Here is a 72089-nt window from a genome sequence, read left to right as displayed (position 1 = left end):
AATTGAGGTGAAAAGAATGTCCAACCACAAACATAGAAGTAGAAGAAAAGGGAAGAGAGTTGAAGGATTCGGGAAAATGCCAGAAGAAGGAAAAGAACACATTAACATCTAGAGATAATATGAGTTGCATTTTATAATTGAATGATTTTTATTAGTTTTTATTGAATTTTTCTGCTCTGAAATATGAATTTTCTAGTCTCTTATTATGTCCCCCAGATATCAGAGATAGTCTAACAATTCAGTTAAATATCTCTGACCATCTGAAAAAGAAAATACTTTCTTTTTATTTACACTTAAGAAAGGATAAAAATTTTGATGGGCTGGAGTAACAAAAAGTGGGCACTGAGATCCTGCAGAACAATTGGCAGCTATTCCAGGAGAACACATAGGGTTCCATTCAGGGTGGCCACACTGGCCCTACCTATTTTGAGCCTGATTGAAATAGGGTTGCCACATACTCATCCCAACCAAGGCCACCAGCCCCAGCATCCCCTACAAATATTTGTTGGGAGCAATAAGCAGGTAGTGTGGGACACAATGGTGATATCCTTTGCCTTGGCCTTGCCTCTGCCCCCTGCCCCTTGCTGCTAGTTATTTCACCACCGCTGATGAAGGTTGGCCTGACTCTCCCAACCCTCTAAGCCATGAGAAATAAATTGGCATGTCTAGCCCTACCACTGTCTCACCTCCATCCCCCATTGGGTACTCTTCAGCCCCTCATACTGAGCAGCCCATGACTACACTACCAGAGGTCCCACCAGGCTATTAAAGGAGACTGTTGCTGCAATAAAAGCAATAATAATAAAGAATTACAAAGAAAGATCAAGCAGGAAGAAGTGAGCTTTCCATACCAGACTACAGAGCAAGCAATTTTTCCTAAAGAAAATGAGGAATTATTGAAGATTATCAATCATGGTAGAATCGTGGCTTTGTAGAAAGATAACTGGTTTTAAAGAACTGATTAGAGTAATTAAGCCTGGAAGGAGAAAAGCCAAACAACTGTTAAAATAATCTCAGTCATTAAAGACTATGATTTTGTACCAGGGAGCAGGTAGAAGTCCAGCAAAAGGACAGGAATATGGACATTTAGGACACAAATAACATGGTGCAGCACCAAGTATGCACCCACCGCAAGCAACACTCTCACATTTGAAAGAGCAGAGGAGACGCCTGAATCTCAGGTAAAGTTGAAAAGGAGGAGCAGACTTAAAGTTCCACAGAATAAATTGCTATGGCTCATCCATTCAATCTCTCCATCAGGCAGCTATTTATTCATTAGTTTCCATCATGTTTCAAATTGACCAAATTGCCTAATAATTGATCATCTTCTTTCTGCAAGGAAATGAACTAAAAAAAATTAGCCAGGGGTGGTGGCAGGTGCCTGCAATCCCAGCTACTCGGGAGGCTGAGACAGAAGAACTGCTTGAACCCAGGAGGCAGAGGTTGCAGTGAGCAGAGATTGTGCCATTGCACTCCAGCCTGGGGAACAAGAGTGAAACTCCATCTCAAAAATAAATAAATAAATAAATAAGCACAGACCAAAATTAGTATAAAAAGGAAATAATAGAGATCAGAGCAGAAATGAGTAAAATAGAGGCTAGAAAAACAACACAAATAGTTAATAAAACTAAGAGTAGGTTTTTTGAAAAGATAAAAAAAGTTTACAAACCTTTAGGTACACTAAGAAAAAGAGAGAGAAGACTTATATCAAATAAATCAAGATTTAAAAAGAAGTTACAATTGACACCATAAAAATAAAAAGGATCATGAGACCAATATAAACAACTAAACACCAATAAATTGGATAACCTAGAAGAAATCAATAATTTCCTGGATACATACAACTTGCCAAGATTGAATTGCAAAGAAATAGAAAATCTGAATACAGCAATAACTAGTAAAGAGATTGAATCAGTAATAAAAAGTTTCCTAGTAATCAAAATTGATGTTTACTAGGATGACCTGATGGCTTTATGACTTAATTCTACCAAACATTTAAAGAAAATCTAATACTAATTTTTCTGAAACTGTTCCAAAAATCTGGGAGGAGAAAATCCTTCCAACACATTTTATGAAGTCAGCATCACCTTGATATTATTAATAAAACCAGACAAGACATTACAAAACAGAAAACTACAGGCCAACATCCCTAATGAATATAGATGCAAAACTCCCTAAGAAAATGTTAGCAAACCAAGTTCAACAACACATTAAAAAGATCATTCACCATGATCAAGTGGGATTAATCCCAAGGATGCAAGGATGACCCAACAGACACAAATTAATAAATGTGATACATTACATGAACAAAATGAAAGACAAAATCCTTATGACTATTTCAAAAGACACAGAAAAAAATTTTGATGATACTTTAACACTCTTTCATGACCAAAAATCTCAATAAATTAGGTATAGAAGTAATGTACCAAATATAACAAAATCACAGCTAACACCATACTGAAAGTCAAAAGGTTAAAATTTTTTCCTTCTAGATATGGAACAAGAAAATGATGCCCACTTTCTCCACTTCTATTCAACATAGTAACGGATTTCATAGCCAGAATAATTAGGCAAGAGAAAAAATAATAGGCACCAAAAGTGGAAAGAAAGAAACTAAATTGCCTTTTATTTGCAGATGACAAAATTTACATATAAAAAGGTATAAAGAGTCCACCAAAAAACTGTTTGATTTAAACAAATTCAGTAACATTACAGAATGCAAAAGTAATGTACAAAAATCAATAGTGTTTTTATACATTAACGGTTAACTACATGAAAAACAAGTCAAGAAAACAATAGCATTAACAATAGCTACAAAAACAAAATATTTAGGAATAAATTTAACCAACAAGGTGAAAGAGCTCTACACTGAAAACTATAAAACATTAAGGAAGGAAAATGAAAAAGACACAATTAAAAGAAAATATATCTTGTATTCATGGATTGGAAGAATTAATATTGTTAAAATGATCGGACTACTCAAAATGATCTATAGATTCAATGCAACCTCCATCAAAATACTAATGATATTCTTCACAGAAATTAAAAAACAGTCCTAAAATGTATGTGGAAAAATGAAAGACCCTGAATAGCTAAAGCAATTTTCAGCAAAATGAACACGGCAGGAGGCATCACACTATCTGACTTCAAAATATACTACAAACCTATAGTAACCAAAACAGAATGGTACAAGCATAAAATAAAACACATAGACCAATGGAACAGAATAAAAAGCTCACAAATGAATTCACACATTAACAGCCAATTGGTTTTTGAAAAAGGTGCCAACAACATACAATGGGAGAAAAATGGTCTCTTCAATAAATGACTTTTGGAAAACTGTATATCTACATATAGAAGAATGAAATTAGACATTTATCTCTTGCCACATTAAAAAAAAAAAATCAAAGAAGTCTGACCAAGAGGGCTGAATAGCATTCTCAAGTGATTGCCTTCCTTACAGGAACACCAAATTGAATAACTATCTACATAAGAAAGAACCTTCAAAAAAATAAATAAAACTCAGTGTAGACACCAGCTTGGCCACAGTGAAATAGAGCACCAAGCAGGCTCCTAGGATTCCTCATTCCATGCCTTGGCTCCGGGATGGCATTTCTTAACCTGCCCTGGACCAGAGGGGAGCCCACTGCTGTGAAGGGAGAGACCCAGGCCTGGAAGCATTCACCACAAGCTGACTGAAGAGCCCTTGTTCCTTGAGTGAACATCAGCAGTAGCCAGGCAGTAATTCCTGTGGGCCTGGGGCAGTGCTGGCCACAGGAACACCTCTGCTTGTGGAAACAGGAGGGAAGAGTGGGAAAGACTTTGTCTTATGATTTGGGTGTCAACTGAGCTGCAGTAGAACAGAGCCCCAGATAAATTCCTAAGGTTCCAGACTCCAAGCCCTGGCTCCTGGTGCCAGGCCTGGATACAGGCATTCTGGGACCTGTCCTGGGAAGAGGGAGAGTGAACAATGCTGAAGGGCAGGACACAAGTATGGCTGGATTTGGCACCCTCTAAATGAAGAGCCCTTGGGCCTTGAGTAAACACTGGCGATAGCCACGTAGGGGTTACCATGACCCTTGAGTGAGAACCAGTGCTGTTCTGGCTTTTGGTCTGACCCAGGGCTGTTCCAGTGGTTATAGCCATAGGGGTGCTTGTGTCACACCTCTCACATCTCCAGGTAGCTCAGCATGGACAGAGAGACTTTGTTTGGAGAAAAAGTAAGGGAAAAGAAAAAGAGCCTCTTTCTGGAAATCCAGGGAATTCTCTTTGATATTACCCAAGACCACCAAGGTGGCACTTCTATGGGTTTGCAAGATTTACAGTATTACTGGGCTTGGGGTACCCCCAAATGCTAATATGGCTGCAGTGACAAAAGACTTAGATCACAACATTCAATTTCCTTTGAATACTTGGAAAACCTTCCCAAGAAGAATGGGTACAAACAACCCCAGACTGCAAACATCATGATAAATATTTCACTTTTCAATGTCCAGACATCAACAAACATTCATAAGCATAAAGACCATCCAGGAAAACATGGTCTCATGAAACAAACTAAATAAGTCACCAAGCACCAATCTTGGAGTGACAGAGATATGTGACCTTTCAGACAGAGAATTTAAAGTAGCTGTCTTGAAGAAGCTCAGTAAAATTCAAGATAACACAAGATAACAAGAAGGAATTCAAAATCCTATCAAATAAATTTAACAAAGAAATTGAAACAATTAAAAAGAACCAAGAGGAAATTCTGGAGCTGAAAAATTCAGTTAACTTACTAAAAAATACATCAGAGGTTCTCAACAGCAGAATTGATCAAGCAGAAGAAAGAGTTAGTGAGCTGGAAGATAAGCAATTGGAAAAAGCACAGTCAGAGGAGAAAAAAGAAAAAAATAGAAAAAGAATGAAGTATACCTACAAGATATAGGAAATAGCCAAAAAATGGAAAATCTAAGAGTTATTGGCCTTGAAGAGGAGAGAGAGGGACATCAGGGTAGAAAGTGATAAGAAACTAGAAATTCCATTACTGAGTGTATACCCTAAGAAATATAAATTGTCTTAATATAAAGACACATGCACATGTATACTCATTGCAACACTATTCACAATAACAAAGATTGGAATCAACCTAAATGCCAATCAGTGGTATGCTGGATAAAGAAAATATGGTACATATACACCATGGAATACTATGCAGCCATGAAAAGCAATGAGATCATGTCCCTTGCAGGAACATGGATGGAGCTGGAGGCCATTACCCTTCGCAAACTAATGCAGGAACAGAAAACCAAATGCTGCATGTTTTCACTTATAAGTGAGAGCTAAATGATGAGAACACATGGACATGTAGAGGGGAAACACACATTGGTAGCTATCAGAGGGTGGAAAGTGGAGAGTAGAAGGATGGCAAGGATCAGGAAAAATAACCAGAAGGTACTACGCTTAATACATGGTTGACAATATCTGTACAACAAACCCCAATGGCACAAGTTTATCCATATAACAAACCTGCACATGCACTCCTGAAATTAAAATAAAAGTTAAATTTAAAAAATGACATATAATGGAGCTTCAATATGTCTGGCAGCATATTTCTCAGTGGAAACCTTACACACCAGAAGAGAATGGTATGACATATTTAAAGTACTGAAGGAGAAATCTCAAAATTTTTTATCCTAGAATAATATGTCCAGTGAAAATACCCTACAAACATGAAGCAGAAATAGCTTCACAGACAATTAAAATCTGAGGGATTTCATCAAAACCAGACCTGTCCTACAAGAAATGCTAAAGGGAATTCTCCAGTCTGAGAAAAAGCGATGTTAAAAAGCAAGAAAATATTATCTGAATGTACAAAATTCACTGATAATGCTAAGTACATAGGCAAACACAGAATATTGTAATTTACACTGTAATTGTGGTGTGTAAACTACCCATATGTTAAGTAGAAAGACTAAAAGACAAACCTGTCAAAAATAATAACTATAATAACTTTTCAAGACATAGTATAATGAGATATAAATAGAAACACAAAAAAAGTAAAAACTCAGAGGGGATGAAGTTAAAATGTAGAGTTTTTACTAGTTTTCTTGTTGCTTGTTTGTTTATGCAAACAGTGTTAAGCTGTTATCAGCTTAAAATAATGGGTTATGGTAACCTCGAACCGGGAAACATACAACAGATATGCAAAAAATAAAAAGGAAGAAACTAAATTATAACACCAGAGAAAATCACCTTCACTAGAGGAAGATAGGAAGGAAAGGAAGAAGGAAGAGAAGACCACAGAGCAACCAGTGAACAAATAACCCAATGGCAGGAGTAAGTCCTTATTATCAATAATAACATTGTATGTAAATGGACTAAATTCTCCAATCAAAAGACATAGAGTGAATGGATAACAAAACAGGACCCAATGATCTGTTGCTTACAAGAGACATACTTCAACTCTAAAGATTAAAATTGAAAATAAAGAGATGGAAAAAGATATTCCATTACAATGGAAACAAAAACAAGAGCAGGAGTCACTATACTTCTATCAGAAAAAAAAAAAACAGATTTCAATAAAAAAATAAAAAGAGACAAAGGTCTATTGATATTATAGACCTTGTACAAGGTCACATAAATGATAAAGGGGTCAGTTCAGCAAGAGGTTATAACAATCATAAATTTATAAGTTTCCAACTTTGGAGCACCCAAATATATAAAGCAAACTTTATTAGAGGTAAAGAGAGAGATAGACCCCAATGCAATAATAGCTGAAGACCTCAACACCCCACCTTCAGCATTGGACAGATCATCCAGACAGAAAATTAACAAAGAAACTTTGGACTTAATCTGCGTTGTAGACAGAATGGACCTAATAGATATTGACAGAATGTTTCATTCAACTGTTGCAGAATATATATCCTTCTCCTCAGATGTATTATCCTCATGAATAGATCACATGTCAGGCCACAAAACATGTCTTAAAAAATTCAAAAAAATGAAATCATATCAAGTTTTTTTTACTATAATGAAATAAAACTAGAAATCAATAACAAAAGGAACTTTGACAACTATACAAACACATGGAAATTAAACAATATGTTCCTGAATGACCAGAGGGTCAATGAAGAAAGTAAGAAGAAAATTTAAAATTTTCTTGAAGTAAGTGAAAATGAAAGGAAACAAAACATACCAAAACTATGTGACATGGTAAAAGCAACACTAAGATGAAAGTTAATAGCAATAAGCACCTACTCCAAAAAACAGAAAATCTTCAAATATACAACATAACTATGCATCTTAAAACCTAGAAAAGCAAGACAAAACTAAACCCAAAATTAGCAGAGAAAATAAAGATCAGAGCAGAAATAAATGAAATTGAAATGAAAAAAAAATTGAAAAGATCAACGAAATAAAATGTTGTTTTTTTGAAAAGTTAAGCAAAATGAACAAACCTTTAGCCAGACTAAGAATAAAGAGAGAAAACTCAAATAAATAAAATCAGAGATGAAAAAGGGGACATTACAACTGATACTGTAGAAATTCAAGGGATCATTAGAGACAACTATGAACAATTATATGCCAATAAATTGGAAAACACAGAAGAAATGGATAAATTCCTGGACTCATACAAACTACCAAGACTGAACCATAAAGAAATCCAAAACCTGAATGGAACAATAACAAGTAATGAGATGAAAGCCGTAATATAAAGTCTCTAGAGGTTCCTCAGAAAATTAAAAATAGAACTACCATGTGATCAAAGAATCCCACTACTAGATATGTATATCCAAGGGAAATAAAATCTATTATGTCAAAGAAATACCTCCACTTCCCTGTTTGTTGCAGACTATTCTCTATAGCCAAGCTATGGAATCAATCTAAGTGTTTATCAACAGAAGAATCGATAAAGAAAATGTTATATATATATATATATATATGTATATATATATACAAAATGGAAATGCAATTTAGCCTCAAAAAAAGAGAGAAATCTTTTGATTTCTAACAACATGGATGAACTTGGAGGACATGATGCTAAGTAAAATAAGCCAGACACAAAAAGATGAATGTCTCATGATTATACTTATATGTAGAATATTAAAAAATTGATCTTATAGAAGTCAAGAGTAGAATCGTGGTTACTAGATGATAGGGTGCCTAGGAGGAGGGTGGGAAGGGAAAAGGATATACAAGTACAGTTCAATAGGAAGAATAAGTGCAAGACATCTATTGTATAGCATATTGACTATGCTATATGATGATATATTATATCCCAATAAATACAGAAAGAATGGATCTTAAGTGTTCCCATCCCAAAAATAATACCTATGTGATGTAATTCATTTGTCAATTAGGTAGATTAAAACATTTCACAATATATACATGCTTCAAAACATCATACTGTACAGAATAAATATACACAATTTTATCCAACAATTTTAAAAAATAACACTAATAATTAACTACTTAATCAAATGTATATATTGAGAATTCACTACATTTTAATCTTTGGCTTCCCCAGGAACACTTGATGAACTTAACATAATCTCTGACTGCAGAAAGCCTTCTCTTCTGTGTAGTTCCAGGGGAGGGGGAGAGAGGTGTACAGTCCAGAATAGTATAGGTGAATATAGCTGTGGGCTCACTGTCTACTCCTCCCATCTCTTTAACACCTCTTTTCTTTGCTCACTAATCTGTTCGAGTTTTCTTTGACACACAGCATGCTCATTTCTTCTTCAGGATTTTCAGACACCATATCTCTTTCACCTTAAAACTCTTACTTCTCCAACCCTATCCACTCTCTGGATACCAATATAGATATATCATACTCAGGAAATCCTCACTTAGACCTCTGTAGCCTAGGTAGAATCTTCATGGTGCACCCTTTGTGAGGAACTTCTTTCTTTTCTACTATTTATGACAATTGAAGTTAATAAATATTTTATTTCCCTCCTTACTCCGAGTTCCAATGTTAGTCTACTTTCTCAGTCTGTGGACCACTGTATTCTAGAGGCTATTTCAGTGTCTGCCTCATAGGAAGCTCCCAATAAATATACTTACTCAATTAAAAAAAATGAAAACTAAGTCCTAAGTTATGACTCAGTCCAACTAAGGAAAGGACCAAATGAAGATCATCTGGCACAGGCAAGAAGTTGATACCTATTATGAGACCAGCTTTAATGTATGCATGCATCTGGGACTAACAACTAATTGAAATTCCAATGAAATTTATTCCAAAAATTAGTGTTCTATATTTATTTGATAGGTAAAGAAAGGGGATAGACTAGCATAGGCCACAAGCAATGAAAGCACAACACCAGCCACAATTTAAACATGCTCTATTCCTCTTTTTCTTTATTATATTTTGTCTTAATGCATAACTCTTTCAGAAAGAGTAGGAAATGCAAAGAACTAGTCAAACTGAAAATAATTAAATTTAAATTATCTGAAACTCCAGCATCCATATTATGCCCCTCTCAGATTTATTTTTAGGTAAATATATGCATTTTTTCGAAAATGGTTTTAAAAAATATATTGTCCTATTATATCTCTGTGAATAGTTGCATAATTTGCTTTATTTTCTGTATTCATCTTTTGGTTGCTTGTGAGGCTGAATATCACTGTTACTATTAATATTCTCTTGGATGAATTTACTGTTACTGATTAACTTGCATTGGGAAAGGTGTTAGGCTGAATGGGTCACATAGATGAGAAGTCAGATACAGTTAAGTCCAATCAGCTCACAGGTGATCACTGTGTATAGTATCTGAGGTCAGACCACACCAGGAGCTACCGGTTTGTAGATGAGGCTAACCCATGCCTCCAGCACTTTTTCTTATAAACAACCTTTCCTTCATTAATGTATTATGCTGCAATTCACAGGGACCTAGATGTCATCAGGAAGGACTTTAAAGATAATCCACTCTGACCCTTGGTTTTCTGTAAACATGCTACCTCCTAGAGCCCTGACATTAGGAAATACTGCATTGCTGGCAAAAGGGATAGTGAGGGAGGGCCCTCTGAGAAGGTCTAGCCTAAGGTATATGTATGTCTGTACAGTACTAGGAGTTGCTGTCCTGCATCTTGTTTTCGTTTGCTTGTTTTAGAGAGGAAGTCTCATTAAGTTCTCTGGCTAGAGTGCAGTGGCTATCCACAGGCATGATCATACTGCACTGCAGCCTGAAATTCCTGGACTCAAAGGATTTTCCCACCTCACTGCTGAGAGTAGAGGCATGCCCCATCATGCCTGGCTGCATCTTGTTTTTAATCTGTCACAGTCATTTTCTCATGTGTACAGCAGTTACTATGTTCTCAGGAACTGAATATTTAGTTTTCACTAAATGATAATTTTATCTATAAAATTCAGGATATAGGAAATAACAATATCCTGCAGAGAGGAAAATGTCACAATATCCCCTGCAAGAAAAGAGATAAGTTTCAACTTTCCTGCTTTCAACTGAAAAAAAAAAAAAAGAACCAGAGGTCAAAACTGACTTTTTAAATGGATAGTTTATCCAAGCGAGAGTCAGATGTGGTTATCCCTAATATAACTAATACGTTATATGCATTACGAACATTTTCTTACAGTGCTTGCTGTGTATTTTCAGTGTTTACTTTTCCGTGAAAGGCAAAGTAAACACAGTGAAAATACCAGTTTTACAATGAGGAAATTAATTTGCTTTAAGCTTTAGGAAAACCAGATTTTTGTTTTTTTATATTTAGATTCCAAGCAGAAGGCATGAGAAACCAACTGATGCCCTTGTACTCACATTTAAACAGAGAAACTTATTAAAATATATTAGTAGAATGACATTTATTATAGGTTTCTGAAAGATATAAAACTTGTACTAACTAATAAAATATTTGAGGAAATTAAGAGGTCGGGAAACTAATTTAACATTGTGGTCAAAAAGATAGACTTCCTCTACATCTGGCTCATTAGTTACATGAGATGGGAGAAATAGCTTAAATATTCATCATGAGATCAGTTTAAAAGCCAGGAAGAAAAACTTGATTAAATTTGATTGCATGTAAATTCTAAATGTCTTTATTTTAAAAAAAAAAAAGGCAAAGTAAACACAGTGAAAATATACAGCAAACACTGTAAGAAAATGTCTGTAATGCATATAACTAATACAGGGTATGTATTCACAATATGGGGATGACCACATAGTCTCTTATTTGAACAGCCCATTTGCAAAATGGGCAAAAGATCTGAATAATCACTTTATTCAAATGTCAAATACACATGATCAGATGCTCAACATTACCAGCAATTAATGACTTCCAGAGCATCAACCTATATGGTACAAGATATTAGCCAAGAACAAGAGAGGATGTTTAACAGCTAAAAATAATTTATTGTGACTTTTACAGGAGCTTGAATACCCTCATTGGTAGAGTCAACATTAATAAAATCTGAATTATTACCATTGATATGGCCATGTCATTTTTATTGGCAGGTGCTAGAGAAATGCTACTTATACATGTAGCATTTACAATTAATACATGTAGCATTATAATTAATACATGTAGCATTAAACAATTATCAGGAGCATTCTGTCTATTAAAATGTAATCTTCCTTCAACCCTATTATCCACTTACATTTATATATTAAAACACATTATATATGACAAAATTAATACTCAGCTATTTCTTTGAAGTTTTGCTTTTATTATATAAATGTAAAATTTGCATTTCAGTCCCTAATATCTTATTACTTAAAAATGTTTTATAGTATTTGTTATAGGGTAAAATTTATATGCAAAGAAAATTCATGCAAATCTATTTGGTGGCTTCATGACCTCAGGAGTGCACACCCTGTAGTTTGAGAAGTGTAGTGTTGTACTATGCATAATAGCTAACTACTAAATATTATATTACTGTTTACAAAATGCTTTCACATGGAGTCTCAAAGATGAAAAGAAAAAACAAAACATTCAGGGACAACTACTTATCTCTGGAATGAGAAGATAATTACTTTAAGTACTCAGCATGGAATGCCTGATATACACTTGCTATTTATTGTAATCTTCCAATGATTACATTTTCAATTAGGTAGATGACTTACCTGAGGCCACACAGCTAGTAAAAGGACTGAACTCAAGTTTTCTGAATGCAGGTGCTCTGCTCTTTCTTTTGCCAACTGCCTTCTTACAATACAGAGTGCAATGGCATATTTCTTTTTATTTAAAAAAAAGAAATAAAGAAAAACAAGGTTGGTGTTATTGGCTGTGATTTGGAAGGCACCAACGCAAACATCAAGTCCTATTATAATTGAAGTATTAGCAATTATTTTATTTTCCTAAGTCATTTATCTCTCTTCAGCTAGAATATCTGCACAGCTTGATCCCTCACTTTTTTTAGATTTCTGCTTAATTGACCACTCCTAAGCTTGACCTTCAGTGAACAAATGCTGCAAAATGGCACATGACACCATAAGTCTCTATTACCTTACATGACTTGCATTTCTTCATAGCAGTTATCTACTTGACATTATGGTATATAAGCTATTGCCATTCATTTATTTTTTAATTGGCAGCCTGCTGAAATAGAACAGACTGTGGGCAAGGACTTTGTTATTTATTTCTGTACTCCTACCACCTAGAATAGTATTGCACATACTATAGGTATTATATAAACATTTTAAAAAGAAATTTGTGGTAAATCAACTGTCTAGACATGCCTGCCTAAGAATGCAACCCTAAGAATCTCCACTTACTAGGCTTTATTGATACATTTGGTGTTAGTAATCTAGGGCCAGAGTCAGTTGAGCATGGATACCAAGTGTCTTCACTGTACATTCTCCAAGAGGGATTTCCAAGCCAGAAATAGCGTAGATGAAAAACAGAACAAACCACTAAACCATGTCTACTTGTGGAATAATTTCAAAACGGAAAAAGTTGAGAAGGCTTTTCAAAATCTAAGATATTATGCCAAATATATAGCACTACACAGAATCAAGGTAGGAAGCTTAGAAACTTGTATCTCCAGAAGGAGTAATCCAACTTCCTATGGTTGCACTGTGCAAGCTACTCTAGATTCTAAGAAGGAAGTAAAACATGGTGTACTGCAGGGAAACTCAAAGTAATTGAGTTTGTTTGAATTTTCAGACTAAGCTGATAGAAAAACATGGTTTATTTTAAAGGTTCTGCTATCAGTTATTTTTTCATCATAATTTAACTGGTGAATCTGATATTTATTTAAGCTCTGAGTGTATTTTTATTCAGGTTATGCGATATGGTTTGGCAGTGTCCTCACCTAAATCTCATCTTGAATTGTAGTTCCCATAGTCCCCACATGTCATGGGAGGAACAGGATGGGAGGTAATTGAATCATGAGGGCTGTTGCCCCATGCCATTCTTGTGATAGTATGTTCTCATGAGATCTGATTGTTTTATAAGGGGCTTCCCTTTTCATCCACTCTCATTTCTCTCTCCTGCTGCCATGAGAAGAAGGATGTGTTTGCTTCCCTTTCCACCATGATTATAAGTTGCCTGAGACTTCCCCAGCCCTGTGGAACTGTGAGTCAATTAAACCTCTTTCCTTCATAAATTACCCAGTCTTGGGTATGTCCTTATATCTGCATGAGAATGAACTATACAGAGAGTGGGGTTCTTCTATAAGGATATCTGAAAATGTGGAAGCAACTTTGGAACTAGGTAACAGGCAGAGGTTGGAAGAGTTTGGAGGGCTCAGAAGAAGTGGAAAATGTGGGAAAGTTTGGAAATTCCTAGAGATTTCTTGAATGTCTTTGACCAAAATGCTGATATAAACAATAAAGTTCAGGCTGAGGTGGTATCAGATGGAGATGAGGAACATTTGGGAACTGGAATAAAGGTAATTCTTGCTATGCTTTACAAAAAGACTGGTGACATTTGGCCCCTGCCCTAGAGATCTGTGGAGCTTTGAAATGCAGAGAGATGATTTAGGGAATCTGGTAGAAGAAATTTCTAAGCAGCAAAGTGTTGAAGAGAAAGCAGATCATAAAAGTTTTAAAAATCTGCAGCCTGACAATATGATACAAAAGAAAAACCCATTTTCTGGGAAGAAATTCAAGCCTCCTGCAGAAATTTGCATAATTAATGAGGAGCCAAATGTTAATTACCAAGACAATGGGAAAAATGTCTCCAGCGCATGTCAGAGGTCTTCATGGAAGCCCATCCCATCACAGGCCCAGAAGCCTAGTAGTGAAAAACGGTTTTCTGGGCCCCCACATCCCACTGCTCTATGCAGCCTTGGGACATGGTACCCTGCATCCCAGCTGCTTCAGCTCTAGCCATGGCTGAAAGGGGCCAAGGTACAGCTCAGACCATTGCTTCAAAGGGGTCAAGCTCCAAACCTTGGCAGCTTCCATGTGGTGTTGGGCGTCTGGGTGCACAGAAGTCAATAATTGAGGTTTGGGAGTTTCTGCCTAGATTTCAGAGGATGTACGGCAATGCCTGGATGTCCAGGCAGAAGTTTACTGCAGGGGCAGAGCCCTCATGAAGAACTTCTGCCAGGGCAGCGCAGAAGGGAAATGTGGGGTCAGAGCACCCACACATGGTCCCCACTGAGGTACTGACTAGTGGAGCTGTGAAAAGAGGGTTACTGTTCTCCAGACCCTGGAATGGTAAATCCACTGACAGCTTGCACTGTGGGCCTGGAAAAGCCACACTCAATGCCAGCCCATGAAAACAGCCAGGAGTGGGGCTGTACCCTTCAAAGACACAGGAGCAGAGCTGCTCAAAGCCATGGGAGCCCACTTCTTGCATCAGCTGACCTGGATGTGAGACATGGAGTCAAAGGTGATCATTTTGGAGCTTTAAGGTTTGATGAGTTCCCTATTAGATTTTGGACTTGCATGGGGCCTGTAGCCCCTTTGTTTTGGCTGGTTTCTCCCATTTGGAATGGGTTATTTACCCAATACCTGTATCTGCATTGTATCTAGAAAGTGACTAAACTGATTTTGATTTTATAGGCTCATAGGTGAAAGGGACTTGCTTTGTCTCAGATGAGACTTTGGACTTGGACTTTTGACTTAGTGCTGGAGTGAGTTAAGACTTTGGGTGACTGTTGGGAGGGATGATTGTGTTTTGAAATGTGTCCCCACCCAAATCTCATCTTGAATTGTAGTAACCATAATTTCCATGTGTCATGGGAGGGATCCAGTGGGATGTAATTGAATCATTGGGGCAGGTTGCCCCATGCTATTCTCGTGATAGTGACTGAGTTCTCACAAGATCTGATAGTTTTATAAAAGTCTTCCTTCTTCCCTCAGCTCTCATTTCTCTCTCCTACTGCTATGTGCAAAAGAACATACTTGCTTTCCCTTCTGCCATGATTGTAAGTTTTCTGAGGCCTCCCTAGCCCTGCAGAACTGTGAGCCAATTAAATCTCTTTCCTTTATAAATTACCCAGTCTCGAGTATTTCTTCAAAGCAGCATGAGAACAGACTAATACACTTTGTCATAATATTCTGCAATTACAAAGTCATAAACATTTAAATTACTGTCACAAAGCTAAGAAGAAATAACTTGTCATATTCCAAACTCCTGGAGGAGCTCAAGCTCTGCTTTCTAAGTAATCCCTTCTCTGCCTTACTACTCGGTGATCACTAGACTAGGATCCCTGAGTGAGATGACTCAGTTACATTTTGGCTCTATCAGCAGCCACATGGCATTGGCTAGGGAAAAATAAAGATCAAAATAGTAGGCATTTGCACCACTAATTTTCTGCCATCTTGTATTTTCATAATTTGTGATTTATTTCCCTTTCTGACACCATAAGCTAATATAGTAAACATTGAAGAATACAGGAACATTATTAACTGGGCACATAGGAGTCTTTTTCCTTGTACCAAACATTCTCAGGCACTAAATCCAAAACTTAAAATGCAATAAAATCCATATACCACTTACTCATCACTCATAAATTATTTTTCTCTTCTTCACATGTTAACACCCAAAATCAAGCAAAAGCTATTAATAAATCTAAGTTCCAATGAAATTTGCTCGTGCTGCTGAACAAATCTAAGTTAAATTATAGATAGATATTAGTAACTTGAGGTAAGAATTCCCAAAACTAGATGTTGGGGTGAAGAGTTAACTAGTGATAACAGTAGAGAATCTCATTTCCAATTTCAGGGATAAATAATATCAGGGGAAATCCTGAGAGACAAAAGTGGAAGTACAGAAGTAAAGATGAGAAAATAAATTATTAACTAGGAAGATTCTTCAATGAATGCTTCCTAGAGTATGGTCTATTATAGATAAATTGAGCAAATCGAGGATGGAGATAACAGAAATTAAAGGTACAGAGTACAGTGCTATCGTTTAAATGCTTTTGTCCCCTACAAAACCAATGCTTAAACTTAGTACGCAAAGCAACAGTGTTGGCAGGTGAGGCCTAATGGGAAGTGTTTAAATGATGAGGGCTCTGCTCTTATAAATGGATTAATGCCACTATAGAAAGAGCTTGTGGGGGTGAATTAGCTATTTTTTGGCTCTCCTGTCATGTGAGGACACAGCAAGAAAGCCTCATCAGATACTGATGCCTTAACCTTGGACTTCCAACCTCAAGAATTGTGAGAAACAAATTTCTGTGCTGTATAATTACCCAGTCTATGGTATTCCATTACAGCAGCGATATGCAGACTAAGACAGTGGGAAAATATGCCTTCTTCATTGCAGAAAGGGTCAGAGAACAATAGTTTTCATTAACCAGAAATGTCATTATCTCATATATTCTCCATGTGCCATGCAATGAACATGAGATGAATGGTGCCAGTTCTGGCTATGTACCGTATATTAGAACTTGTCCACATCATCTCTGAAGTTTCCATATGAATTCACTCTCCTCTCTGGCTCCAATACTAAGTCTCTCCTTTATTCCACTACTTTCCAAAGTAGAGAAATCAACCCTAGAACTACAGAAGCCCTTTCTGCCAACAGAATTTTCTGGAGTTTATGGTATTTGTTCAGGGCAAAAGGAAAATCAGGCAAAACCACAATATAGACTATAAAATTGCAGAGGAGAACTAGGTCTGAGAAGCATTCAAGTGGGAGAGGAAGGAATGCCACAGTTGTGAAAATGTGTTCTGGGTAGGTGACTGCAAAGTGAGGGGTAGAAATGTCTAACCCAACTGGAGAAAGCCTACTGGTGCCAGAATAACTGCTGCTTCCCAGAACACCCACCCTCCCCTAGGAATGTGGAACAGGCTGCAGAGCATCCAAACAATACCCTTACGCAGGAAGGAAATAGACTAAGAGTGCAACCAGATGGCTTAATAGGCCATCAGTGACTGTTTTTACCCTCTTTTCCCATTCCCTTTTCTTATGGCTTAAAAGACAAGTCATGCATGTATTGCAAAGGCAGAGATCTGCCTCTTCTTGCTATTACCCAAGATGGCCTCACATGTATCCCCTGAATAAATCTTTGACTACCTACCAATTTGGAGTGGTCTGCTCCTTTCTTTGGTCTGAGCTTGCCCTGTTCTTATGAAGGGTAGATCTTGATCCAGCAGGGAGTTTTCCCAACAGTCACCTTGCTATTTAACTATATTCACTCACTGTGCAAGTATCCCAACTCCATTATTCCAACTTGTTTACAGAATTCAATTCTCTTTAAAACTTATTATATACATAAATCACAATGTATATGCATTAAGTAGAACACACTCTATGAAATACAGAATAACATGGAAAAAATTGATATAGTGGGGAAAATAAAGCATAATAACAAGATTGAGGAAGAAGATAAGCTTTGACTCCTAGTTTCAACAGTTCAGTGAAACAAAGATGAGAGCTGATATCTGACTTTCATAGTTTCATTCAGATGGGAGTTGGATAGACAAGTGTTAGCTTTGCAAAGGATAAAATAATTTAGTTTAGGCTTTGGGAAAATCAGATTCCTGTGTTTTAACATAAAATGTTCAACCCAAGCAGGAAGCATGAGAAACCAGTCAATGCCCTTGTGCTAATATTGTAAGTGGCAAGGCTCTGGAATAAGATAGACCTTGTTTGAATCTGGCTCCAACCCTAACTAGTCACATAATTTTGGGAAAATAGCTTAAATGGTTGCTACAGACTGAATTGTGTCACCCAAATTCATATGATGAAGCCCTAACCCCCAGTGTGATGATATTTGAAAATACGAAGCCTTTGGGAGATAATTCTTTTATGACATCAGGGTCTTCATGATGTGATTGGTCCCTTTTAAAGAAAAGGCATCAGATCTCTCCCTGTCTCTCTGTCTCTGTCTCTCTCTCTCTCTCTCTCTCACACACACACACACACACACACTCACACTCTCTCTCACTCACTCTCTCCCTCCCTCAACCCCCACCAAGTAATGACCCAGTATGTATATGGCTATCTGCAAGCCAGAAAGAGGGCCCACACCAGAAACTAAGTTGGCTGGCACCTTGATCTTGGAACCCCAGCCTCCAGAAATGGGGGAAATGCCTGTCGTTTAAACTACCCAGTCTATGTTATTTTGTTATAGTATTCTGAGACTCAAGTCGACTAAGACAATAGTCTTCTCTAAAATGGGGAAACTCTGCCTCATAGGTTTGATTTGAAAATCTAGTGACATAAAGCACATACATTATATTTTACAGTCTTCTAGTGCATCATGAGAAATCAATATGTGGTAGGAATCATTGTTCTTAGCAAGATAAAAACATTTAAAATATTCATACTATTGAGTATCAATAGTATCAATAGCATTGAGAACTATTTCACACTATTGAGTATTTAGGACATCAAGGTCTTCATGATGTGATTGGTCTCCTTTAAAGAAAAGGCATCAGATCTCTCTCTGTCTCTCAAAAGTGTGAAATAACTTTTCACACTTCTCAAGATACTCAAAAGTGTGAAATAACACAAATAGTTCCACACAACTGAAACTTTGGTATATGCAGAAGGGTATGGAAAATGAGGTCAGAATGGTAAAATAGTAAGCTACCTTTTTTCATAAAGGGAGGAATGGAAGTTTCACTGTGAAAAAAATAGGTACATAATTGGGAGATTTTATGCAATAAGAGGATGAATTGAAGGCAGCACACTCATTCCTCAGCTAGAAATTAGAAAAAACAGATGATGATGATGATGTTTATTATTATTATTATTTCGAGACAGAGTCTTGCTCTGTTGCCCAGGCTGCAATGCAGTGGTGCAATCTCAACTCACTGCAACCTCCACCTCCTGGGTTCAAGTGATTTTCCTGCCTCAGCCTCCTGAGTAGCTGGGACTACAGGCGCCTGTCACCACACCTGGCTAATTTTTGTATTTTTACTAGAGATGGGGTTTCACCATGTTGGCCAGACTGATATCGAACTCCTGACCTCGTGATCCACCCGCCTCAGCCTCCCAAACTAGGAAAAACAGATTATTAAGTATTAAGGAATTTTTCTGCTGGTTGTCAAATATTTTGCATTATAAAGGCAGCAGAGGAGGTGATATTTATACCACAGGAATCAGCAATTGCTACAAATCAGAGCTCTTCTATAGTTGCTACAGTTAGATTAATATCTACAGTTTTGCAACTATGTTCTATTTGTTGCATTTGTTCTTTGTTTCTTTGCTCCTCTTTTTCTGCCTTTTATGGTTTTAACTGAGCAATGATTTTTTTCTTTTCTTCTCAACATATGAATTATACTTTTTAAAAAATGTTTTATTGTTTGGCTTAGAGTTTCAAAAATATAGCTTTAACTCACCTAAATCTATCTTTAAATATTACTGTATTGCTTTATGTATACAACACATACCATATAACAGAAAATCCCCATTCCTCCATTTTTTCCCTGGCTCATTTCTTGTATTTATATACTATAATGACTGAATACATCATTACTATTATTACTTTAAAGAAAGTTATCTTTTAAATCAATTCAAAATCAAAATTTTTAAAATTTAATTGACTTGCATTTATGCCTTCTCTGATGGTCTTCTTTTCTTCATGTAGATCTGATCTCCTTCACTTTTGAATAATAATTTTGCCAGATATAGAATTCTAGATTGCCATGTTTTTTCTTTCAATACATTTAAGCATTTCATTTTATATTCTTCTTTCTCTTATTGCCTCCAATGTTTCTGACAAAAACTCCACAGTGATTCTTGGAATTGTTTCTCTATATATAATACAATATTTTACTTTCCTGACTTTGATCAAGATTTTTCTTTGACTTTTCTGCAGTTGAAATATAAAATGTCCAGATATGATTTGTTTTTCAGCATTTGTCACAGTGGATAATATCTGAGCTTCCTGCATCTGAGGTTTTGGCTCCGGCTGGTTTTAAATATTTCTTGGCAATTATTTCTCCAAATACTGATACAGGAGATAGAAAGAAATTATCTTAGGCAGATAGTGAAGGCAAAAGAGTCCTTGGCAGAACTTCCCTTCTAACAAAAAGAAGCCCAAAAATCACTTATTTTCTAATAAAGAGCAGCCTGAAAGATCGAACTGCAAACATAGAGAAGGAAGCTGGGAGCTTGCATGGGGGGATGCTGGCAGCTGCACCGATAGAAAAGGCTACCTGGTACCAGGCATGTTCACCATGGGGTTCCACCTTTCCTTTTTTGTTAGCGTGTGTACAGTAAGAAAGAAATAAGCAACATGGAGTAGCTACCCACCTGCATAATAAAAGATGGGGGTAGGGGCAGCCAGAGATTCGGGCCCTATGCAGATGGCACAGCTGGTCCTAACCAGTTTTTCACACCCTGTGTAGATCAGACACCGTCTCCCCACTAGCTCATCTATAAAAATCTCTGCATTTCACAGCAGATCAGCAACCATTTTTCCGGGACTCCTCTCTGTAGCAGAGAGCTATTCTCCTTCTTTTGTCTATTAAAATTCAGCTCTAAACCTCACCCTTTGTGTGTGTCTGCATCCTTGATCTCTGTGGCCATGTGACCAAGAACCTCAGGTGTCACACCAGACAAAGAGACCATGTCAGTACTTTTTATGCTTCCTTCTTTCTTTCTTTCTGGCTTTTCAATTATGTATTTGCTACATCTTAAGATATCCCACCACAGTTATTAGATATTCTGTGGGCTGGAGGGCTTAATATTTTTTTCCTTTGCATTTAGTTTTGGAAATTTCTATTGATCTATCTTCAAGGTAACATTCTTTTCTAGATTATGTCTGGTCTATTGATTATTTTCAATTTCTGTTACCATTGTTTCACTTCATACATTTTTGTTTGATTTATCTCTTAGTGTTTTCTTCTATCTGCTTATGTTACCCATCTGTTCTTGTATGCAGTCTACTTTTTCCATTAGAGCACTTAACACATTAATCATAGTAATTTTAGATTCCCTGTCAGCAAATTTCCACATGAGGATCATATCTGAGTCTGCTTCTAATGGTTCTTTTGACTCTTGAGACTCTGTTTTTCCTTGTCTTTAGCATAACTTGCTTTTTCTTTCTTTCTTTTTTTTTTTTGTCAAAAGGAAGACATATATGATCAGGTAATAGGAACTGAAATAAACAGACCTTTAGTATGAGATTTTTTGTTAGTCTGGCTAGTTGTTAAAACGTTATTTACTTTTTGTCCTAAATGTCAGTGCCAAAGGCTTCAGAATCTTTTACTGTCCTTTTTGTCTCTCCTCTTGCCTTTGAACTTCCCTGAGCATCCTCCTCAGAGAGTCTACCAAGAATAATCAAGAAAAATAAGGGAGGATAATATAAATGGCCAGTATCAGGAATGGAAAGGGATGACACTACAGATGTTAAAATGGTAATAAAAAATTATGAAAAATATTATGCAAATAAGTTTACTTACTCACATAATTCCTGTAAAACAAAAATGTATTAGAAAAAAAATCCTGTGAAACACAACTTACCAAAACTGTCTTGTAAGGAAATAAAACAACTAAATATTTTTATATCTATTAGAGAAAGAGAAGTTGTAACAAAAATCTTTCCGTAGTGAAAGTTTTGGGAATAGACACTTTATGAATTCTATCAGACATTTGAGGATAAAAGTTTACCACGTTTATACAATCTGTTTTAGAAATGCCAGTTTGCTGTCACACCAAAATTAAAGATATTACACAGAAACTAAACAAAAACCAATTCTCACATGAAAATAAATGCAAAAACACTTTTAAAATATTGAAAAATTATACTTACCAATATACTTATCAATATGATAAATTATAATGCATCATTAAAAGTGTTTTATCTCAGGGATATAAGATTGGTTCAACATTTAAAACTCAATCATCTTTCCCTCTTCCTTGAGAAAGAGAAAGCTATTTACTTGAGAGACAAAAGGAGAAGGCACCTGATTGAGGTGGCTGACGGCCATGAATGCATAAAGCAATCTTGCTAACTGAGGCTCTCAACAAATGGGTTTTGTTCTGACTCTTAGGGATAATTAGAGAAAGGTTTTAACACTCTCCATTTCCATTTTCCTCTCTGAGATCACAAAAATTATTACAAGGTTTTATCCATGGGTTTACAATGGACTTTAAAAGTCCCAAATGTGGTTTCTTGGTGTGATTGTGTAAGAGAAAAGCTTCAGCTGAATTAAGTTTAAAAGAGTTTAACTGAGCAATGAACGATTTGTTATTCAGGCAGCCTCCCAAGCCAGAGTAGGCTCAGAGACTCCAGCACAGCCACATAGTGGAAGATTTATGAAGAGAAAAAGAAAAGTGAGATACAGAAAATGGACATGAGATAAAGAGCTGGATTGGTTATAGCTCGGAGTTTGCCTTATTTGAACGCGGTTTGAACAAGTTGGCCACATTTGATTGGCCAAAACTTGGTGATTGACACGAGTATACTACAGTCTGTTTACGCTTCCATTTAGGCCATCATTCACGCTGTATGAGAAACCTTTAGGCTGAACTTAGAATATGTAAGAAGGCAGCTTTAGGCTAAACGTGATTTAACATTGCTCTCCTACTTACTTTTGCTTTTCTCCTTAGAGGCTTTCTGCCGTCTCCTAGACTGATGACTGGGTACAGATTGACAAACGTTTTCTATAATAAGCCATACAGCAAAATCTTTACATTCTGCAGCCGGATGGACTCTGTTGCTAGTCAACTCTTCATTGCACCATGAAGTAGATATTGACAATGCATAAGTGAATAATCACAGTTGTGTTTCAATAAAATTTTACTTACAGAAGTGGATGGTGTGTTAGTATTGTCCCACAGGCAGTAATTTACTAACATCTTGGTTAGAACATTAATCTGGTGGGAACTTTTCCTGAGGACTTTGAATGAGCATGGGAATTAGTACTTCAGATGATAAAAAGTCATGAAGGTTCATCCAGACTTTTTCCCCCTTATCAGGAGCTCTTGTATGTTCTATTAGTGAGCTTTCTGTGTGATGGCACAAATTGCAAATTATTGCCCACTGCTTCAGAATCAGTACAAATGCACATTTTTAAAGCATTTCTTTGCTTCATCTATTACAATTTTATCTGCACAGTATGGATTATGGAGCAATGTTCTGAATTGTCTTCATTGGTGACAGTAATTTGTATGTTGTATGCTGGAGTCCTAACCAAAGGCATTACTCTACATGCAATGATTACCAAAAAGGGGAAACAAAAATGTCCTGAAACATGGTAATTTCTACCAAGTTTCCTCTACTCTCTGACCTTTGAATTGGGGTAACCTGACCTTCCTAATATCACTCTCTACCTACTATCTACCTACTATCTACCTACTATCTTAAGACCAACTTAGTGTCTCTACATTAACAGCAACGTAAACCTATAAAAGAAAACCATGAACACTCGAAGGTATTTTTATGGCCATCCTTCCAGATCCTCCTTGCTTTTTCTTAACTTACTTTTGCTTTGATAAAGTTATCATATGGCTCCAAATCCAGACATCAACTATCCTTTCCATGACCCTAGTTTGTACTAAGGCGATCAGCTTTCTTCTGTTCCATAGATGGCCTCAGATCATTTGTATTATTTGTGAAGGAAACCAAAAATACTTCTCAAAATACTTAGGACTGTTAAGTTAAAGACAGAAAATGGAGGGGAACATACTGCCTCAGGCACTATTTGCCTGATGGCAGGACATAAATCCGTATTTACTGGAGAAAGCACCTGCTTTTCAGCCCGGAGAAGGCGCCACCAGGAACCTGAGGAATCTGGGAACAGATTTTACTACCTTCCCACATTTTCCCACCTTTTAAATGACTGGAACTGCTTTCTCCTTTGCTTTTCACTGTATAGAATGTATGGCTCTTTATTGAAATACTATTTAAGCAAGGTTTCTAAGCCACAGCCTGGAGAAAGAAATACTTTTGAACTGAGGCCTATCCCTTGTGATGAGTAGAGCACACATTAATAAACTGCTTGTTTTTCTTTTGTTAATTTGACGTTTGTTTTCAGGAGAGTGTCAACTAATAACCTAAAAAGGGAAATTTTAAAAAAACTTGTTTTCTCCCCTACAGCTGTATTTCGGGCCCCATTTTCCACTCATGGCCACATCCTGCTTGCAGATCTGCTGCTGGGTTAACACAACATCATCTGCCAGTTGGTGTCGTTTATTTGACATCTTGGGGTTATAGTACTCTGAAGGACACCCACTGCCCTTAACAGAAAAAACACTGCTGAGCAAAGGGTTTAACAGGACTCTCGCTCTACCAGAAGTTCAGTGCATTTTCCAGGATGTTCAAGGCTTCGATGCTGTCATGTTGTGAGCCCACTATCCACTTGTGTTTTTCCATGAATAATGAAGGAAACCTGAGTAATCATGAATGTAATCATTGAGGTAAAGTAACCTAGTCATAGTCAAGAGGACAGCTAGTGTTAAACTCCTTTATATATATTTGAGAAAGGATTTATATATTCATAATAACTTTCTGATCTGGAAAGCCCTAGGTTTGTCAACTATTAATAACTGGGTGAATGCTTCAGGTAGTATTTAAACCAATTGCTATTTCATAGCAGACATTCTCCCATGCAGGAGATGCAGTAAAGTACTGGCAGCAATAGATGCTCCTACCAAGATCTCCCCCTGCAACCGCACAGGAAAGGAGGGAGAAGAAACCACCTTGCTTCTCTCATATTTGACAATCATTCATCGGAATAGAGGTCCCTAATGTCCCACATGTAAGCCTGCTGGCTAAGTTCTAAGATTGGAACTCCATTCAGATATCAACATTTGTAAGAAAAAAAATTTTAAATATAACTTTGATATAAATTTTACTTTGATTAAGATACCTACAGGAAAGAAACTGTTCATTTTCTCTAACAGGATGGAAAGCAAACAATACGGGTGGGAGGAGTCTGCACGTTGTTTCACAACTCCTCTCTCCCCAGGGCAAAGCAGAGTATGAGGAAGCCAGCACTGGTCAAGTGACTCTAAGAAGGGCCATTTTCCCTTGTTGTCTTTGAAAATACTTCATTTTCTTAGCATTTCAGGAGATTATAACATCCTGTATTTCAGTTTCTGAGAGCTTTACTGACTGATTTCCCTATTCAAAACAATCCTCATTTCCTACATTTCTGAAGGTCTCAAGATCTGGACTACTGTTGAAGAAATTCCCAGTAAGGTGAGTACTGTGGGTATTTTTTTATAGAAAAGATCTAGATGCTTCCTTGAAAGCCACAAAATCACAAGGGAAAAATCAATATTGGTTCTTCAGGGCAGTGGGGTGAGGGCAGTAGGGCTGGTATCAACTATATTCAGAAAAGTGAAAACTGCAGTTAATACTTCCAATTCTTTACTTACTTCAAAGATAGTAGATATCCTTTATTCTACAACTGGGGCACAAATGAAGGAATATGCATTTTGACCATTGCAGATTTTAAAACAAATTCTCTGAGTATATATTCTCTGAAGTTAGAAACCTTGGTGGCCATTGGGGTCTGGGCAAAAGACAAGATAATGATTTCATTCTTTTTTATGGCTGCATAGTATTCCATGCTGTATATGCATAACATGGATACGGCTAGAGACCATTATCCTAAGTGAACTAACACAGGAATACCAAATACTGCATGTTCTCACTTATAAGTGGAAGTTAAACACTGAATCCATATGGGCACAAGATGGGAACAGTAGACGCTGGGGACTGCTTGAGAGGGAAAGGTGGGAGCACTATGTGGGTTGGAAGGCTATCTATCTGGTACTATGCTCGCTACCTTGGTGATGGGATCACCAGACAACAAGCCTCAGCGACACACAGTTTACTCATTTAACAAGCCTGCACATGTACCCCCTGAACCTAAAATGAAAGTAGAAGATAAAATAAGACAAAATAATGATGTGCACAAAGTATCAGGAAATAATATTAAGTAAAAAACACATCTAGACATACAGCTGTATTTTATGGTATCTCAATTTTACAAAACATGTTCTCACACACAAACATATGTGAGAACGTTTTGTAAATAATATTATTCTACAAATGCAAACACATAGTAGAAAATGTATCCGTTTTGCAAACACAATTATTCAAATAATTCAAATAATTCAAATGTGTCAATATTTTCATAAGTATGTTTAACTTTTACATTAGCATCATTCTATACAAGATGTGAAAGGCAGTTTTTATTCATTTTAAGATTACTTCCTGCCCTCCTGAAAGTTAATGATGTTTTATTTTTCTAGTGGCAATGTACAGGGGAGAGGCATGGAAGTCAATTTGAAATAGATTTATATTGTCAAAGTTCAGAATTTTTAGAAGACTTTCTGTATAGCCTGGTGCAATATCTCAGTGTACTTGACTAGAATATGAGATTTTAAATGTTGATTTCAGGATTTATATATGTTAGATAAATATTGCTATCAATTATGTTGCTCAAATTTGTAAAAATGTTTTTTTACCTTGTTCATTTAGTATTGGAAGATATAGAACCTCCTATTATAAGACTGTAATTTCTTGTACTCCTCTCAAATTCATATATATAATATATAGATATGCTCACATGCATAGTTGTATAATGTATATTATGTGTGTATGTGATCATGCATACATGTTTCCAAACATAAACATACACATATAAATATATATATTTGTGGCACCGTGTACATATGTGTGTATATGAAGATAAATATATTATATAACATTATATTATCATGAAGGACTATACAATAATGAAAAATAATATACATTTATTATTATTAGATAAATCTATAATTTAAATTATTGTATCTTCCCAGGAATTCAACCTTTTACCATGTGGTATCTGATAATACTCTTTGTCTTAAGATCTTTTAAAAATGATTCTAACATAGATAAGCTGGCTTTCTTCTAGTTTCTCCTTGCATGATAATTTAAATTTTTTTTCATCTTTCAGTGATCTTTTACTGACAACATACATATAGAAATTTTAAATCAAATTTGATAAAAGTTGTCATTTAACTAGTTAACCTCTTTATGTATAGGCTAATAATTAACATATTTTGGCCTGCTTCTGCTATCTTCACTTCAATTTATAACACTTCTATATTCTCCTACTTGTCTGTTTTTAAAACTTATATTTCCATCTCACCCTTTAAGACAATTACATTAGTAAACTCATATTCTTTTTCTTCCCTCCCTCCACCATGTTGGTATACTTTCTGTTTCTCTTTTCTTTGATCAGGGCTTTCTTTTTAAGTCATAGGCACACATAATCAAGTTCGTTTTTCATTCTTACTTGTCTTTTGGCCTGCAGCTTTTTAAAATTTTTTTTTAATTTTCTATTGAAAAGTACCTCCAAAAATGTTTCTGTGTGCATCTTTGTCTGGAAAAACTACTGAGGCCTTGAGGTTCAGAGAATAGTTTTTGAGGATCTTATGTTTAAATATCATTTTGTTTAGATTGAAATTCTAGTTTTAAAATTATTTTTTCCTTCAAGACAAGATGAGAGCATTTCTTTTGTACCTGGGGGGCTCGGTATGTTTTGAAAATCAGAAGTTGGAGGTTTATAAAGATTACTTAATGCACATTTTTCTAGAAACCCCAGTGTTATCAGTGTCATTACTACAAAAGCAAAAGCGCTAATATTTCAGCATCAAAACATATGAATATTTGTGTTTAAGTGGAATAAATAAAAATCATACATAGCCTCCTGTAAGCTCACATCTGGTTTCATTTTGCAAATAAATTGTGTTGTCATACTCACAAAACAAATCAAAACTTCCCATTTCTAAACTTTTTGTTTAGCAATTTATATGGGACTTTGGGCCAGCATTATATAAAAATGATTCCATTCTCCTCTTTCAAGTAGATTTGTTGTTGAGAATCAGTTTCAATCTAATTTTTGGATCTTTGCAGGTGATCTAAAGCCTTCATTCTTGGAGGCTTATGGAGTATTTATTTGTTTTTTATGTTCTTCAGTTTCACTATATGTCTTTGTATATATTTTTTCCTTCATTCTATGCTTATCAATCTGAGGACACTCATGTTCTCTCAAGAAGAAAGCAATTAACCGCCCCAGGAATTTAAATATCTAAATTACACAAGAGGTACACAAATACATGTTTTCTATAATTAAAATATTTGTTTTTGTATTTATTTTTATCGAGGTGGAGTTTTGCTCTTGTCACTCAGGCTGGCGTGCAGTGGCATGATATCGCTCACTGCAGACTGCACCTCCCGGGTTCAAGCAATTCTGTTGCCTCAGCCTCCTGAGTAGCTTGGATTATGGATTACAGGCACCCACCACCATGCCTGGCTAACTTTTGTATTTTTAGTAGAGACGGGGTTTCACCATGTTGGCCAGGCTGGTCTTGAACTCTTGACCTCAGGTGAACTGCCTCCCTCAGCCTCCCAAAGTGCTATGTTAATTTAAAAAGGAAATAGGAATCCATAGCATGCTTTGAGTGTCATCATGTGCTAAAGTGCACTGGTGCTAAAGAGGTCCAGAGGAGTAACACTCTGTCCATAAGGGCACTCTGAAAATTTCTAGAAGACAAACTCTCAGTTGAGTCTAAAATGTTGTAGGAGAGGCAGTCAGAGAGAGGAATGTGGGAATGGCTTTCCAGGCAATGAAAAGAGAATTAGCAAAGTCGTGAAGCATGAAAATGTTTCATACTTCTGAAACGTAAGATATAAGGAACACACAAGTGCCAGAGGTTAAAAAAAAAAAAAAAAGAATGCAGATTATTCAAAGTCTTCTGAAACAATACAAGAAGCAAGGAATGTATTGAAAAGAAAATGGGCAAATATTGAAAGATTTCAGTGGGATAAAAATGTGGCTTATAGAGAGAAATGTGGATCTGTGAAATGAAAATGAATTAGACAAATCAAGCCTAAAAGAAAAATCAAGCAACTATTGAAATATTCCAGCCAATAAATCCTGTGTTCCTGCAATAGAGAAAATGTAGATGTTCAGGAAAGTGATAGTTTTATGGGCACAGAGGACAAATATGGCAGGGCCCAACACCAAGGAAGAGGATACTGATGAGAGCTGACAAGAGAAGAGTTAAGGAGAATAGGGTCGGCGCCCCAGCATGAAACTGTAGTGCTGCGGCAGAAAGTTATTCATATAAGGTGAGAGGCTGCAGCCCATTTACACCTAGGCCACTCCAGTCATAGTTGTGGGTGTGGGAAGATTTAAGAAACAACAGGCAGGTTTTGGGGGATAGGCTCCAGCCCCAATAAAGGATGGGAAGAGCAACCAAGCACTTTGACACTCCACAGCCCATACTCTAAACACTGAGACAATTCCTTGTTCACAGACCTCCCTCTAACACCTGGACCCAATTCAACTATCCTCATTCAATGGGATGAATTACTTGGACATTCCTAAAGCAAAAGTTCTTCACTCAATTTCTACAGTAACACATTTGGTCATTAAGTCCTTCTTTATCACACATATTCATGGACAACTCTTTCTTTTTTATTATTATTATTATTATACTTTAAGTTTTAGGGTACATGTGCACAACGTGCAGGTTTGTTACATATGTATACATGTGCCATGTTGGTGTGCTGCACCCATTAACTCGTCATTTAGCATTAGGTATATCACCTAATGCTATCCTTCCCCCCTCCCCCTACCCCACAACAGTCCCCGGTGTGTGATGTTCCCCTTCCTGTGTCCATGTGTTCTCATTGTTCAATTCCCACCTATGAGTGAGAACATGCGGTGTTTGGTTTTTTGTCCTTGCGATAGTTTGCTGAGAATGATGGTTTCCAGCTTCATCATCCTGATACCAAAGCCTGGCAGAGACACAACAAAAAAAGAGAATTTTAAACCAATATCCTTGATGAACATTGATGCAAAAATCCTCAATAAAATACTGGCAAACCGAATCCAGCAACACATCAAAAAGCTTATCCACCATGATCAAGTGGGCTTCATCCCTGGGATGCAAGGCTGGTTCAACATACAAAAATCAATAAACGTAATCCAGCATATAAACAGAACCAAAGACAAAAACCACATTATTATCTCAATAGATGCAGAAAAGGCCTTTGACAAAATTCAACAACCCTTCATGCTAAAAACTCTCAATAAATTAGGTATTGATGGGACGTATCTCAAAATAATAAGAGCTATCTATGACAAACCCACAGCCAATATCATACTGAATGGACAAAAACTGGAAGCATTCCCTTTGAAAACTGGCACAATGAACAACTCTTTCTTATGGGCCACTTATTCACATAGGCATACATCTTCTTTTAAATTGTCTGTATACATGTGTAACACTATATACCATTTTTCTCTTGCAGGCTCACTTATATCTTTAGAGATGGCAAATAACTACAAGAAAATTGTTCTACTGAAAGGATTAGAGGTCATCAATGATTATCATTTTAGAATTGTTAAGTCCTTACTGAGTAACGATTTAAAACTTAATCCAAAAATGAAAGAAGAGTATGACAAAATTCAGATTGCTGACTTGATGGAGGAAAAGTTCCCAGGTGATGCCGGTTTGGGCAAACTAATAGAATTCTTCAAAGAAATACCAACACTGGGAGACCTTGCTGAAACTCTTAAAAGAGAAAAGTTAAAAGGTAATTGGGAAGAGGGAACACCCACTCCCTGCAACGATCCCCACCCTTCCCAACCTTGATTAGAATGCCACCTTGGTCGTAGCTGATACATCCTTTTCCCAATTTGTGATTCACTGGCCATGACAATGTTGGTACTTCAGATGCCAACAAGTTGACAACTTATGGCATTCCATTACTAAAGTGGATTGACGTATATCGGAGTTGAGGTGCAGTAAAAGAACAAAAAGGAGAGGGAGTTGAAGAGAGACTGAGACTTCTAGTACATTCGAAAGATTACATAATGACAAAATAAAATTATAAAAATTGTTGTTTATATCTGAGATATGTACATTTAGTCAATTAATGTGTCCATTCTATTGAGAATATTCAACACACCATCATCCTTTATAATACAAAAGATAACAATACTTATATGTAAGCATTGCTCCCGGAAGTGTGAAGACCTCCCCTCTTGTCATGTCATTGAGTTAAAATAATTAAAACAAAGTCAGCCTGGCGCTGTTGCTCACGTCTGTAATCCCAGCACTTTGGGAGGCTGAGGTGGGTGGATCACGAGGTCAGGAGATCGAGACCATCCTGGCTAACAAGGTGAAACCCCGTCTCTACTAAAAAATACAAAAAATTAGCCAGGCGTGGTGGCAGGCACCTGTAGTCCCAGCTACTCGGAGGCTGAGGCAGGAGAATGGCGTGAACCCGAGAGGCGGAGCTGGCAGTGAGCCGAGATCGCGCCACTGCACTCCAGCCTGGGCGACAGAGCGAGACTCCGTCTCAAAAAAAAAGAAAAAAAGTCAAAACTCACCATATCTCACCTCACAAACCTATTTAACATCTCCTTTCACTAGTTTCTGTAATTTAAATAGATTATCTGGAGAATATGACTAAGCAGTCAGCATCATGAGAACCTTACGTTTTAAAAGGAAATGATAGAATAGGATTGGGAAAGGGTTTGACTGAGCACATGGAGTTCAGAGGACAGGAAGGATGTTCTCACTGCACAAGGGAGGAGTGATGAAAACACTAAGGAGTGTGAGTCAGTGTTTGTGCCTTTGTTTCTCCTGCTGACCTCCTGGAAGCCAGACTAGGCTAATGCAAGAGAGATAGACTAAAATACACCTGAACCCTCAAGCAGGAGCTAAGAGCAAATAGTATTGAAACTGCTTCAGGTGTCCCCGATCATCTGCTCTGGGTTTATACATCTTGCTTTTCTCTGCATTACTTGCGAATAAAATTGAATCCATTCCAGTCAAAGGAATAATCCCATCTAAAAAGACGAAACAGAAAGAAGTGGATCCTGCTACACCTGCATCCACCCCAAGCAACCGTCTCACAGCTAAAGGAGCAGAGGAGACTCTTGGACCTCAGGTAAGCTTCAGGAAGAGGAGCAGGCTTCAAGTCTCACAGTGGAAGCTCTGCTGTGGCTCTTCCACTCAATCTGTCCAGCAGGCAGTTATTTCTTCATATGTTTCCCATCAAGTTTCAGATTTATCAAATTACATAATAATTGATCATCTTTCTGCAAGGCAACAAGTTAAACTCTTTAGTAAACATAATGTAAATATATATAAAATAAATATAATATTTTCATCCCCAATAGACAAGGATGTTAACTTGAGAGTCAGATAAAAAATGTTTGCCTATGTTTACAAAAGCCTAGTTTCTTAACTGCAAGTCAGCATGTCCCAAAACACAAGTAATTAAGGAATGATGTGTGTTACTTTCTCTGCTCCCTTTTTAAAAATGAAACCATCTATGCCGTGTTCTTTCAATTGGCCTGGGGATGTACTTAAGTTTCCAAGAAAAACAATTTATATACAATAAATATATTACCTTGTAATGAAAATGTGCTCTGCTTCATTTGACACTGAAAGTAATTAACAAGAAAAATAAACTACTTGTAGAAAAGAAAAAAACCATCTGAAGAAGAGACTGGAACCAAAAGGAGTAAGATGTCCAAAGAGCAGACTCGGCCTTCCTGCTCTGCAGGAGCCAGCACGTCCACAGCCATGGGCCGTTCCCCACCTCCCCAGACCTCATCATCAGCTCCACCCAACACTTCCTCAACTGAGGTACACTCTTCCTGGTCCCCTTTTGATTCATTTTCTTCAACCCAAAATGTAGGAATCTGATTTCATCTTCTACTGAAAAATGACATCAATCATCAGCCAGTAAATCAAATGTATAGACTGAGAATTCACTGCATTTTAATCTTTTGCTTCCACAGGCATACTCGATGAACTTGACATTATCTCTGACTGCAGGAAGTTTTCTGTCCTGTGTTGTTTGGGGAAGAGACAGAGAACTGCAGAATCTGGAACTTTCAGCAATGGACTCACTGTCTACTGCCCCCATCTATTATACACCCATTCCCTTTGCTCACTAATTTGTTCAAGTTTCTCTGACATACACCATGCTCCTTTTTCCTTTAGGATTTTCACACACCATATTTCTTTCACCTTTAAACTCTTACCTGACCAACCCTATCCACCCTCTGGATCCCAATATTGAGATCTTATCCTCAGGGAATCCTCACTTAGACCCCTGTAACAGGTTAAATCTTCATGGTGTTCTGTTTCCTAGGAACTTCTTTCTTTTCTACTGTTTATGACAACTGAAGTTAATAAGTGTTTATCTTTCCCACCTACTCAAAGTAGTTCCAAGATTAGGGCTAGTTTGTAATTCTGTGGACCACTGTAAACCAGGGCCTAGTTCAGTGTCTGCCTCATGGGAAGCTTCCAATAAATACCTTTACTCAATGAAAAAATGAAAACCCGGTGGCTCACGCCTGTAATCCCAGCACTTTGGGAGGCCGAGGCAGGTGGACTGCCTGAGGTCAGGAGTTCGAGACCAGTCTGGCCAACATGGTGAAACACCATCTCTACTAAAACTACAAAAAAATTAGCTGGGTATGGTGGCGTATGCCTATAATCCCAGCTACTCAGGAGGCTGAGGCAGGGGAATTGCTTGAACCAGGGAGGTGGAGGTTGCAGTGAGCTGAGATCGCACCACTGCACTCCAGCCTGGGTGACAGAGCGAGACTCCGTCTCAAAATAAAAAAGTAAAAAAAAAAAAAAAAGGAAACCATATTCTAAGATATGAACCATTACAGCTAAGCAAATGACAAATAAAGGTCATCTGACTCAGTCAAAGATACCTATTGTGAGGCCAAAAGGTTGTAAAAACAAAGAGAAGTGATGGAATAGGGAAGAGAGCTCACGAGTTTGGGAAAATGTAGGCAGGCAGAAGACGATACACCAAGACTTACAAATGAAAGAAAGTAAATTACAATTAATAATTGCATGATTCTGATCATCCTTATAATGCTGTACTCATCTCAAATTTGGACAGGTCAGCCTTACTATATGCATGTATCAACAATAGTCTAAAAACTAATTGAAACTCTAATGAGATTTATTATAAAAAAGAATGTTCTATATTTCTGATACACAATAAAGGGGATCAATTATGATGGGCAACAAGTGATGAAACCACAACACCAACCTTAATTTGCTCTATTCCCTTTTTTCTTACATTTGATTTTGTATTAATATAAGACTATTTCAGAAAAAAAGGAATAAATGCAGACAAACCAGATCAAACTTAATTAACTTTACATGAAATTCCAGCATCCATAACATGCCACATTTCTCTATATACCCTCTCATATTTACTCCTATGTATACACATATTTTTTCTGAAAATATCATCATACAATGTAATGTCCTATTATGTCTCTCTGAGCAGTTATATGATCCCCTTCATGCAGGTCCTGTATTCATGTGGCTCCTTGTGAGGTTGCATATCAGTTACTATTAATATTCTCATGGATGAATCTACGGTTACTGATTAACTTGTGTTGGGAAAGGACTTTTCTGTTTTAGGCTGAATGGGTCACATGGATGAAAAGTCAGATCAAATAAAGTCCAATCACTCACAGATGATCACTGTATATGGTATTCCAGATCAGACCACTCCAGGAGCTGCTGGTTTGTGAATGAAACAAACCTACCTATTCCTCCAGTGCTTTTTCTTGAAATTGAACAACTTTCCCTTCATTAATGTGTTCTGCTGCAAATTAAGGAAACCTGGATATTATAGAGAAAGGATATTAAAGACAATCCACTCTGATCCTTGGTTTTCTGTCAGCATGCTACCTCCTAGAGCCCTGACATTGAGAAAGACTGCAATGGTGGAAATGACACTCTGTAGAGTGCCTGTAGCCTGAACCTACTGAGATGAGGGCATTCTGAGGGGTTTAGCCCACAGGTGTTCTCACCTGCTTTAACAGCATTTATCTTAGGCAAGAAAAGTATGAGTTGTATGCTAAAAATTGCCCTGTCTACATTGGTAATAACTAAACACTGTTGATGTATGTGGTTTGTGGTGGACACCCTTTACCATTTTCAGCGCTATTCAATTGTATTTTGTCTATTTTTATGCTCTGGCATTTTAAGCTGGTAAGAGTAAAACTACAACTCATTATTTTATCCTAAATTTATTTTAAGTTAATTCATGATGATCGGCTCAGCATCCACTTGTCTTTTGTTGCTATTATATCTTACATTTTAAGGATTATTCTGTTTAAAGAAAGTCTTCTTTTACTATGTGGTCTCCTATATTACTTCCTCTGGCTATGAGACTACTTCAGAATATCCTCTCCTTCCCTGTATCCTGGCCCCAGCTCTACACATCTATAACTTTTTGGGGCCCAATGTTGTGACTTGAGGTCACTGAAGAGCAATTCTGTATTCCTCACTCAAAAATTTCTTTTTTGTATTCCTTTTGTATCATGCGCAGAGCCTAAAACCATTGGCCAACCGTCAGGCAACTGCCAGTAAAAATATTTTCCGAGAAGACCCAATAATCGCGATGGTACTAAATGCAACAAAAATATTTAAATATGAATCCTCAGAAAATGAGCAAAGAAGAATGTTTCATGCTACAGTGGCTACGCAGACACAGTTCTTTCATGTGAAGGTTTTAAACATCAACTTGAAGAGGAAATTCATTAAAAAGAGAATCATCATTATATCAAATTATTCCAAACGTAATAGTCTCCTAGAGGTGAATGAAGCCTCTTCTGTATCTGAAGCTGGTCCTGACCAAACGTTTGAGGTTCCAAAGGACATCATCAGAAGAGCAAAGAAAATTCCGAAGATCAATATTCTTCACAAACAAACTTCAGGATATATTGTATATGGATTATTTATGCTACATATGGTAAGGCATCAAAGCTATTTTGTGGCATTTTCTACAATAACACTTGAAATTAAAAGCCCTGATGTGCTAAATGGAAGTTTGCATATTTACTTAACATTAAAACTCAGGACTCTCTCAAAACTACTGACAAGTAGATAAAGTCTTCTTCAAGGTTAATACCAGGATTAGGAGAACTATTAATGTTCTCATTCTTTCCAAAATATCACCCTGAAGTTCTTTAGTAAAACATTCACTGAGAAACCTTGAGACTTCATCAGCTATGACTATCTATTATGAGTCATAACGATCAAAGATAGTGAGGGATCTAGATCCATACAAACATAATACTAAACTTATTTCTTTGATTATAATCTCAATTGTAGCAAAAATCACATTGTTTTCATTTTGAATACAGTATTGTTCTTTGAGGCTTGAGTTCCAGTTTTGACAATCAGGGCAAGAAATGAATTGACTGTTTATACCTGGAAGTCAATTGCAGTAAACAGGTAGGACAATGTTCTGACCAAATGAAATGCATTCATCCAAAAGTATTGAAGGGCTGAGAAATATAAATTTGGGTGATACTTGGAGAATCAGGTAATCTGTACTCGTATATTAGATATGTCGCAAAAAAAGAGCAGAAAAATTTTTCTGATATGTTACTGTCAAAATTCACGAAACTAGTTAGCTTGAGACATTCCAACTCAGAAAACCATCTATACCTGGCTATTGAGTCCAGTAATTTCTTAGATGACTGACAGCTCATGATCTGTTATATTTATTTTCTAGAATGACCTCTTATTTTACCAGCATTGCTTTCTGTACACACTCTTAAAGAAATTCTTAGAAATACACATCCAGAACGATGAGTAATAGCCTTGATGAGCAAGAAATTGGAATGTTTGAGCTTAAGGACCTGAGTTCAGGATGGGAGCAGATGTTGAAAGAGATTCAGTAAATGGAGAAAGTCAAAAAAGTAATTAGATAGTTACTAGAAGCTTGTTTTTTATTACAGATTCCTCATAACATAGTGAATGATGAGTTGTAACAGATGCCCATTCTTTTTGCATAGCGGCAGAGGCCAAATAAGCCTACCAAGGACTTCAGGTTCCTTTGTATCAAGGTGCTTTGGGAAGCATAGCAGTCTTGGAGGTGAAAGAAGTTGAAAATGGGAAGATAACTCATTGCTCTAGAACTGTAATAGAAATACTTAGAACATTAAGGACTTAAACAAAAAGGATATTGAAGGAGAGCTCTGTGAGATGGTCTCGACTAAGGCATATGTATTATATGTCAATACAGTACTAGGAGTTGCTGTCTTGCATCTTGTTTTTAATCTGTCACAAGAGACTTTCCTGTATGCACGGTAGTTACTATGTTCTCACAAACATGATATTAATTTTTTGTTGCAGAAAATTGTAAATAGGAAGATGACAATCTATGAAATTCAGGATAAAACAGGAAGTATGGCTGTAGTAGGAAAAGGAGAATGCCACAATATCCCCTGTGAAAAAGGAGATAAGCTTCGACTCTTCTGCTTTCGACTGAGAAAGAGGGAAAATATGTCAAAACTGATGTCAGAAATGCATAGTTTCATCCAGGTGAGAAATAAAGAAACAAATATTAGTTTTCCAAAGATGAAAATCATTTGCTTTAAGTTTTAGGAAGCCATACTTCTGTTGTTTTACACTTAAAATTCTGCAGAGTTCATGAGAAACCAAATAATGCCCTTGCGCTTACATTTAAATAGAGAAAATTATTAAAATATATTAAGAGATGGACAATTATCTTCTTCAAAAAGACATGAAACTTGTGCTAAATATTAAAATATTTGAAGAAACTAGGAGGCCACGGGCCTAATTGAAGTTAGTTATCAAAACCAAGTTCTTTGCAGTAAGACAGGCTTGGTATATATCTTGCTCATTGGTTGCATGATATTGGAGAAATAGCTTACATGTTCCTCACACAATTGGTTTGAAAATTAAATGAGATCATGGATATACATTTTGTAGCCCATTGCCTTCCTTGTACCTTGTGACAAACCAGTATGCACTAGATACTACTGCTCTTAACAAGGTAAAGACAGACATTGGAAAGACTTCAGGCAGAGAAAATGTTGCATACAAACAATAAAAGTGAGAAAAAGCATAGTGAGTTCTGTACAACTTTGGCATATGTGGAAAGGTATGAGAAATTCATGCAAGACAGGTAACAAGCAGCCCTTTTCTCATCTGTCTTATGCCATAAAGACAAAAATGGATTTCATTTTAAAAAATAAGTGAATAAAGATTTTATTTTACTAAGAATGTTAGATCATTTTACATTTTAGCAAAAAAATATATTGGCAGTTGCCTGGAGGAATACATTAGATAGAGGCAATCTTTGAAGGTAATGACATCTATTAGAATTTAATAAAGGATGATATTCTCACATATTTAAAGATGTTATGCTTTCCCTAATATTAAAAAACATTAAACAAAAAAATGAATACTTTCAGATACAGAAAAATACAAACCAGAGAAGTCATGACTCCAGGAGCATGGCACTACCCCAGGAACAGAGTCAGCATCCAAAACCTTCAGAGGCCAGCACAACCCTACCTGAAAGCCATCTCAAGACTCCTCAGATGCCACCAACAACCCCATCCAGCAGTTCCTTCACCAAGGTACAATATCCTGGGTCCCATGCCTCTTATCTCCCAAATATAAATTACAAGGATCATTAGACTGTTGAAAGAGTTTCTCTTCTAATCCCTAACTGTGTACAATCTCTAGATAAAATTAAATCACCCATGTATTTATTGAATGCATACAGTGAGATACTACCACATGATAGTCTTTGCTATCTAAAAGATATTTATTTGTGCAATGATTGCTGACCACAAGAGGGCTAGTATCTTGTGTTGCTCCACCTATGGGAGGGGAAATGGCCAGAGAAGTAGAGATGAAGACAAAGAGTGTGTTATGACCCACATTCCAATTTCTTTCACAACTTTCCCCTTTGCTTATTGGTATTATCTCTGAATTTATTTTCAGCATTCCAAGTTGAAATAAATATTCGAAGTATATATTTGGAAACATGCTATTTCATTGTTGGGAATCTATTTCTCCCATCTCATCACTGGCAAGAATTTCCTTAAATTTCAGACACCAACTTAAGTATTTTCCTCTGGCAAGTCCTCAATGATACAAGATAGCAGAACTGTTGAGTCCTCCTATTGTTTGCTTTTACAGGGCCTCCTGTCAATGAGAGTAAAGTACTAATTTCACAGAAGTGAACAGAGAGGCTTATCATATAAGATGTTTTCCATACTTCCTTGATCTGGGGTTTCCCTTAATAGGGTCAGTGTAGCACATGATATATTTGTAGAAAAGAAAAAAACTACAAGTCCCAGCATAGAACATGTAACGACAATGTTCTATGTTTGAGCATTTAACTAGGTGTTTGGTCTTACATGTTGTTCCTGATGTACATTATCTCATTCCTTCTTCATAACCATCAAGAGGATGCTACTTTCTGTCCCAATTCACATAGAAGAAAATAAACGCATGCAAACATAAAAAAAAAGTCTTCCTCAAGTTCTCAAAGACAGTGTTAGAGTCAGGATTCATATCCAGTCCTATTGAAATGTAAAACTTGAACAATTTATGATTATATGTGGCTTTAGATTAAAAGTTGAGATATACTAATGTCAGCAATTTATTTTACAAATTTCAGAATTGACAGTGTCATTTAATGAGTATGTTTGCATAGCCCAGGCTCTGCAGGGCTTCTCAAAAATAATGAGGTACCCAGAATGAACAAAGTGTACTGTCATAGAGAAGCCACTCTCCAGAATTAGAGTCCTCTCATTCTTCTCTATAACAGAGTGCTTTTTATATATTACATAACTGAATTCTAGAAGTGGTAGAACTATGGAAAGTAACCTATTAATGAATGGTTAAAAAATCAGTGAAAATAGAGAAAATTATATGATTGAGGAGACCTATGTCCTTGCTTTTGGAAAAAAAATGTTAAAAAACATTTACTGCAAATGCTCAAGTAGATTGTTAAGTATTTCTAAATATGATTAACAGCCCTGAGGATTCTGGTTAACTTATGCAGACTACAAAACAGCAGAATTCTGCATCTGGAATTGTGGATTTGAAAGAATCCTTCTAGCACAGTGATTAGATAGATAGATAGATAGATAGATAGATAGATAGATGAAACATAAAGCTGGATTTCCTACAATCTAAAGAACAGACAACAGGTACCCATTTGTGTATTTCCTTGACTAGAAAGACTTAGTTTATAAACACCCATCAGACATTTTCAGAGTGAAGTTTGTAATTCTGGTTTCTGTGTATGCAGAAGAGGAGATTTAGGGAATTTACATTTATACAGATATTCCAGAGAACATTCACAAAGAAAGGGTCCTGTTAAAATGGATAAAATATTTATTATGTTGTGACTCATATTGAAAATTATTGACCAGAAAAAAATAATCTATTTTCCTCCCAACAATTAAGGACCCAACCACTGAAACTCCTGACCTCAATCTCCTAATCAGCCCCAGAGCAGAGTGAGCCTCAGCAAACTGCAGTGAAGAACTCATTTCTATATGGGTTCCAGCATCAGGTTTCTCAGTTATGCCCAAAAACCACATCATGCAGTTTCTTACACAAGATACTATCTTGCATTTCCCATTCCTGTGCTTCACAACATCATAATTACTAGGGTGATTGGATCATGACAGGTACCTCATTGATCCCAACTGAATACAATCTTTTTAATAAAATTTATTATCATTAGTTAAGTATATTCTTTGAGACCTTATTAGATTTTGTCTTTTGGTGTTTACAAAGTATATGTTCATGAAATCATTCCTGACTCAAGAGGATTACTGTCTTTTGTTGGTCCAGGTGTAGAGAGAGATTGTGGGGATATAGCCAGATAAAGGAAGATGAATACAAGAATGTGTTCATTACCTATATTCCAGTTACCTTTCATCCTTTCACTTTGTTTATGACCATACCTCAGGTTTTATTTTAAACTCTCCATGGTCTTTTCCAAATCAGAAGCTTTGACAAAGATTGCTTCCTTTGCTGGGATCATTTTCTCCAGTCTCTTCTCTAACCCACCTCTCCAGCCTAAATCCCTTCCTAGGACAAGTTCTCACTGGTACCTGTGGGGGTTTGTCCTGCAGACCCTGACCCAACAACAGATGAATAACGTACAGTGACACAGATATTCTGCCTGCCAGTTCGGCTAAGGGTCCAGACCCATCACAGACACCAAGGAAGGTGCTGTAAAGAGTAGCAGCCACAGCCTCCACTAGCCAGCCCTGCGGGCATTTATTTAGCACAGATTTAATTGACAAAGGCTTTGAGTCAACACACCTGTAGGTAATTAATCTGATCACCAACCCCCAAGTAAAGAGCGATTATGCACCCACGGTTGATCAAAGGTTGGTCTTAAGACCACAGAAGTAAACAAGCTATTTAGATAAACTACCTTCCTTTGTATCCACTTTAAGCTATTTACTCAAGGTAAGGATTAGGCTGCTTTCAGCCATAGCCCTATCTTGAGACTTTTACAAAACCTTCCAGCCTTCCAAGAAGATTTGTGTCTATGTCCTAGAACTTCATCTTAAAATTTTTCCACCAGCCTGACTGAACTACAACATGTCCCCCTTTTCTGTTTTCTGCATCAGGTTCTCTTGACTGAAGCGTACAGATGTGTGCAGCAACAAGTATGTTGGGCTGGGCGGTCATTGCTATTATTCTGGCTTTGCATCCTAGAATTAGCAAATAACATAAGATAATCATGAATATAATTAGCAGCATTCTTTTCCAGTCAGAGTGACCCCCAGGAGCAGGCGTCGAACCAGTAGAGATAATCTTGCACACCCTTCCATATGGCTGTTTGTTGGGTGTGTGGACCTATAGTGTGAAAGGATTCTAAAATTTTAGTTTTAAGTTGCTTTATGTCTGCTGCCAAATTGTCATGAAAGGTTTCCCAGAGGTGTTGTTTCACCTCATTCCAAGCATGTATTGATTGATTCCATGGTAGAGAAATGATACAGATATGTTTATTTCCCCAGTCGCAGTTTCATTGCTGTTGGAATGCCAGTGCGTCTTGTTGCTCCCCCACATATTCTAAGGCAGCCTCGAGGGACTGCAGTAATGCAAGAATCTTTTGATCTATACCTTGCTGTAAGAGAAGTTTATTAGACACATTTTTGGCCATATTATCTATAAAAGCAGCTGTTTGTACTGATTCAGTAATAGATGCAACAGCCATACTAGCAGTTGCCAGGATGACTATGGCTGAGACCATAAAGGCTATAAGTGTGCCTACGAATCTTTTGAGTCTGACCTGGGACAGGGGACGTTCTAAGGTGGCAAGGGCAGAGGAACCTTGCCAATCGCATGTCAAATTGACTGGTAGGAATGCCTCAGATTGTCTCCTTAATATCATAACACTAGCAATATTTAAATTAGATATATTGTCATTAGTGATACATGAGGCAAACCAAGCCTGTCCCTGCACCTGGGTCACAAAGGCGGAGTTTTGGGGTGTCATGCAAATATCAGTTCCCATAAGGAAAACATATGGATGGGGAGTGCAAATTAGGCACTGATCAGTGTGATTACAAGTGAAGGCTATAGTGTAATTGTGACTGGAATTATGATATGTCCCATGCCAGGTGTCAGAGGAGGTGCTAAGATGTCCCAGGCACCATAAAGTGTCATGGGGTGGCAAGGACTTTACTTGGGGTCTGGGATAACCCATCCCCCCATCAGCCCAAATCATAGGGGAACGTGATGAGGTTACAAAACTGTGATTGATGCCATGATGGATGAGGACATCAGTAAGGCTGCCCTGCAAACAGCTGTGTGGGCTCCAGTCTAAGATGTTATAATTGCCTAGTTGGAGGCTATGGGCTTGTTCCCCATGACAGACCTCCCAGCTAAAGTGGAATTCATTACTTTCCTGGCTTGTTCTGTTTTGTTTTGTTTTTATTATTATACTTTAAGTTTTAGGGTACATGTGCACAATGTGCAGGTTAGTTACATATGTATACATGCGCCATGCTGGTGCGCTGTACCCACTAACTCATCGTCTAGCATTAGGTATATTTCCCAATGCTATCCCTTCCCCCTCCCCCCACCCCACAAGAGTCCCCAGAATGTGATGTTCCCCTTCCTGTGTCCATGTGTTCTCATTGTTCAATTCCCACCTATGAGTGAGAATATGCAGTGTTTGGTTTTTTGTTCTTGTGATAGTTTACTGAGAATGATGATTTCCAATTTCGTTCATGTCCTTACAAAGGACATGAACTCATCATTTTTTATGGCTGCATAGTATTCCATGGTGAATATGTGCCACATTTTCTTAATCCAGTCTATCATTGTTGGACATTTGGGTTGGTTCCAAGTCTTTGCTATTGTGAGCGCAGGAAGGAATGTTTGGGAAAGCGGCATTAATTGCATTACCCAGTTTGAGGCTGCCTGCAGCTAAGACTGTTAAGGCATTTCTTTTGCCATGATGTAGCCACATTTGGGTTTGGGCAGGTACACATTAAGGGTTAGAACCTTTATAACTTACACACAGTGGAAGGATAGTGGAGTGATATGTAGTGTTATCTGGCACCTTAGTCCAATGTGTGCCATTATTGAGAGACCCCATTGGGTGTAAATCTAACCCTCCTAGCCAAGCAATCACGTTATTAAAGGCTGGAAAGGGAGTGTCTGCCCAAGTGACAGGGCGAAAGAGAGGCAGATCTAAGATATGAGCCCAGTAGAGTTTAGCAGGTACAGGTTGCAGACAAAGCGAGAGCATAAAAAAGGAACAATACCCTAAGTGATTTGCAATGTACAACAGAAAGCATAGCAAGAAGCAAATTATCTGGAGTGAATGGTGTCTGTGTCAGGAGCAGGATTCATTCAGCCTCCTGAGTTGTCTTCTTCAGCATCCCCCAGGTAATGTCCGGGGCTTGTGTCATCCGAGGAAGCCACATTGTCCAGGGCTGCGGGTCCTGCAGGGTTAGTTCCTTCATTTCTGGTACCAGGTTGGGTCCTAGCCACACTGTGATATGGTTTGATGTGTCATGCTGGAATCCAAAGAGGACCTGGGGTGTGTGGACACAAGCATACCCTCTTCCCCACGTTAATAATTCACTTGGACCACACCGTACATTACCATTGACATCTTTCCATAAAACTGAAGGTTGTATGCCTAGAGAGGTTTCAGCAAAGTGCTTTTCTACAGCTGATTGAAATGTGTCATCTAAATTTTTAAAATTAAGCATAAATAAGGCTTGTGCCAATAGCGTGGCAGGGTATTTACCCATACTCCCCCTTTTCTGTTTCTTGAGCATATTTTTAAGGGTGGAGTCGGCACGTTCTACCATGGCTTGTCTTTGGGGGTTATATGGGATGCTTGTGGAATGTTGGCTATTCCACATGTGACAAAATTGTTGAAATTGTGAGCTGGCATAAGCTGGACCATTATCAGTTTTAATTTTTGTGGGCTGTCCCATAAGTGCAAAAGTTAATGACATCTCCAGTGGATTTTCCAGGAAGAACGTGTGCACTAATTAGATGAGTGTTAGTATCAACGGATACATGTACATATCTTAGTTTTCCAAATTCAGGGATGTGTGTAACATCTGTTTGCCATAACTGATTAGGTTCTAGTCCTCTAGGGTTAACACCTGTTGAAGGAGGAGATGTGCCTGTGAGCTCGAAATCTGGGCATTGTAGGATAATTTGTTTAGCCAGTCTCTGGGTAAGTTGAATTTGCTTAGATAAGTTTCTCCAATTTTGGTGGAAAAATTGATGCGATTAGGTGGCTTTGTCAAGCAGTGATGTCATAACCTGAATGTCTGCTTGTTCATTGCCATAAGCCAATGGGCCAGGCAGTGAGCTGTGGGCTGGAATGTGTGTAATAAAAATAGGACGTGTATGTTGATCTAGCAATTGCTGAAGTCAGAGAAAAACAGCACACAGGGCGGGCTCCAGAGTGGACTTAATTAGGGCTGTCTCAAGGTTCTGCAATAAATAGAGTAAGCAGAATCACTAACTATATTGATGGGCTGAGTGGAAAAAGTTTCCAAGGCCAATATCAGAGCCCCAATCTCAGTTCCCTGAGTGCTAGTAAACCCAGATCGAGTGATTGAATTATGTGGTCTCCACCAGACTAGCGCTTTTCCATGTTTACCGGAACCATCAGTAAACAGTGTTAAAAGCATTAGGTGTGGGGGGAGTGAACTACTTTTGTAGGTAAAACATTTACTAGACTTTTTGGGAATGATGAAAATGGGTGAATCCCAAGGGCTATTAAGAGAGTATCATCCATAAAATGAATAACCTTGCAATCAGGAATTTTTTTTTCTACTGGGGAGCAAAGTTTGCTCTTAATTGCTCCTTAACTAACTCATGGGCCTTTTGTAATTTTTCTCCCTTTAGAGGTTACCGTTTTACTTAAATTGGATTTGGAGAGAGTCACGTTAGGGGTAAGAGAGAGATAACAGTGGCCATTATTAGAAAGAAGTTTTTTAAATTTTAAATTTTTTCTTAAATCTTAGCATAGAATTATAATCTGGGATGTCGCTTGTATACAAGGAGCACATGAAATTTTGCTGTGGTCTGCCTGCGGAGCTGGAGAGCTAAGCAGGTGGGCCCCAGGGTGGTGGCTGCATTGCGCTTGCCTAGGCGCCGCTTTTGCCTGTGTCGGTTTTTTTTTTTTTTTTTTTTTTTTTTTCCTGTGCCGCTCCCTCCGGCTGCCTGTTGGGTGGACCTTTCTGCAAGTGCCTCCTGCCCCTCCCCAGCAGTCTAGCTCCTGCAGCTGGGCCTGGCTTCCTGTCGTGGCAGCTGTGCAGGCTGAGTTCCTAGGAGCATTAGCTGGCTGCGGATTTGTGAGCTTCCCCGCTGCCGAGCCTTTCTTTCTACCTACTGCTTGCTTGGCCGCACAACTCCGGCCTCTGATGCTTTTCAAAATCTTTTTATAAGCGTTAAAAAAAAATGGGTTTATGATTGCCTTGTTGATCTTGCATTACTGGGCAGGGGAACGGCTCCCCTTTTAATGCCGCTTAAGACAGGGTTCCATACCTGGAGCATATCCCGTCTTTTTTCCCATCTATTGGAGGAGGGAGCTCAGGCAAAACCTCCATTCCTCTTTGTTATTTTGGCTTGGTGATATTGGGGCTGAGGGAAGAGGAAGTAGTAAGGCAGGTGATGGTTCCTCCTCCTTCCCCTTTTTAGGCTCTTCTGGTTGCAACGAACCAGAGCCGCTCTAACTAAAGCCCATAGCGTTAGGGCTGTTACTGGGCCCCATTGCCCTTGAGCATAATGTTGTTTAAGATTTCTCCCAGAGGGAGGAGCCAAGATGGCCGAATAGGAACAGCTATGGTCTACAGCTCCCAGCGTAAGCGACGCAGAAGATGGGTGATTTCTGCATTTCCATCTGAGGTACCGGGTTCATCTCACTAGGGAGTGCCAGACAGTGGGCACAGGCCAGTGGGTGCACGCACCGTGTGCGAGCCGAAGCAGGGCGAGGCATTGCCTCACTTGGGAAGCACAAGGGTCAGGGAGTTCCCTTTCCGAGTCAAAGAAAGGGGTGACCGACGCACCTGGAAAATCGGGTCACTCCCACCCGAATATTGCGCTTTTCGGACTGGCTTAAAAAACGGCACACCACGAGATTATATCCCGCACCTGGCTCCGAGGGTCCTACGCCATGGAGTCTGGCTGATTGCTAGCACAGCAGTCTGAGATCAAACTGCAAGGCGGCAGCGAGGCTGGGGGAGGGGTGCCCGCCATTGCCCAGGCTTACGTAGGTAAACAAAGCAGCCAGGAAGCTCGAACTGGGTGGAGCCCGCCACAACTCAAGGAGGCCTGCCTGCCTCTGTAGGCTCCACCTCTGGGGGCAGGGCACAGACAAATAAATAGACAGCAGTAACCTCTGCAGACTTAAATGTCCCTGTCTGACAGCTTTGAAGAGAGCAGTGGTTCTCCCAGCACGCAGCTGGAGATCTGAGAACGGGCAGACTGCCTCCTCAAGTGGGACCCTGACCCCTGACCCCCGAGCAGCCTAACTGGGAGGCACCCCCCAGCAGGGGCACACTGACACCTCACAAGGCAGGGTATTCCAACAGACCTGCAGCTGAGGGTCCTGTCTGTTAGAAGGAAAACTAACAAACAGAAAGGACATCCACGCCAAAAACCCTTCTGTACATCACCATCATCAAAGACCAAAAGTAGATAAAACCACAAAGATGGGGCAAAAGCAGAACAGAAAAACTGGAAACTCTAAAACGCATAGCGCCTCTCCTCCTCCAAAGGAACGCAGTTCCTCACCAGCAACGGAACAAAGCTGGATGGAGAATGTCTTTGACGAGCTGAGAGAAGAAGGCTTCAGACGATCAAATTACTCTGAGCTACGGGAGGACATTCAAACCAAAGGCAAAGAAGTTGAAAACTTTGAAAAAAACTTAGAAGAATGTATAACTAGAATTACCAATACAGAGAAGTGCTTAAAGGAGCTGATGGAGCTGAATACCAAGGCTCGAGAACTACGTGAAGAATGCAGAAGCCTCAGGAGCCGATGCGATCAACTGGAAGAAAGGGTATCAGCAATGGAAGATGAAATGAATCAAATGAAGCGAGAAGGGAAGTTTACAGAAAAAAAGAGTAAAAAGAAATGAGCAAAGCCTCCAAGAAATATGGGACTATGTGAAAAGACCAAATCTACGTCTGATTGGTGTACCTGAAAGTGATGGGGAGAATGGAACCAAGTTGGAAAACACTCTGCAGGATATTATCCAGGAGAACTTCCCCAATCTAGCAAGGCAGGCCAACGTTCAGATTCAGGAAATACAGAGAACGCCACAAAGATACTCCTCGAGAAGAGCAACTCCAAGACACATAATTGTCAGATTCACCAAAGTTGAAATGAAGGAAAAAATGTTAAGGGCAGCCAGAGAGAAAGGTCGGGTTACCCTCAAAGGGAAGCCCATCAGACAGCGGATCTCTTGGCAGAAACCCTACAAGCCAGAAGAGAGTGGGGGCCAATATTCAACATTCTTAAAGAAAAGAATTTTCAACCCAGAATTTCATATCCAGCCAAACTAAGCTTCATAAGGGAAGGAGAAATAAAATACATTACAGACAAGCAAATGCTGAGAGATTTTGTCACCACCAGGCCTGCCCTAAAAGAGCTCCTAAAGGAAGTGCTAAACATGGAAAGTAACAACCGGTACCAGCCGCTGCAAAATCATGCCAAAATGTAAAGACCATCAAGACTAGGAAGAAACTGCATCAACTAATGAGCAAAATCACCAGCTAACATCATAATGACAGGATCAAATTCACACATAACAATATTAACTTTAAATGTAAATGGACTAAATGCTCCAATTAAAAGACACAGACTGGCAAATTGGATAAAGAGTCAAGACCCATCAGTGTGCTGTATTCCGGAAACCCATCTCACATGCAGAGACACACATAGGCTCAAAATAAAAGGATGGAGGAAGATCTACCAAGCAAATGGAAAACAAAAAAGGCACGGGTTGCAATCCTAGTCTCTGATAAAACAGACTTTAAACCAACAAAGATCAAAAGAGACAAAGAAGGCCATTACATAATGATAAAGGGATCAATTCAACAAGAAGCGCTAACTATCCTAAATATATATGCACCCAATACAGGAGCACCCAGATTCGTAAAGCAAGTCCTGAGTGACCTACAAAGAGATTTAGACTCCCACACATTAAAAATGGGAGACTTTAACACCCCACTGTCAACATTAGACAGATCAACGAGACAGAAAGACAACAAGGATACCCAGGAATTGAACTCAGCTCTGCACCAACCGGACCTAACAGACATCTACAGAACTCTCCACCCCAAATCAACAGAATATACATTTTTTTCAGCACCACACCACACCTATTCCAAAATTGACCACATAGTTGGAAGTAAAGCTCTCCTTAGCAAATGTAAAAGAACAGAGATTATAACACTATCTCTCAGACCACAGTGCAATCAAACTAGAACTCAGGATTAAGAATCTCACTCAAAACCGCTCAACTACATGGAAACTGAACAACATGCTCCTGAATGACTACTGGATACATAGCGAAATGAAGGCAGAAATAAAGATGTTCTTTGAAACCAATGAGAACAAAGACACCACATACCAGAATCTCTGGGACGCATTCAAAGCAGTGTGTAGAGGGAAATTTATAGCACTAAATGCCCACAAGAGAAAGCAGGAAAGATCCAAAATTGACACCCTAACATCACAATTGAAAGAACTAGAAAAGCGAGAGCAAACACATTCAAAAGCTAGCAGAAGGCAAGAAATAACTAAAATCAGAGCAGAACTGAAGGAAATAGAGACACAAAAAACCCTTCAAAAAATTAATGAATCCAGGAGCTGGTTTTTTGAAAGGATCAACAAAATTGATAGACCGCTAGCAAGACTAATAAAGAAAAAAAGAGAGAAGAATCAAATAGACACAATAAAAAATGATAAAGGGGATATCACCACCGATCCCACAGAAATACAAACTACCATCAGAGAGTACTACAAACACCTCTACACAAATAAACTAGAAAATCTAGAAGAAATGGATAAATTCCTCGACACATACACTCTCCCAAGAGTAAACCAGGAAGAAGTTGAATCTCTGAATACACCAATAACAGGAGCTGAAATTGTGGCAATAATCAATAGTTTACCAACCAAAAAGAGTCCAGGACCAGATGGATTCACAGCTGAATTCTACCAGAGATACAAGGAGGAACTGGTACCATTCCTTCTGAAACTATTCCAATCAATAGAAAAAGAGGGAATCCTCCCTAACTCATTTTATGAGGCCAGCATCATTCTGATACCAAAGCCGGGCAGAGACACAACCAAAAAAGAGAATTTTAGACCAATATCCTTGATGAACATTGATGCAAAAATCCTCAATAAAATACTGGCAAAACGAATCCAGCAGCACATCAAAAAGCTTATCCACCATGATCAAGTGGGCTTCATCCCTGGGATGCAAGGCTGGTTCAATATATGCAAATCAATAAATGTAATCCAGCATATAAACAGAGCCAAAGACAAAAACCGCATGATTATCTCAATAGATGCAGAAAAAGCCTTTGACAAAATTCAACAACCCTTCATGCTAAAAACTCGCAATAAATTAGGTATTGATGGGACGTATTTCAAAATAATAAGAGCTATCTATGACAAACCCACAGTCAATATCATACTGAATGGGCAAAAACTGGAAGCATTCCCTTTGAAAACTGGCACAAGACAGGGATTCCCTCTCTCACCACTCCTATTCAACGTAGTGTTGGAAGTTCTGGCCAGGGCAATTAGGCAGGAGAAGGAAATAAAGGGTATTCAATTAGGAAAAGAGGAAGTCAAATTGTCCCTGTTTGCAGATGACATGATTGTATATCTAGAAAACCCCATTGTCTCAGCCCCAAATCTCCTTAAGCTGATAAGCAACTTCAGCAAAGTCTCAGGATACAAAATCAATGTACAAAAATCACAAGCATTCTTATACACCAACAACAGACAAACAGAGAGCCAAATCATGAGTGAACTCCCATTCACAATTGCTTCAAAGAGAATAAAATACCTAGGAATCCAACTTACAAGGGATGTGAAGGACCTCTTCAAGGAGACCTACAAACCACTGTTCAAGGATATAAAAGAGGATACAAACAAATGGAAGAACATTCCATGCTCATGGGTAGGAAGAATCAATATCGTGAAAATGGCCATACTGCCCAAGGTAATTTACAGATTCAATGCCATCCCCATCACGCTACCAATGACTTTCTTCACAGAATTGGAAAAAACTACTTTCAAGTTCATATGGAACCAAAAAAGAGCCCGCATCACCAAGGCAATCCTAAGCCAAAAGAACAAAGCTGGAGGCATCACACTACCTGACTTCAAACTATACTACAAGGCTACAGTAACCAAAACAGCATGGTGCTGGTACCAAAACAGAGATATAGATCAATGGAACAGAACAGAGCCCTCAGAAATAACGCCGCATATCTACAACTATCTGATCTTTGACAAACCTGAGAAAAACAAGCAATGGGGAAAGGATTCCCTATTTAATAAATGGTGCTGGGAAAACTGGCTAGCCATATGTAGAAAGCTGAAACTGGATCCCTTCCTTACACCTTATACAAAAATCAATTCAAGATGGATTAAAGACTTAAACGTTAGACCTAAAACCATAAAAACCCTAGAAGAAAACCTAGGCATTACCATTCAGGACATAGGCATGGGCAAGGACTTCATGTCCAAAACACCAAAAGCAATGGCAACAAAAGACAAAATTGACAAATGGGATCTAATTAAACTAAAGAGCTTCTGCACAGCAAAAGAAACTACCATCAGAGTGAACAGGCAACCTACAAAATGGGAGAAAATTTTCGCAACCTACTCATCTGACAAAGGGCTAATATCCAGAATCTACAATGAACTCAAACAAATTTACAAGAAAAAAACAAACAACCCCATCAAAAAGTGGGCGAAGGACATGAACAGACACTTCTCAAAAGAAGACATTTATGCAGCCAAAAAACACATGAGAAAATGCTCATCATCACTGGCCATCAGAGAAATGCAAATCGAAACCACAATGAGATACCATCTCACACCAGTTAGAATGGCAATCATTAAAAAGTCAGGAAACAACAGGTGCTGGAGAGGATATGGAGAAATAGGAACACTTTTACACTGTTGGTGGGACTGTAAACTAGTTCAACCATTGTGGAAGTCAGTGTGGCGATTCCTCAGGGATCTAGAACTAGAAACACCATTTGACCCAGCCATCCCATTACTGGGTATATACCCAAAGGACTATAAATCATGCTGCTATAAAGACACATGCACACGTATGTTTATTGCGGCATTATTCACAATAGCAAAGACTTGGAACCAACCCAAATGTCCAACAATGATAGACTGGATTAAGAAAATGTGGCACATATACACCATGGAATACTATGCAGACATAAAAAATGATGAGTTCATGTCCTTTGTAGGGACATGGATGAAATTGGAAATCATCATTCTCAGTAAACTATCGCAAGAACAAAAAAGCAAACACCGCATATTCTCACTCATAGGTGGGAATTGAACAATGAGATCACATGGACACAGGAAGGGGAATATCACACTCTGGGGACTGTGGTGGGGTGGGGGGAGAGGGAAGGGATAGCATTGGGAGATATACCTAATGCTAGATGACGAGTTAGTGGGTGCAACGCACCAGCATGGCACATGTATACATATGTAACTAACCTGCACAATGTGCACATGTACCCTAAAACATAAAGTATAATAAAAAAAGAAAAGAAAAAAAAATAAGTTAAAAAAAAAAAAAAGATTTCTCCCTACTTGCTCCCAGAGCTCTACATCTAGCATGCCTTCTTTTAAGAACCATGGATTATGGGTAACAACAGTTTGCATTAGTTCCCTTAATTGAGCCTGTGAAACTGAGGCTCCGCTAGCCTTAAGCAGCTGTTTCAGTATTTTATATACTGTTTCTGTTGAGCTGATAACTGTTGTCCGGTGATGAAACCCTGGTCTGAACAATCCCCACCCCCGCCAAACTTGGAAATCCCAAGCAGGCACTAATGACTTACTGACTCACTGACCGTGCAGTTTTTTTCACCTTCGTTTTTGGGAGGTCCGTTGCACTCCCTTTGCAGCGTTCCTCACACAGGGCACCAGCTGCAGGGGTCCATCCTGCAGACCCTGACCCAACGACGGATGAATAACAGACACTGACACAGATATTCTGCCTGTCAGCTCAGCTAAGTGCCCAGGCCCCTCACAGACACCAAGGAAGGTGCTGTAAAGAGTAGCAGCCACAGCCTCAACTAGCTGGCCCTGTGGGTATTTATTTAGCACAGATTTAATTGACAAATCCTTTTGAGTCAACAAACCTGTGGTTTTTGGTAATTTGGTTGCCGACCCGGACCCTTTAGAGAGCAATTATGCACCCGCGGTTGATCAAAAGTTGGCCTTAAGACCACATGAGTAAACAAGCTATTTAGATGAACTACTCTACCTTCCTTTGTACCCACTTTAAGCTATTTACTCAAGGTAAGAAGTAGGCTGCTTTCAGCCATAACCCTATCTTGAGACTTTTACAAAACCTTCCGGCCTTCCAAGAAGATTTGTTATAACTTCATCTTAAAATTTTTCCCACCAGCCTGACTGAACTACCACAGGTACCCACGTTTCAGATTAGATGGGGTCCTCCCGTTGTTGGTTCTCTCAGGTCCTTCATTTATGAGTTTCCTAGCACCCTTTACTTTTCATGATAGCGTTTGAACAACTGGAGTGAAGGAGTGATTTTCCCCCTTTCTATACCATAAGTTCAGATGGTAGGTAGAGTCTACCCCAGAGGAACAGAATACAAGAGGGGAAAGGTCAGTTCATGCTATGTGCATCAATTCTTATTCCAGATTACCTTTTCCTCTTACATGATGGGGTACTTACCTGCACTCAGGGTTCAGAAGCCTGTATTTATGGTGAAAGGGCAGGAAACTTGGAGGAAAAGCAAAAGAATTAAATCACTATTTTTACAATCATTTCTCACCCAAGCCCTAAGCTGCATTCTGACCCAGCAACAGACACCTCCACCACCTTATATACACCCTGGAAGATAAACTTCCTATATACAAGCTCTCTATTTTGTTTTCATTGTTATCATTGTAGTTCTTAGTTTTAATTAACTATATTGCCTCAATAGTTTATTCAAGTATTATTTGAGCTAGCAGGCTGTGTCTTTTTGCCAACTTGGCACAAGTGGCTATGAATGGAGCCCTTGCTCAATCATTGCAACCGCAGATCCATATTCTCTTGGCCACTTCAATATCCACTTAAATGAACATCTCCAGACAACAATGCCTTTCTCACTTACACTGATTGAATGGGATTATGTAGTAATTTCTAAATCTTACCTGCCAAAATCTTAATCACAACCCTTGCTAAAGCTGTACAGATTATTCTGCTGTACATGAACATCTGTAGAGCACAGCAATCCCAGGAGGATATTATGCCTTTATGGCCTCAAATACCTAAACACATCATGCAGCCATTTATTCTTGGGTGTCCAACTACCACCCGAAAAAAAGAGTATCCAACTACTTACTTATGGCTCACTAGGTGAGCAGGAAAGTCTTGTGCCACTCACCATGGGTTTGCCAAAAGATTTTGTCTGATATAGGTTCTATATGGATTGGGACTTAAAACAAGAAGCAGCCTATTCTTATCATTGATGTCTTATGTTATGTTAACCTAAAGCCAAAAACACAAATTGACATGAATCAGGACCAGGGATGGTAAGGAAAAGAATTACTCTGAGAAAATTTTTTTAATAATTTAAAATACTAGTCAACCAGAGTATATATTTTCTCATCCAAATTCCACCATTGTGATGGACTGTTTTATTTGGCTGTTTTTGAGAAGATAGTAACTCAAGATGTTTTTGTCAATAAGTGGTAGATATGAATAAAGAAGTTTCTTTAACAAAATACTTTCTATACCAATTTGATCTAGGGTTTCCATGAGAAAGGTAAACAGGGAGTATGAGACATAAGTGATCAGAGTAGACATCCAAGTCCCTGCAGAATGAGTATGATACCAAACATAAATGATATTCTACTTTCTGAGTATTTACAGGGTACTGGTTTTTAAAACCTGCATTCTATATGTATATGTATATTATCACATCCCTTTTTCATAACACAGTGATGAGAATGCTACTCACAGCCTTATACATAAGAGAAAACTGAAATACATATGATTTAAAAATATTCCCCAAGTTTACAAAGATAGTGAGTGTGCTAAATGTAAATTATATGTACTTTATGTATCTTTTCTTATTTGTTCTTCCTTACACTAACTTGATGATGTCATCATTAGTCACATTTCATATTTCTAAATACTGAGGAAATGAGAGGTTAAATCTTCATTTAAGATACTGCTTTTGAGGGCCAAGATGACTAACTAGAAACAGCTAGTGTGCACCACTCTTGTAGAGAGAAGACAGTAGCAAGTAAATGCTAGATCTTCAACTGGAACATCCAGGTGGACCATTGAGATCCACTGAGAAAACAACTTTACCCATGGAGAATAGAGAAGAGTGACACATGACAATTGCTCACCTGGGAATGGCACGGAGCCAGAGGAGGCTTCTCCACTGCAGGGAAATGGTGAGTGAGTGAGAGTCTCTGGGGACCCATACTTCTGCCACAGACCTTTGCCACCCTGGGCTCAGGAGATACCCCTATGAGACCACCCCACTGGAGCCTTCAGACTGAGAGGGAAAGCTAAGTGGAGCCTGGGCAGAGCCACCACTCAGGCATACAAGGAACCCTTGGAGCCTTGGATCCAAGTATCCTGGAATTAGCGGCTGCAGCTCTGGCAATAGGGGAGGTCAGGCTGCCTCACAGGCCTTCAGGAAAGGAGCTGATTCCACGGGACTAAGCAGCACTGGACTGCAAGCCTCGCCTCCACTGCACCTCACAGGATAAAGTCCACTAGCCTAGTCCTCCAGCCACCCCCCTGCCTGAGCTCATGGGCCGGTAGCAGCTCTGCACTTCCCTGGGATGGAGCCCCCAGAGGGAGAGGAAGCCCGCCATTTTTGCTGTTTCACAGCCATTGTCACGGCTGCCTTCAGGCCCTGGAGAGTGTGTGGTGATTAGGGACTGGCTGGATCCCCAGCACAGCACAGATGCCTCATAAAAAAGTGGCCAGACTGTTTTATACGTGGATTCCCGATGCCAGTTCTCCTCACTGGGCAGGACCTCCTGACTTCAGACTCCAGTTACTCCCTACCTGGGCTTTGGTGACTATAGCATCTCTATACTTCCCTGGGATGGAGCTCCTAGAGGAAAAGGTAGGCTGCCATTTTTCCTGTCTTGCAGCCCTCGCACCAGTTGCCTTCAGGTTCTGAAGGATGGGCAGTGATTAGTGATGGGCGGATCCCCAACACACTGGAGCCACCCCACAGAGAAGTGATCGGACTGTTGTATCCGTGGGTCCCTGTTCACATTTCTCCTCACTGGGTGGGGCCTTCAGGCCTAGGACTTGAACACAACTACCCTGCCCCCTCCTGAACACTTCAGTGGAAAGCAGCTTTGCATTTGTCTCAGGAGAAAATCTCAAAGAAAACCCACAACTCCTCCACCATTGCAGCTGCAGTGGCACTGCCCTAACTGCTCTCGAGCCGGGAAAGAAACAAAGGGCCTGGTCACTACACGGGCACCTCCAGCACACAGCAGCGAGCATTGGAGAGGAGTCCAGTCTCTCTTCCCTATGAGTTCCCAGCCCTACTCTTCACCAGACAGGGCTCCTGGCTTTGAACTGCAAAACAGCTGCCCCACCCATGGCTAAGCATACGGTCTGCTAGTGACTCTGTGTTTCCCTGGGGAGGGGGTCCCAGAGGCAACTGACAGCCCCACTGCAACAGCCACAGCAGTGGTTCTGCCCCTGATCCCCTTAGTCCAAGGAAGAAACAAAGACCCTGAGAGTTTCACCTGCGCTTCCAGCATACCACAGTCACCATACAGGCAGCAAAGCACAGTCTCTCCTCCCTATGAATCCTCAGTGCCCCACTCCTCAACGAGCTGAGCCCCTAGTTGTGGCCAGCAATGTAACTTCCCATTCTCTAGCTGAACATTCCCAGTAGCAGTGGCTCTGCCTCTCTCTGAGGTGCAGCTCCCAGAGGCAACCAAAAGCCCCTCTGCCACTGCTGCTGCAGTGGTACTGCCCTGCTGCCTTCAGACTGGGGAAGGAACTGCAGTTGCCCTAAGGAGAAGAACTCAGTCTACCTCTCTTGTGACCCACCCGTAGCCCTGCTCTTCACCAAACCGGGACCCTCTGGCTTGGGCCCACAGCACAGCTGCCCCATCTTTGGCCAATTGCACTGGCTGATAGCAGCTCCTCGTTTCTCTGGGGTGGACCACCAAGAGTCAAGTGAAAGGCCCTCTGCCATAACCACTGCTAAGGTTTCTTCTGCTGCAGCCTTCAAGCTGGGGAGGGAACATAAAATCTGAGCTCACCCCAGAGCTGCAGTGTGCCAAGCCAAGATCTGGAGCCAGTACTCAAGTGGGAAAGGAGCCCACACTTTCAGAGCACTGAGAGGGAGCACGCCCTGCATATGGCAGAGCAAGAGCCTACCTACTGGCCAATACACTTAAGCACCACCTACTGGATCACAGCCCAAAACTTCAATACCAAAAATATTTTGCTAATATAGACCCCTGTGTAACCATGGACAAGAATTTAGCTAGAAATTAAAACCCTGCACAAAGCCTCAGCTCTCTAACAACATCCAGGAAAGAAGGTTTCTAACTACTCAAAAGAAACAGTGCAAGAACTCTGGCAATTCAGAAAGCCAGAGTGTCTTGTTTCCTCCAAAAGATTGCACTAGTTCCCCAGCAAGGGTTCTTAACCAGGCTGAAATGGCTGAAATGACAGAAATAGAATTCAGAATATGGGTAGGAATTAAGATAATTGACATTCAAGAGAAAGTTAAAACTCAGCTCAAGAAATCTAAGGGTTTCAATAAAATGATACAGGAGCTGATAGAAAAAATGGCCATCATAAAAAAGAACCAAACTGATCTGATAAAGCTGAAAAATACATTACAAGAATTTCATAATGCAATTGCATGTATTAAGAGCAGAATGAAATAACCTGAGGAAAAAACCTCAGGGCTCAAAGAAATAGCTCAATCAGAAATGAAATAGAGAAAAAGGAATTGAAAAGAATGAAAAATCTTCTGAGAAAAATGGGATTATGTAAAGAGACAAAGTCTAGAACTCATTGGTGTCCCTGAGAGAGACAAGGAGAAAGCAAACACCTTTAAAACATATTTCAGGGTATCATCCATGAAAAATTCCCCAACCTTGTTAGAGAGGCAAACTTTCAAATTCAGGGTACATAGAGAAATCCTGTGAGATACTACACAAAAAGACCATCCCCAAGACACATAATCATAAGCTTTTCCAAGGTCGAAATGAATTTTAAAATGTTAAAGACAGCTAGAGAGAAGGGGCAGGTCACCTACAAAAGGAACCCTATCAGACTACAGCAGAACTTTCAACAGGAGCCTGACAAGCCAGAAGAGCTTGGGACCTATATTCAGCATTCTTAAAGAAAATAATTTCCAAGCAAGAATTTCACATACAGCCAAACAAAGCATCAAAAATGAAAAAGAAATGAGATCCTTTTCAGACAAGCAAATGCTGAGGGAATTTGTTACCACCAGACCTGCCTTATAAGAGATACTGAAAGGAACACTAAGTATGAAAAGGAAAGAACATTACCAGACACTACAAAAACACAATTAAGTACACAGAATAGTGACACTATAAAGCAACCACAGAAACAAGTCTGCATAATAATTAGCTAACAACACAATGACAGGATCAAATCTGCAGATGTCAATATTAACCTTTAATGTAAACAGGCTACACACTCCACTTAAAAGGCACAGAGTGGCAGGCTGGATAAAGAAGCAAGACCCAATGGTATACTGTCCTCAAGAGACCTGTCTCATATGCAATGACACCCATTGGCTCAAAATAAAAGGACAAAGAAAAATCTACCAAACAAATAGAAAGCAGAAAAAAAAAACAGAGGGTGCCATCATAATTTCAGAAAAAACAGACTTTAAACCAACAAAGAGTTAAAAAGACAAAGAAGGGCATTTCATAATGGTAAGGGCTTTGATTCAACAAGAAGACCTAACTACCTTGAATATATACACACACAACACAGGAGCACCTAGACTCATAAAACAAGTTCTCAGAGACCCACAAAGAGACTTAGATTAACATACAATAATAGTGGGAGACTTCAATACCACACCGGCACTATTAGATCGATCATTCAGGCAAACAAAAAAAAATAGCAAAGATATTCAGGAACTGCACTCAATACTTGACCAGATGGACCTAATGGACATTTATGGAACTCTCAACCTAAAACAATGGAACACACATTCTTCTTACTGCCACATAGCACACACTCTGAAGTCGACCACACGATCAGATATAAAACAATCCTCAGCAAATTCAAGAAAACAGAATCATACCAACCACCTTCTCAGAACACAGTGCAATAAAAGCATAAATCTATAGTAAGAAAATGGCTCCAACCATACAATTACATGGAAATTAAACAGCCTTCTCCTGAATGACTTTTGGGTGAATAATAAAGGCAGAAATAAAGAAATTCTTTGAAACTAATGAGAACAAAGATAAAATACATCAGAATCTCTGGGACATTGCTAAGTCAGTCTTAAGAGAGAGGTTTGTAGCACTAAGCGCTCACATCAAAAAATTTAAAAGATCTCAAATTAACAACCTAACATCACAACTAGAAGAACTAGAAAAGCAAGAACCATCAATCCCCAAGCCAGCAGGAGAAAAGAAATAACCAATATCAGAGCTAAACTAAAAGAAATTGAGATGTGAAAAAAACAGACAAAGATCAACGAATCCAGGAGTTCATCTGTTGAAAAAATTAATAAGAAAGATTGCTAGATAGACTAAAAAAAGAGACAAGATCTAAATAAACACAATTAGAAATGACCAAGGGAAATTACCACTGACCCCACAGAAATACAACAATCCTTCAGAGACTACTATAATCACCTCTATGCACACAAGCTATAAAACCTAGAAGAAATGGATAAATTCCTAGACACATACAACCTCTGAAGACTAACCCAGGAGGAAACTGAATATCTGAATAGACCAATAACAAGTTCTGAAATTGAATCAGTAAGAAAAAGTCTACCAACAAAAAGTAGCCCATGACCAGATGGATTCACAGCCAAATGCTATCAGATGCATAAAGATGAGCTGGTACCATTCCTACTAAAACTATTCAAAAAACTGGGGAGGAGGGACTCCTCTCCAATTCATTCTATGAGGCCAGCATCATCCTGATAACAAAAGGCAGAGACACAGCAAAAAAAGAAAACTTCAGGTGGTTATTCTTGATGAACATACATGCAAAAATCCTCAAAAAAATACAAGTAAACAAAATCTAGCAGTACCTCAAAAAGCTAGTCCAACACAATCAAGTAGGCTTTATCTCTGGAATACAAAGTTACATACACAAAACAATAAATGTGATTCATCACATAAACAGAACCAAAAAGCTATATAATCATCTCAATCGATGCAGAAACAGCTTTCAATAAAATGCAACATCCCTTCATGTTAAAAACCCTAAATACTCTAGACATTGAATGAACATACTTCAAAATAATAAGAACCATTTCCAACAAACCCACAGCCAACATCATACTTTATGGACAAAAGCTAGAAGCGCTCCCCTTGAAAACTGGAACAAGACAAGGATGGCTTCTCTCACCATTCCTATTCAACAGAGTACTAGAAATCCTGGCCAGAGGAATCAGGCGAGATAAAGAAATAAAACGCATCCAAGTAGGAAAAGAGAAAGTCAAACTATCACTTTTTGCAGATGACAAAATCCTGTATTTAGAAAAACCCGTAGTCTCTGCAGAAAAGCTCTTTGATCTCATAAACAACTTCAGCAAAGTTTCAGGATACAAAATCAATATACAAAAATCAGTACACATTCCTATAAACCAACAACATCCAAGCTGAGAGTCAAAACAGGAATGCAATTCTGTTCACAATTGCCACAAAAATTGACAAAAAGATTTATTGTATTCATCAAGGTTGGAAATCACCATACTACATTTTTTTCTAGAGCAGGCTATTTGTGGGATGAGAGGGTTTTCTTAGAATGTAGTCTGTTTTGTATATTGTGTCTTATGTGACAAGCACTGTGTACATCACTTTGGATCCATTTTTCTCATAATCTTCAAATCAAAATAATGAGGCAATCATTTCATTTTTTACATGAGGAAACTGAAGCTTGGAGAGGTTAGGCAATCACAGAGAGGCTAACCAATGAGGTAGTTATTAACAATAAGAATTACAAAACACTGCTCAAAGAAATGAGGGAACACAAACAAATAGAAAAAGTTCCATGCTCATGGATAGGAAAAATCAATATTATTAAAAATGGCCAGATTTCCCAAAGCAATGTACAGATTCAATGCTATTCCTATCAAACTACCAATGACATTCTTCACAGAATTAGAAAACACGATTTTAAAATTTATATAAAACCAAAAATGAACTTGAATAGTCAAAGCAATCCTAAGCAAAAAGAACAAAGCTGGAGGTATCACTTGACCCAACTTCAAACTATACTGCAAGGTTACAGTAACCAAACGAGCATAGTACTGGTACAAAAACAGACACATAGACCAATGAAACAGAATAGACAGCCCAGAAATAAGGCCGCCCACCTACAATCACTGGATCTTTGACAAAGTTGACAATGACAAGCAATAGGATAAGGACTCCTTTTTCAATAAATGGTGCTGAGATAACTGGCTAGCCATATGCAGAAGATTAAAACTGGACCCCTTCCTTACACCATATACAAAAGTCAATTCAAGATGAATTGAAGGCTTCCGTGTAAAATCTAAAACTATAAAAACCCTGGAAGATGACCTAGAAAATACCATTCTGGATATAGGGCCTGGAAAAGACTTCGTTTTGAAGATGCCGTAAACAATTACAACATAAAGAAAAAATGACAAATAGGACTTCAGTAAACTAATGAGCTTCCGCACAGCAAAAGAAACTACCAACAAAGTAATCAAACTATCTACAGAATGAGAAAAAAAAATTTGCAAACTTTGCATCCAACAAAATCTGTTATCCAGAATCTATAAAGAATGTAAACCAATTTACAAGAAAAAAATGAGCCACCCCATTAAAAAGTGGGCAAAGGATGTGAACAGACCCTTCTCAATAGAAAACATACACATGGCCAACAAACATGAAAAAATGCTCAACATCACTAATTATTAGAGAAATGCAAATCAAAACCACAATGAGGTAACATCTCACACCAATCAGAATGACTGTTATTAAAAAGTCAAAAAATAACAGATACTGGTGAGCTTGCAGAGAAAAGGGAACACTTATATACTGCCAGTGGGAGTGTTAATTAGTTCAGCCATTGTGGAAAGCAGTGTGACAATTCCTCAAAGAACTTAGAACAGAACTCCCATTTGACCCAGCAATCCTAGTACTGGGCATATGCCCAAAGGAATATAAATTATTCTACCACAAAGACACATGCATGCATACGTTCATTGCACCACTATTCACAATAGCAAAGACATGGAATCACCCTAAATGTCCATTGACGTTAGACTGGATAAAGAAAGTGTGGCACATGTACACCATGGAATACTACACAGCCACAAAAAACAATAAGATCATGTCCTTTGCACCAACATGAATGGAGCTGGATGCCATTATCCTAAGGAACTTAATGCAAGAACAGAAAACCCAATGCCACATGTTCTTACTTATAAACAGAGCTAAACAATGAGAGAACACATGGACCCAAAGAGGAGAACGACAGACACTGGCGCCTACTTGAAGAGGGAGGATGGGAAGAGGGAGAGGATGAAAAAACAATTCTTAGTGGGTATCAAGCTTAATACCTGGGTGATGAAATAATCTGTCCACCAAACCCCTGTGACATGCAGTTTACCTATGTAACAAACCTGCACATGTACCTCTGAACCTAAAATAAAAGTTAAAAAAATAATTTTTGGTCTTACAGTCAACATTCAAATCCAGCCTTAATGAACTCTAAAACTTAAGTATTTCATGGTCATATATTGCTTCCAGAGTCAGAATGTAGATATTAAAATTTCTGAAATATTTTTCTATATATTTAAAGTCAGACATCGTTATGGTTTGAGTTTGTTTCCATAATTCAGGTTCTGCAAGGCTTCTCATGAGAAATTAGGTAACTGTGACTCACTATTTTGTTCTTTCTCTTTCACTGCCATGTTAAGGCCTATGAATCAGATGCCTATATCTTCAGTAAATGGGCAGGCAACTTGAAGCTAAGGTAAAAGGAAAACTGAGTCACTATCTTCCAATCTAGTATCTTACCCATTACCATATTGCACTCTGACCAACCTTCTTTCTGCATCACTAATACATGTGTACCAGTTGAAGACAGGACTCCTATGTAAGGAGTTCTCATTTTTACATTATGTTTTGTTGCTGCTTTTGTTCTTTTTGGTCAATTCCAATAATTCATATTTCTCTGTACACTTTCTAAAATTACTATTTGTGGATAGTGCTATCAATCTAACCTATTTGCCATCTTACTTCAGGTGGTTAGATGGAGCCCATTCCTGGTCATTATCAGCTCTGATCCATTTACTCTCTGCTACTTCAAAGACAAACATTTAAAGATAATCGATTTTCTGACACATAATGGCTTAGACAAAATGGAGTGACAGTTTCTAAGTTCTTTTGTCTAAATATGTAATACAGCCATTTCTACATTCATAGGAATTATTCTGCTGTACATAAACTCCCTTAAATACAATAATTTTAGAAAGAGGCATGTATCTCCATGGCCACCTACACCTAAATGTATCATGGACCTTTTCTGCTTTGGTGACCCACTCCAAGGTTGTCTCACCACTCAATCTATGATTCACCAGGTGAGCAGGAAAACCTTGCCCATTTACTCATCAAGGGTTCACTCAAAAATTTGTGTATGATATAGGTTCATTATGCTTTGGGATCTAAACCCCGAAGAAGACAGAAGCATGACCATCTGTCATGACTCATCTAAAGCATAGATCACAGAATGGCATGAGTCATGATCAGGGATGCTATTAGGGAGAAATTACTATGAGGAAAATAATCAGCAATGATTTAAATTAATATTCAACCAAAGCTAAGATCTTAGGCATCCAAATTCTGCTTCTGTAATGAAAATGTTTTTGTTTATATTTTATTATGTATATTTGTTAATGATTTAGGGGGTACAAGTGCAGATTTGTTACATGGTTAAATTGCGCAGTGGTGAAGTTGGGACTTTTAGTGTATCCATCACCTGAATAGTGTATGTTGTACCCATTAGATAATCTCTCATCCGTCACCCTACTCCCACACTTCCACCTTTCTGAGTCTCCAATGTCTATTATCACATCCCCTCTATGTCCAATATCACTTCTTGGCCTTTCCACTAAGATAACTGTAATATCTGATCTTATCAGTTTTGACTTATTTTGAAGAGATACTTGTTCAATTCACTTTTATCAATGAGATTAGACTACCAGCTTTGGTAGAAGGGAATAGAGACTAGCTTATTTAATATTCTTCCCATACCTCCTCAATGAGATTTTCTACAACTGGGTCAACATAAAGCATAAAATATCTGTGAATAGAGCAAACACACAAACACTGCATATACTATAACAATGAAAATAATAATGATATTTCTTCTTATTGAGCATTTACTGGATTCTGAAGTAAAGCTGTGTTTATTATAAAATGTATAGCATATATTCTTTATTGCATATCCATGAAGATACAACCTATATCTCATTTCACATATGAGAATCATGAGGTTCAGAGAAGTTAGAAATCTCTCCCAAGCTAATAAAGATAATTAGTATTAGTTGAAAGATTCATATTCAACTTAGTCAACTAAAAAGTTTTTGTAGTTGAGGGAGTATGTTTCTTCCAGTGTGAGAGAGTAGATATTAAAATATCTGTAATATATCAATAAGCATTTCAAATAGTGTTGAATTTTACATTTGTTTTTATAATCCAGACTCTTCAAGCTTCTAAAACAGGATGAGGTGCACAAGATGGCTAGGGTTTGTTGTCCTCACTTGGAAACCATCATAGCAAACAGATCTTTCAGCACTTTCCTTCCATCTCCTTAAGGACAAAAGAAAAATATTATGGAAATCTACAAATAGAAATGAATGAGAGTGATTTGATATTGGAAGTAGAATGTCCTTAATTGTTTTCCTTAGTAAAGAGAGTGATTTGATATTGGAAGTAGAATGTCCTTAATTGTTTTCCTTAGTAAAGAGAGTGATTTGATGTTGAAAGTAGAACGTCCTTAAGTGCTTTCCTTAGTGCTTAGAGAGAATCACATATGATTTTCCAGACACCCATTATCCTTACATTAACAAGAGATATATATATATAAAGACATGTTCTGGGAATGCCCTAGTGAAATCTGAAACGGTTGTGATTGCTGTTGGGAATCCTGAAGGATTTTGGATACCTGATGCAAATCACTGGATAAACAGAATCCTGACTGGAACCGTGCTTTCAGAGAGTGCTGATAGCAAAATGAAGATCAGTATCCCCAAACAACTGACAACTGATTTTTCTGGGTCCTGAAGTGCAAACTACAGGAATCCTTTGTGTATTTGCTTGATGAAAATGGCTTTCATCCATTTGGCTAACATTGTTCTGAAACTTACTACCCTTATAACTTAGGAGCGTTACTTAACAAAAATAACTCCAGCAGAGGTGCTTGACCAAGTTAGCCTAGATGAGTTTTCACCAGAAACAGAGCCAGGACCCAATCACACACCTACAGAATTTCAGTCAATAAAACGAAGGCCGAAAGGCCATTTGTGAATGTGCAGATGAAGAGGTTAGGATATCTAAAGTTATGCTTCTAGCCAGAGAAAATGCAAGAGGGAAGACAATGTAAAAAAATAAAAGAAAAAATAAATTAAAAAATCAAACCAGATAGATGATGATATAGATATAGATGATATAGATACGTATAGATATAGAGGCAGATACATAATCAGGCTTCATCTCATAGTGAAACCATTAATCAGAAAAGTCGATCTTTTCTTCAGAACACAGATGCCAGAATCACCCAAACATATGACTCCAATAAGATAGTATCCTCTCAAAAGTGGATAGTCTGCATAGGTAAAATTCAGTCATCGGAGAACCTCCAACTCTGAACCATCCTCAGATGTCACAGAAAATGTCACAAACCCCATCTGGTAGTTCTTTAACCAAAGTACCAGCTTCTTGTTGCCATTCTTTGTGCCTCCCTTTATTATAATTGAAGGGATAATCAGTATCTTGACAGAGCTTTTCCATCAATCTCTGACTAAATAGTTTTTTATTTTACTATATTTCTCATTCATTTATTAAGTATATAATCAGAGATGCTACTAGATTCTAGGATTTTTATGATTTACAAGGGATACATTGATAAAATCATTCCTGACCTAAAGACATTATTGTGATTTATGATCCAGATATAGAGAAAGAGTGGAGGAGAGTACACAAAGATGAAGAAATACAAGAGTGTGTTCCTCTCTTACATTTCATTGTTCATTCACAGATCTCCCTTTTGCTTCAGAACCATAACTCACAGTTTATTTTCAACATTCTTACTCTTTCCTACATGTTTTGTTTCATATATGGTACTCCCTTTGTCTGGAATCTTTTTCTCCTATTCCTTCACTGGCCTTTATATATTTTTGGGCCAGCCTAAAACTGTCCTCAAGCAAGACCTCCTGATAACCCCATCCAAAAATAAGACAGATCATCTCTTTGTGTCCTTCACAAGTCCATTTATTTCCTTTATAATACTTGTCACCATAGTAATTATAGTATATTTTCAACCCTGTAAGTAATTGAGATTATATATGCTACCTGCTCAGGTAAGTAAAAACAAGGGTCCATGAATGAGTTTATATCTGTGTGTATCAAATCCTATTCCACGCTGCCTTTTACTTACCAGTAAGTTGGACTGTGTAGTCACCTGCCTCTGTGCCACAGCACCCTCTATCAGCAGTGAACAAGAAGTCAACTTAGAGAAAGAAAAGGGGAGTATTAAGTCATTATTCTCTCATCTAGTTTTTCACCCAGGCCCCAAGATCCACACTGACCCAGTCTACAGCCTCAGTGACTCCCCCACACCTACCAGTTGAAGACAGACTTATTCTTTACAGGAGTTTGCTATATGTGACTGGATTTTTCTTTATTATTTTGTTATTGTTACCCAAAGTTCATATTTTCCTGAAGAGTGTCTACAGATTTTATCTGGTGGATCAGTAAGCAGGCAGTCATCTTGGCAGAAGTGGCCTCAAATAGACCCCATACCTAATCATTTCCAGCTCAGATCCATTTTCTCTTATACTATATGCTAGTTTCTGTGTATGCTGAAATGTGGGTTAAGAAAACTAAATGTATGCCAGCATCCAGAGAGATTAGCAGAGGGAAGATTCTATAAAAAGGGATTTTCACACACACACACACACACACACATACACACATGTATTACATCCAACTTATATAGGAAAATATTAAGCAAAAAAAACAGTTCTTTCTGTCATAAAGTGAAAGACTAAATTACCCAAATTTATGACTCCAGAAGGATGAAACCCACCCAGGAGCACAGTCATCGCCTGCAAACTTTAGAATCACCTCACCAACTGTGGCCCCGCCTCTTTCTTCTGATACTTCCACCAACCGCCATCCAGCAGTTCCTTAAATAAGGTACCACCTTTCTATTTGCATTGCTGTACCTCTAAAATATAATTGTAGGGGTAATCAGAGTCTTCAAAGGGATTCTCATTTAAATTCTGACTATATATTATTTCATTATTTTACTACATTTCTCATTCATTTATCAATATATAATTGGACATGCCACTGGATTCTAAGTCCTTCAATACTCACAAAATATGCATTCATGAAATCATTTCTGTCTTCAAGAAGATTACTGTTTTTCATTGGTGCAAATATGGTGTATGTGGGGAGGTATCCAGACAAGGAGAGATGAATACAACAGTATGTTCGTACCTTCTATTCCAGTTTCCTTTCACGATTTTCCACTACGACTAATGACCATAACTTAGGATTGATATTCAAAATCCCTGTTTCTTTCCATAGCTAATGTCTTGACATATGCTACTTCCTTTTTTTAGAATCCCTTACTCTCATCTCTTCATTTGCCCCAATATATTTCTGGGCCAACCAAAATCCCCCTTCCTCAGAAAAATACTGCACTGATATTCTCCTCCTGCCATAGAACACATCATGCCAAGGTGTCCTGAACATTTCTCTTTATTTTATTTAGAACATTTATTAAAATTCTAATAATAAAGTGTTTTTCAACCACACTTGATAATAAGTACAGTTTATAGATTTCTTGTCCAGAGAATATCAGACAAAGGTGAACTAATGAATTTATATCTAAGTGTTCCAATTAAATCCCAGCCTGCTTTTGGTCATGATATGACCAGTGGAGTCACCTCCACCTAGGAAACAGAAGACTGTGATCTACAGTGAGAGGGAAGGTGATGAAAGAGAAAGGCAAGAGGAGAATCATGTCACCTCTCTTTTAGTTGAAGACATGTCACCATACAGACTAGTTGAAGACAGATTACCTATATACAGGAGTTCTCAATTTGTGGTCGTTTTTTGGTTTGTTTATGTTTTTGTTGTTTTTGATAAGCCCGAGAATCACATTTTCCTCAATAAATTATATGTAATTTATTTGAGAGTCAAAGCTAGCATGTCCTCTTTAGCCATCTTGGCTTAGGTGACCATGGATGGAACGCATATGTAGTCATTACCAGCTCAGACCCACTTTTCTGTTACTTAATAGACATAATTGAACATCCCAGGACAACATTCTGGAAAAGAACTTATTTTTCCTGCATTTTGGCTTTGAAGGGACTACGCAAAGTTTGCCTAGGTTCTACCATTTTAAATACGCATTATGGTCTGTTTCTATAGCCGTTAGATTTATTTGACTGCATCTAAACCTCCCTTAGCCCAGGAATCCCAGCTAGGGTCCTATGTCTCCTACACCTAACCACCCATATAGCCATTTCTTCTTTGATATCTAGCACTTCCACAGGATGCCTGGAAAACACATCCTGTTACTTCCTCTGTGATTCACTAGCTCTGAAAGAAGTCCTTGCTTTTGTATATCATAGATCATCCCAATAATACTGTGTTTGTATTAATTATTAATTTGTATAAATTTTTCTATGCTTTTGGATTTAAAGTCAAAAGCAGACCATTCTTATTTTTCATCTTTTGTCATGACTCTCCTAAATCAAAGAGCCCAGAATGGTTGGGAAAACAAACGGAGATATTACTGGCACAGAATTACTATATGGGAAAAAACGAAGCTATTAGTTTTATTCCCAATCACTACAACTTTATCTGGGTTTTCCACAAGAGGATCAACATAAATCATAATTCATTTCTGGATCAGGCTGACATAAAAACCTTGCATAGTCTTTAAATAACAATGAAAACAATATTTTTCTAACTGAGCTTCTACTGGGCAAAGCTGGAAGTGAAAGTTATGTTTTTATGTATATGATTGCATTTACTCTTCAATACACCTCTTATGAGCACAGTAGAAAGACCATGTTCCAGGGAAAAAACGTGTTCTGCTCTAGACAAGTTAAGTTTGAGATTCCCACAGGACATCTAAGAATTATCCATCTGATATATAGAGCTTAAACTTGGGTAATTTTGGCTGGGCCTTTTACTGAATTACATCAATAGAGACATAGTTGTTAAAACAGTGGATGTGACTAAAAGTACCTAATAGAATGGAAATAATGATGTCTCTCATTTACCGAGTATGCAGAATGACTCAGACTATTCTAAGGGTTTTTCAATAATTATCTTCATTAATCCTTTATAATCCAATTGTTTCACATATTAGCTCATTCAATTATTTGTGGTACACAATGAACAGAAGAGGGAGTTAAATTTGAGGGTGGTCAACATACCTCATAACAGTCCTAAATTACCAAGGATGTCCCTAAGCAAATCAGAACACAAAGGTAGCTGTCTTTTGTGAGAAACATCTCTGTGTAGACAGAGATGGTTGGATCTACATGACAAAGTTTATGCTGTTTGTCACATATATTCATGTGGGATTCTTGGAACAAATGAAGGCTAATATTGGAATGCAAAAAGATCAGAATAAAGGCTAACACATTCAGACACACAAAAATGCAAAGGCTTTCTGATTGCTGCAGTTCTCAGGGACATTAGTCAAAAGTCTCAAGCCTTCCTTGACAGCAGTTGCACCAGGAATACATTTTGTAGGCTCCTCCTACCTTTCTGCCCAATGAGAAGTTTCCCTTTAGCCCTTGTCGTTGGACACACCAGCTCCTTTCACTATCTTATTATTCCCTGACATCTCCTGCCCTTTCACGTGGGCTCATGCTGGGTAGGAGTGAATATCGTATTTCATGGTCCCAACAGAGGGGGAAGATGTGACTCCAAGGACAGGAATTCATTAAAGGAGATAGGTGAGAATGAGAAAAGAGTGCTTCAGATGGAAATGGAAGAAGAGATGTGGCTCACAGGGAGGAGAGGCAGTGTGATTGAAGAAAGAAATGTATGACTACCTGCATCTCAACGGGTTTATTTTTATCTCTTTATGCTTCAAGGTCACCAAGGAAAAGGATATCAAATAACTACTGTTCAATCTTTACTCAAGTGTGGAAATTTTGCCTGAAGTCCTCCACCTAAAAACCTGATGCCGTTGGTAATGATGTTTATGAAGATAAGATCAAAGCACAGAAAATAATATATGTATATAATATGTATATTATATGTATATAATACATATAATAATATATGTATATATAGTGTGTGTGTATATATATATATATATATATACCAGCTATTAATTCTAGGAAATGGAGTATTAAGGGTGCATTTTATTTCATTAGTTTTACTTTTATGCATTTTCTTCATATCATATTTTGCATTCAGAATTTTCATAATTTGAAAAAAAATAAACTTTTTTTTTCTTAAAGAGTGCTTCCATAGGAGTTTCTTTAATCTATCTGTGAGTTATGTAAAAGCAAATAAACTGTGGCCTGCAAATCAGGGTGGGGCACACAGATTTATAGTTTGGATGGGATCTTTAAGGAATAGGCGCTGGTTAAGACAGAACTGACTGTGCCCTGCCCAAAGAATCCAGACCAAGGAGCAGGTAGGGGTGAAATCCAGCCTATGATTCTGTTGCAAGCACTGTGTCCTGGGAAGGAGTTGCTCTAGCCAAAACTAGAGATATCTTTTCAGAAGTGGACTCCTGGAGGGGGAATAATTGGGTAATTTGCTTGCCAAACCAGGCACTTTCTGGTGATGTGCATGAAGGCACTTGCCTATGTTAGAGGAATTCCTGGCCCTGTTTAATGTAAATTATCTGCTTCTATACATTTCCTTCAGCACCAACAACTCCTCAGGAGCTCTCCAACCATATTTCCTCTTCTCACATTCCACTATATGAATCCATCAGAAAGTTGCCCAGGCAGACAGTTAACTAAGGCAAACTGAAGAAAAATTAATTTATTTTAGAGTAGAATGGCAGAAAGTCAGTATCTAAAACTTACAATGTATTTATGGATCATATATTTGGCACCTGGTGCAATTATTTTGTGTCACTTAATCTTCACCATAGCTCTAGAAGGTTGACAGTTTTCTCCTTTTTACTCTCCATATATAAAGAAAAAAGGGCACAGAAAGCAAATTTACTTTCGAAGTGACACTTAGGTGGTCTTATATAGTCCTTGATTTAACATCCAGGTCTGTTGTTCTGGCTTGGGTTAGGTGTGCTAATGTTAGGAGAACAGGGATAAGATGCAAATTAAACAATGAATAAGACAGATTCCACCTAAGATGGAGAAAGCTGAAAAGAGCCTCACTCTCACCGTTACAATTATGAAAAAGTAGATAAATGCAAAATAGCAATCTTCTGTACTCATCAGAGAACTGTGGTGATCTGAAGCTATATATGCCCAATTAATCTAAGGAAAAGAGGCATTAAAGTTCTGCCTTTATGGTTTGGACCAACAATCCAAGGAATAAGTGTAGTTTTTTTTTCCTCTTGCCCTGCACCTTTCCGATTATGTCTTTTATCAGACATAAAGGTAAGAAAGTATGATAAATTCAGATACCATGAATAAGATTTTTTAGACATTCTTTATTGCCAAATATCATTGCTAATATTTATATGTGTGTGTGTATAT

The 72089-nt window shown here is 38.2% G+C and overlaps 1 protein-coding gene across 2 annotated transcripts; it reads left to right on the top strand.

The window, feature by feature from the left end:
* Positions 1-25270: 25270 nt before the first annotated feature.
* PYHIN1 (pyrin and HIN domain family member 1) lies at positions 25271-70878 on the top strand. 2 transcript variants are annotated; one of them, XM_525227.8, is made up of 9 exons: positions 25271-25495; positions 30614-30898; positions 32142-32260; positions 32797-32964; positions 35693-36115; positions 37507-37695; positions 38592-38759; positions 67448-67572; positions 70503-70878. In XM_525227.8, the coding sequence occupies exons 2-8, from the start codon at positions 30634-30636 to the stop codon at positions 67565-67567; spliced, it is 1452 nt and encodes a 483-aa protein (XP_525227.6). In that variant the 5' UTR covers positions 25271-25495; positions 30614-30633; the 3' UTR covers positions 67568-67572; positions 70503-70878. The 2 variants fall into 2 exon arrangements, with proteins under 2 accessions (XP_525227.6, XP_016785451.2); XM_016929962.3 differs by lacking the exons at positions 32797-32964; positions 67448-67572; positions 70503-70878 and having other exon boundaries at positions 25409-25495; positions 38592-39153.
* Positions 70879-72089: the final 1211 nt, after the last annotated feature.

Source organism: Pan troglodytes, chromosome 1, assembly GCF_028858775.2.
Source record: "Pan troglodytes isolate AG18354 chromosome 1, NHGRI_mPanTro3-v2.0_pri, whole genome shotgun sequence".
NCBI lineage: Eukaryota > Metazoa > Chordata > Mammalia > Primates > Hominidae > Pan > Pan troglodytes.
This window is presented reverse-complemented; position numbering and strand designations above follow the sequence as displayed.

Coding starts and splice junctions, on each gene's coding strand:
- PYHIN1 (XM_525227.8), top strand. CDS start 30,634: ATGGCAAATAACTACAAGAAAATTGTTCTACTGAAAGGATTAGAGGTC. Junction 30,899..32,141: donor TAAAAGAGAAAAGTTAAAAG/GTAATTGGGAAG, acceptor AATCCATTCCAG/TCAAAGGAATAATCCCATCT. Junction 38,760..67,447: donor CCAGCAGTTCCTTCACCAAG/GTACAATATCCT, acceptor TTATGACTCCAG/AAGGATGAAACCCACCCAGG.